The sequence below is a fragment of the Parasteatoda tepidariorum genome, chromosome 5 (genome assembly GCF_982258835.1).
Source record: "Parasteatoda tepidariorum strain Cologne lab strain chromosome 5, Ptep-v5.0, whole genome shotgun sequence".
In the NCBI taxonomy this organism is placed as follows: domain Eukaryota; kingdom Metazoa; phylum Arthropoda; class Arachnida; order Araneae; family Theridiidae; genus Parasteatoda; species Parasteatoda tepidariorum.
In genome coordinates this window covers 50,489,814-50,553,357 of record NC_141759.1, presented here as the reverse complement: position 1 = coordinate 50,553,357, position 63,544 = coordinate 50,489,814, and the positions used below count along the sequence as shown (strand labels likewise).

At 32.3% G+C, this 63,544-nt stretch overlaps 4 protein-coding genes across 5 annotated transcripts; all 4 read right to left on the bottom strand.

The window, feature by feature from the left end:
- Positions 1-3,068: 3,068 nt before the first annotated feature.
- Positions 3,069-15,242, bottom strand: LOC122270215 (uncharacterized). 2 transcript variants are annotated; one of them, XM_087163902.1, is made up of 4 exons: positions 15,027-15,242; positions 7,322-7,446; positions 5,299-5,406; positions 3,069-4,507 (listed from the first exon to the last, which is right to left on the bottom strand). In XM_087163902.1, the coding sequence occupies exons 1-4, from the start codon at positions 15,088-15,090 to the stop codon at positions 3,164-3,166; spliced, it is 1,641 nt and encodes a 546-aa protein (XP_087020028.1). In that variant the 5' UTR covers positions 15,091-15,242; the 3' UTR covers positions 3,069-3,163. The 2 variants fall into 2 exon arrangements, with proteins under 2 accessions (XP_087020028.1, XP_087020029.1); XM_087163903.1 differs by lacking the exon at positions 15,027-15,242 and adding an exon at positions 11,376-11,553.
- Positions 15,243-18,136: 2,894 nt separating this feature from the next.
- Positions 18,137-27,672, bottom strand: LOC147809332 (uncharacterized). The gene is made up of 3 exons (XM_087163901.1): positions 27,515-27,672; positions 22,938-23,147; positions 18,137-18,356 (listed from the first exon to the last, which is right to left on the bottom strand). The coding sequence occupies exons 1-3, from the start codon at positions 27,608-27,610 to the stop codon at positions 18,342-18,344; spliced, it is 321 nt and encodes a 106-aa protein (XP_087020027.1). The 5' UTR covers positions 27,611-27,672; the 3' UTR covers positions 18,137-18,341.
- A 3,219-nt stretch (positions 27,673-30,891) lies between these two features.
- LOC107449045 (uncharacterized) lies at positions 30,892-39,617 on the bottom strand. Its single transcript, XM_016064442.4, has 3 exons — positions 39,434-39,617; positions 36,728-36,906; positions 30,892-33,442 (listed from the first exon to the last, which is right to left on the bottom strand). The coding sequence occupies exons 2-3, from the start codon at positions 36,896-36,898 to the stop codon at positions 33,032-33,034; spliced, it is 582 nt and encodes a 193-aa protein (XP_015919928.2). The 5' UTR covers positions 36,899-36,906; positions 39,434-39,617; the 3' UTR covers positions 30,892-33,031.
- Positions 39,618-44,926: 5,309 nt separating this feature from the next.
- LOC107450988 (uncharacterized) lies at positions 44,927-51,397 on the bottom strand. The gene is made up of 3 exons (XM_016066938.4): positions 51,092-51,397; positions 47,283-47,507; positions 44,927-46,375 (listed from the first exon to the last, which is right to left on the bottom strand). Exons 1-3 carry the CDS (start codon positions 51,113-51,115, stop codon positions 45,254-45,256), a joined length of 1,371 nt encoding a protein of 456 aa, XP_015922424.3. The 5' UTR covers positions 51,116-51,397; the 3' UTR covers positions 44,927-45,253.
- Positions 51,398-63,544: the final 12,147 nt, after the last annotated feature.

Sequence of the window (63,544 nt, the reverse complement as noted above, 5' to 3'; positions counted from 1 at the left end):
ATCCAGGAAGCCTTGGAATTTAATTTGTTTTAACGTTATATTCGATATTTTTATTATTGATTAACCTTAGATTTGATATTTTTGCTTGCTTATTACTCGCCTTTTGGTTCATCAAGTTGAGCTGACAAAAACTCTGGATCTAGGGCTGCGTATAAGAAAAAAAGTCGTAAGTTCGGGTCTTAAAATCTGAATTTCTAAAATCTAACACTTAAAATCTAAATTTTTCTTCTTCTTGAATTGTGGTGGAGTAGGTCAGAGGTTTGCGTCTCAAAAGAAGAGGATCTCTTTTATCTATTTTCAAGCTAATGGAATGTAGATACGTGATTTAAAGCAAATAAAATGTTGTTAATTATATTAAAATTTGCACTATACCGAGAACTTTATATCAGCGAATGATGTCCTAATCAAGACTACGCTATACAGCGGCTGAAAGTCTGTCTTCAAAGCATATTCTGTTTTACCTTTATTGGCAATTTGAAATTCAAAAAATGGAAAAAAGTGTGTTCATATAAACCAAGAGTAAACGCTAAAGCTTCATATTTTGAATTATATTCTTCAAAATATTAAAATGCAAATAAATTAGGGCAAGATTATTCCAGAGTTCCCCGTTAGAAAGTAATCTCGCCATAATTAGTTTTCGTTTGGATATTAATAATTGCTTCCTGATTACTCTTAACTTATCAGAACTCACTTTTTCAAAAATTTTAAATTATCATTGCAAGAGAAACAGAATTTGCCATGAAGAGTTTTTTTCTCCTGTATAGACACATAATACTCGCAGTTTAGTGTTAACAACTGAACATAGTGTTCTTTAAAAATCTAAACAGTCAGTTTAAAGCTTGAACCTGCAATCTTTTCTGTTTCAGTTCTAAATCTTGCTCCCTCATTCCCTCAAGGTGGCAGAGAAGTTCACAAGATTACAAAAGCTCAATTTGATTACTACTTGCAGAACAAGCACGTATTTTTGATCGATATAGTTGAGATTAAGAGACAGTTGTCAGAGACAATGAAAACAATTTATTTGCTTGCAGAAAATTTAGAATTACACAGTGCTTCATAAAAAAAATGTATCATATGTCAAAGTGACAAAAAACATTTGAAGTACGAGCTGCAAATTTCCTGTAGAATGTTTGAGATACCAAGCAAAGCAAGCAAGTAATATAGAAATGTTTAATCAAAGCAGTGCAGAGCCTGAAATAAAAGAGGTAGATTTGAATAATGTTGACAAAATTTTCCTGTCATCATAATCGTTACCATTGATGTGATAACCCAGGGTGGTCGTGGCCCTTTCAAGGATTCTCGTCTTTCCCTGACCTGCTTTCAGAAACGATTCTCCAGTTTTTACAGTTCAAGGAGTAGGTTTCAATGATACAAATTAAAATTTTCAGGTCCCACAGTGGACTGATCGTAAGGACACGGTTCCCAGAAGAACACTGAAGTCAAGCATCAGTGACTGTGGTCAGTAAGTGGGTGGGTGACTCCTTTGTAGAGGGACCAAGGGTGTGCAATATCGATCCTCCCTTAAAACTGTTCTACTGTAAAGTGGTCGACTTCGCGTAGGTCTTCGGGCTACCAAATTAGGGGAGTCATCCCTTCTGCAGAGGATCAAAATTGCGATGGCAGATATTTGAATTGTGACAGGGATGTTTCCCAGACCGTCACCAATAGCCCATTGTGCAGCTCTAGTGCTACGTAAATTAAGTACCTACCTACCTAATTATGTTGGTGAAAAATAATTTCAGTGCTATGGTGGCCCAGTGGTTGGAGAATAGACACAGTTTCTGAGGCGCTGGGTTCGATCCTCGACTCCGCTAAGACACACAGCGATATACGTACTCGTAAAATCACTGAAAGTCCTGTGGTTTGTTGCTGAGCGCAGTGAGTATAAGGATTTGGAGAAACTTTCCTACCCCTTCAGGTCCATGTTTAAATTGAGGAAGTGACCACATGAATGAGTGGTGATGTCACATATTTGTGGGGTTCTGAGCTAAGACTGACTTTAAACCTTTCGGTGCTTTCTTGTCAAACAAATTTCGCACCTTACTTGATTCGCAAAAATCAAATTGCTCTCAAGCTTGGATTATCAAAGTGTCCTTAGAAACAGCGCAACCAACAAAATAAATTTCCCATTAAGGGCTTCTCCCCTCTTATGATATATCATGTGAAACATTAAGCATAACATCTTAGTCAAGCATAAACATATGTGGGTGCCCAATGCTAACTCCCAGATTCGGAGATGAAAAAAAGGCTTGTAATAATGTAAAATTTCATAAGGGGCAAAATAATCTTTTTGAATTTAAAGAAAAAATATTGATTGGTTTATATTAATAAAATTTGTAACTCATATCATAATTTATTGTTTGAAAATAAATGGAAATTTTGTAAAAATCAAATTTTTTAACAAATATTGTTAATTTTTTTAATTGTCAAAAATAGTAATTTTAATAACCTAAAAGTTCATCATTATTAAATTTATTTGAAAATGCTACTGAATTTTCTTTATAAAATATTTAGTTTTAGCTATGTATTTTCCTGATAAAAAATGTAATTTCCTAACCAAAATTATATACTAATCTAGTATCAGAATTAAAACTTCAGTGAACTTAGTCGTTACCTCCGCCTTCCTCTCTGCATGAGACTGTTGAATCTTAGTACTTAAAAATCCATTTATTAGATCCAAAGTAATTTAATGTATTACTTTTTTATTTTACACATTGCTTGGCAAGTAGGTCACATAAACTAATTAATTTAAAAATTAATAATTGCAGAAATATCACTGCAATTATTGTAAATACGAAAACTAGTGCAGTAATTTCTGCACAGATTAATTAAGATACAATGTGAAAATCTGATAATTAGAACCAAAATTATTTTTAATTAAAACTTTTTTTTTGTTCACAGTACATTAAATTTAGGCATTTCTTCTTTAATTTTTTTTGTAATGTCGTGAAGGCAGTATTCGTTTACAAATATGATAAGATTTTCATGTCCGTAATAAGATTCACGCATGTATTCGAATTTATATTTCCCCCAAAATAAGAACAACACGGAAATGTTTTCATAAACAATTTTTTTTTAAATTATATTTTAATTTATTAAAATAAGCTTTCTAAAAATGCAACAAGCAGTTTGATTTCGCGTAAAATATAACATTAACCATAAACTATTGCATACTTATTGGAAGTATTTTGTAGATCATTTCCAATGGAATAGTGTCCAAGGGAAATTCATCAATACTTGAGTTTGTCAAACTATTACCATTATCTATAAGTCCATTTGCCAGAAAGGTATTTTCTTTCTCGACCGAGGACTTTATGCTAATTTCCTGTTTAGAAACTTCTGAGAATGTGTCTAACACTGCATCAGTAACTATTGATGCCGACTCATTCTTAGCTTTTGCTGATAGAGTACTTGATGAAGCATCGGATAATGATAATTTTGAAGTCAGCATTTCATTCGATTGTGACTGAATTATAGGGATCTGTAATGTGAATTCATGTTGCTGCTCTACGAGAACTTTGTCACTTGAAAGTTCCTCTTTTTTTCCTGACTTAAGAGTTTCTGAATGCATGGCATCTTCAGATGCGGAGGATTCTGCAGTCAACTGTTCGAGTTCAGACAAAGGAGGCAATGAAGGCAATTTTATGAGCTCAGCCATAGGAGATGCTGTAGGTAAGATCCTATGTTCAGTTATGCTGGTCTCTGAAGGCAAGATCTCGTGCTTACACATGGAAGAGACTTCGAATTCAGACATTGAAATAACAGATGGCACGTTTTCAAACTCACGTATGGAAGACTCTGAAGATAATATCTCGTGCTCAGGCATGGAAGACTCTGAAGATAATATCTCGTGCTCAGGCATGGAAGACTCTGAAGATAATATCTCGTGCTCAGGCATGGAAGACTCTGAAGATAATATCTCGTGCTCAGGCATGGAAGACTCTGAAGATAATATCTCGTGCTCAGGCATGGAAGACTCTGAAGATAATATCTCGTGCTCAGGCATGGAAGACTCTGAAGATAATATCTCGAGCTCAGGCATGGAAGACTCTGACAGTAATATCTCGTGCTCAGGCACAGGAACCATTGAAGGTAAGACTTCGATTTCAAGATGGGAAGCCTCCGAAGTAACGCTTTCGAGTTCAGGTACGAAAGACATTGAAGACAAGATCTTAATATCAGGTATGGAAGATTCTAAAGGTAAATTTTTGAGCTCAAGCTCGAGAGAACTTGTTGATAAAATTTGTTGCTCAGAAATATCAGAATCTGAGGGTAAAATCTTGTGTACAGATGTAGGAGTCTCTAAAGATAAATCAGATGTAGGATTTGTCAAAGATAAGATCTCGTTTTCTGAGACGGTAATTCTAGGAGACAGATTCTGGTACACTGATGTCGATATGTTCAATAACATTGTCTTTTGCTCTGATGAAGCAATTAGTGAATTTGGTATCCTACAATCATTTGACTCAGTCGTTGAGGATGGCTTTATGCAATCAGCTTCATATTTCTGTAAATAAAAATACTTGGTTAATTTATAATCTTGTAAAGGTTATTGACGGACATCTAGTTCGAGATTTCTATAACTTGAGTTACAATTAGGTGGCCCTATCCATCTGTTTAATATAATAGATACATTATTTTGAAATTACGCAATTGTCTCTCGACGAAAGTTGTAAAATGAAGTCTCTTTAACAAATTTAGAAAAAATAGGACTTTTAAATATACAAATCTAAAAAACACGCAGTGAGCCTGAAAAACTATTACATCACTTTCGTAATTAAACCTTGACACTGTATTTTAATAAACAGCACGTTTCGTAATCACAGCCTTTAGTTAATACTTTTAGAATTCTTGCAAAAATCAAAAGTGATGAAGGAAAAATTAGGTGATGAAAGAACAAAAAGGGTAATGTAACCTGACAAATTATTGAAGACTAACAAAAAAAAAAAAAAAAAAAAAAATCAAAATCTGCTTGATAGCTTCGTGATACCAAAAAGGAGCTGTTTCGAAATAAGCTTTGATGTTTTGATTTTGATTTTTTCTAATTAATTCGTTAGGATTCAAGAACGTTTTTGAATTTTCATTGTTTAAATACTGAATTGCGACCACAGTGTTTAACTCTATTTATAATAAAGAATCTAAAAACATTAAGAGCTTTCATTATGGAACACCCAATGAAAATTTGTTGAAATTGGAAATTGTAATTGGATAGCATTAGAGCTTTATATCTGCAAAGATATCAACAGCTCATTGAAAGATCCTGCGTACTTGAATACTAATATATGTATATCTACTTACCGTTCTTATGTTAGACACTTCTTTGAAATTACTCGTTATTTCATCAGCAGTTTCTTCAATGTGTAAGTCTGTTGTCTTTACTCTTTTTGATTTATTAAAAGAAAATACCTAGTAAAGAAAGGTTTCAAAATATTTTTTAAATAACTAGATTTGGGATAACAAAATAGTGATTAAAAGATAATAAATAAATTTGTTCAAGAATCAAAAATTTTATACTAAAATCTCGATCTTGCAAGTACGGCATATTACGATAAGAGAGACCTAAAAGTAGGTAACTGTACCTAATGGTATAAAATTAAACAGTGATATCTAAGTCTGACATTGAAATAAAAAAGGAAAAATTATGAGAGATTATATGAAAGTCACTTTTCTTTGAATAGTAGAACCCTTCTGAAATCACAAGCTCATGAATAAATTTGTTCAATTAGAGAAGTAAAGCACGTGAGTTTTTTTTAAAACTTTCATTATTTTCTGCTAATTAGATACTTTGAAATATTTGAAGTTTTAGAAGGATGTATTACCTATTTATGTTAGCAACATAAAAATTTGAATTCTTTTGATTTCTGAATACCACTTTGATCAAAATTTATTTTCCTTCTTTTTGCGTTATTTTGAATTTTAAGTTAAAATATTGATTTTTGTTTTCTTGATGTTTTCATACTAAACGAAATTATAGCGTTAAAGATAGTTATGTCAGCGCAACAGCTCTTATAAAAGCGAGATTAAAAATTTCCCTCGTGTACTTTAGTTTATTATACTGTTTGTAAATAGGAGTCTCAAGCTTTGGTAGTTTTCCCACTCTCCACATTTCCCCCCTCTATTTCAATGGTATCGGCAAATCTTACTTTTCTCTTACAGTTCGTTTCAGTAAAAAGTTGGAATAAACTGGTTCGGAGAAAAAAGAAAGATTTGCCGTAACCTGTGTAAAGCAGAGGGGGAAAGTGTGGAGAGAAGGGAAATTACATAACTTTGAGACACCTATTCTATTTACAAAGAGATTAGTTAGAAAAAAAGCGCATGAGCTAAAGAATTCCCTTGCAATAAAATAATGCTAGTTTTGGCAAGCTTTCCCATTTTCTAAAACAATTAAGGGTGGTAAATTAGATTGAATGGTTTTTGAGAGCTGTTTCAAGTATAATCAGTGCAGGCAGCATGTAGTGGCTAAAGTTACACCGGTTTTAGGCAACATGCGGTGGATAAAGTTAAACCGGTTGTATATTAGTCATGTTTCTGAATTTTTCTGAAAGACAAAGTAAAGAAAGTATTAGTCAATACCATATTTTCAAGGTCTAGAATTAGGTCCGGAAATTATTTCCTAGCCTCTAATAAAGCACTTAACGATATTATTACTATAAGTTTTGAAACTGGGAAAAGTCAAGTTATAAGTTACAGCGTTAACCGCTAATACGTTAACGACTAATACATTAACCACTAATAAGTTTAATAAGTTAACCTTTTAAAACTTACTGTACTTTTCTGATTTTAGTTCCGCATTCATTTCTCTCTTATTCTGACTAGCGTTGATCTTATATGTTAAAGGTTCAAGAAGATACTGCCGAGAAGTATCCAACATTAGATGACCAGTGTTAATAAGTAGAAGTTAACTAAAGATGATTAAAAGTATATTTATTATCTTCCTCTCATTCACGATGCTTGAGTCCAATGGTTGAGTTTAGTCATACAAGGTTCAGACGTCTGGAAAAATAAATTTATGAAGATGCAAATATGTTTATAAATTTATCTTTCCCCGGATTTTTTTCCAGTTCGTAAATTTATTAACGATACAATAAGCTCAAATTTAACTTAATAAAGCAGGTTCAATACCATTAGTTTTCCTGTATATTTTTGTTTAGTATATTTGTTTATTTTTTAAAGCAAATATACTTATAAAAACAACAGAAGTATACTCTTTTTTAATGCTTTTTTATATTCTTCTGATTACTTTGAATAGAATTTTCTTTCGTCTTATAATTGTTTCTTGTTAGGATTTTCAAATGTATAAAAAATTTAATGATTTGCTTACCTTTTTCACTAAATATACTACTCCTAATGATACAAGCGTAGTGGCCACATAGTAGCACCGGTCATCTTCTTTTAAAGATTTTAACATGGTCATTAACCACTGAGGAGCAATATCAGAGAATGTACCTAGGAATAATATCAAGGAATAAATACAAGAGAAATTTTGAGAACAAATTTGAAAGTATTTATACAAATTCACTAACAAGACTAAATATATTTCAGGATCTGAATTATTTAGTTTGATTAGATGAGTTTTTTTTTCACAATTAAAATACTTCGAAAAAAAAACCTTTGCTAAACAGAGAACAAGCTGAGAGACTACCTTATTCTTGAGTTTTTGATTAGCAAAATTAATGACGTAAGCATGATTCTTTCAAGAAATATTTAAATAAATATTTAAATAAATTTCATCTTGCAGTGAGTATTGTTTTATAAAGTAACCTGGTCTATCAAGGTAAGGTGATAACTTTTAGCTGACGAGCATACGGACGGTAATTGCTGTTTTTTCGAAGCTCTGTCGTCTAGGAAAATAAAAGAGCCACATAATTTAAGTGGGCTAACATAATCATCATTCGAATCTGGTCACATCATTCGAATGATCAGAGAGCGTTCGACAAGCATAATCTTTTCGGCTCAGCCCATCGGATCAAGGCCCAGAGGTCGACCAAAGCTGAGATGGGCCGACTGCGTGGAAAGAGACTTTTCAGTCTTAAAAGTCTCAAACTGGAAGACAACTGCCAGGCGGAGGCAGGCCTGGAGGAAGTTGATTGAGAAGGCCAGGGCCCACCCGGGGCTGTCGTGCCATTGAGGAAGAAAGGACATAATTTAAGTGCCTCACATTTGAAGCAATGTGGTGATTTTAAGCTAAATCTTGTTGAGAGGCATTATTTGGGTTTTAGAACAGACCGGACAAATAACTGAAATATTTTAAAAGTCATTTTTTTAAAATATCCAATTTGGCGACATTTTTCCACCTAGATGAAAATAAAAATCACTGTCTTATTCTCAGTTTTTGCAAATTTTTTATGAGCCCAAGTAATTCAGTGTAAGTTTTTAATCATTAAAAAATTAGACAACGAACGCTTTTTTATTTTCACAAAACTGTGGCGTTTCTTCATATTGACTTTTTGTGCCATTTTCAAACTAAGCGTTGTCGGCTTCGGCTTTAGATGAGCTAAACTTGACCTAGCGAGTACCAGTTGTAAATTTACAGCAGTTATAAAACTAGCATATTATTCGCAAAAAAGCATTTTAAATTACGACGAAGCATTCGAAAAATCAGCCTTATATTCAGCATGCCAAACAAGAACAAAGTAAGTGCTAAATGTCTCGATATCAAAAGATACTTTATCTAAACACAAAAAAGAAAAAAAAAAAACAGAAAATCATGGGAAATAGAAATTATTCAGGATTCCCTGATTTTGTAGATATCAGGGTAACCCAAAAAATTTTAACTTCAAAAATAATGAAGAAATAAGGAAAAACAGAACTGTAGAAAGTGTTGGGATTATTAATTAGTTAATCGATTTGTACAATGGTTTAACGTTTTCCATTGAATTTCAAATGTGAAAATTTTTTGACGTATTTAAATAAGAAAAAGTTTCAGGCATGATTTACTTTAGCGTTTGCTAGTTGATATTGTGACACTTAATATTGTTACTCGAAACATTATTTAAAAGAAATTTTAATTTCGGTTAATCTAAAATTTGTACGAAACTATTGAATAGTTTAATACGTTATACGAAATTATTGAATAGTTATTGAATAAATTGTGACACTTAATATTGTTACTCAAAACATTATTTAAAAGAAATTTTAATTTTGGTTAATCTAAAATTTGTACGAAACTATTGAATAGTTCAATACGTTGTACGAAATTATTGAATAGTTATTGAATAAATTGTGACACTTAATATTGTTACTCAAAACATTATTTAAAGGAAATTTTAATTTCGGTTAACCTGAAATTTGTACGAAAGTATTGAAGAGTTTAATAGTAATTATTAATAAATAGCAACTATGTAATTATTGACGAAGTTTAAATTAAAATTCAGGTTTATATTTTCTTTGAAAATATATATATGAATCGATATTTTTCTCAGGTTTAGGTATTACTATTCAAATATACGCATAATAAAATGATTTAAATTTTTTACTAGGCATCTTTTGTATGATGATTTTATCTTCCTATAGTTTCACAATTAGCTGTTAACATAATATGAATTAATTGATATTAGTAGAATACAGTTTGTATTTTCAATCCCACGTTCTTTGGAGCTTCAAATAAATTTTATTTTTGACTTCATCAGAGGAAGTAAATTGAGTTTCTTTAAAAATATTTTACACGTTCAAAAATTATCTTGAGAATATCAAAGAATATCATTAAGTTTATTTTGCAGATTTGTCAAAACAAAAACAATACAAAAAAAAATGTAGTATGAAATGTAGCCTTGAAGTTTTAAGTAGTTATGAAATTTAAATTAACTTTCTAGCTTTGATACTCAATAAGAGCTGATATAAAGGGGAATAAATTTATTTTGGATATTTGTCAAAACAATAAAATTTGGTACAAAGAATGTAGCCTTGAAATTTGAAATACTGATGAAATTTAAATTAACCTTCTAACTTTGGTACACAATAAGAGCTGATATAAAGAGTAAGAAGTTCTGTTGCTCACAAAAAAAAATCTTTTCTGTGGTGTCAATGAACATATAAGTACAAAAATTATTTTTTCATTTCAGATTATTCGCATTTAAAAGGACTGTTGTTGTGGTAATTTATTTACGTCCCACTAGAGCTGCTCAATGGGCTATTGGCGACGGTCGGTCTGGGAAGCATCCCTGAGGATGATCCGAAGAGATGCCATCGCAATTTTGATCCTCTGCAGAGGGGATAACACCCCAGTTTCGGTAGCCCGGAGACCTGCACGCAAAGTCAAGCACTTCACTGTAGAATCGTTTAACTAGGACCAATACCGCACACCCTCGATCCCATCGTAGGCTGATCAAAGTGGTCATCAACCCACACACTGACCACAGCTAGTGATGCTTTACTTAGACGATCTTCTGGGAACCGACTCTTAACGATTACTCCTCTGCGGGATCTTGAAGGGACTGCTTTCAGTAGTTTTTGACTTATTGCTTGCTATTCTTTGATCTTGTTGACCACAGTTGATCTTGAAAGAAGTAGTTGAATGTTGAGTTTATTAACCAAAGAGAAGAAATTGACTAAATAGCTCTAAATGTAAATAGTATTAGATCAAACGGTGCGGGAAACCAAGTCTGACGTAAAAAACCTTGCGACGTGAACCTTAAGAGGGCCTTCTTAATCCGACATAACTCAAATGTCGAAAGGGTTTAGACAAGGAAGAAAAATTCTAAATATGCTTTTAATCCTTTTTATTTAATGTTTTCAGATGAACTGATGATGGATATTTACACTGTTTGGCAGTATCCTCCGATGCATGTAAAATACAATTAATGCATGTAATACAATAAATGCAGGTTTCGATACATGTAAATTACTTCGGAGTCGAAGATTGAGCCCCGGTCCCTCCCGACGGGTTTTCGATTCTTTAACCACTTGACTGCCACGGAAAGTTTTAAAAAAATAAATTAAAATTAAATGAATGCCACTTTACAGAAAAATTTAAAAACTGGCAGAAAAAACCTACGGAGGCAATGCGTCCTAATTAATTACAATCAACCGAAAATAGTTGTAAATTAAAATATCTGCGTTACAATTGACCAATTGAATTACTAAAATTTACGTGAAATTAAACCCTTTATAATTTACTATAACGTCATAAAATGGTTGTTATCCCTTTATAAATATGTTCAGACGAAAGCAACTCCGAATTAACAAATTGTTTGCATTATACTGAAATAATGTCTATCAAAAATGCATCGAAAAGAGAAGAGATTTAGAAATATTCAAGATTTATTAAATTCACGTTTTTTTTTTTTTTTTTTTTTTTTTTTTTTGTTGAAAAAATGGTCCGAAAAAATGCATAAATCTACCATTGAATAGTAATAAATGATAATATTTTAACTTACTCGGAACGTAAGACATAATGGTTATTCCTGCTAAGATTGAAAATACATTACAAAAAAATCATTTACAGTCAAACGTTCTTTTAAATTCTTTCTAATCTTTGAAATTCTTCTTGAATTATTCACTTTTTGGCACACAGTTGCCAACGAACTTATGACAAAAGTAGCATTAACCGACTTCATGTTCCACGATTAAATAAAAATAAAAATTGTGTGTACTTTCATGATAAGTGTTTTGATGACTTAAATTTATGATCAATAAGATAACGATAAGAGTTTCTGAATCAAAATTCTTTTTATAGGAATTGTTAACTTATTTTCAAGGACATCAGTTGCTGAGAGTATATTTTGTTTTATGACTCATTCAATACGGAAGTACTGACATTAGGAATAAAATCAAATTGTTGGATAAGAGTTTTGTGCAGGGTGTCTGAAAAGTACAGTGATAAAATTCAAAGAATCTTAACCCTTTGACACAGAGGGGACACCGGTGTCCCTTTTACTTATGTTTTTTCTGACATTCTACAAGCATATTTTGTATTTTTTAATAATAAAGTTTATAGTTAAGTTTAATAGTTACTAAAAAGTTTTTTTAGACTATCAGAAATATATTTGTGTTAATATATAAAACCAAAACAAAGCAGTTTGAAAGAAATATATTTTTTTTCATTTTCAATTCAAAAATGTCTCTATAATAGATTTTGCAAATTAAAGAAATTTCATTGATGAATTAATAATAAAGTTTATTTTAAATCTAAATAACTGCAAATAGTACAAATTTGAAAAATTATTGCTTGGAAGATTTTACCTTTAACGCTTATTTTGATCTAAATTACTACGAAATAAAATATGTAAGAAAATAAGTTCAATAGAAATTCTGCGTTCAACGATTAAAAGAATGGAAAAATTAATTTTTGTCAAAGAATGTACAAGCAAATCTAGTTCGCTAATCATTGCAAGCGCATTATACAGGTTGATAAGTTTACACAGGTTGATACGTTTACTGGTTGATAAGTTTACAGGTTGATAAGTTTACAGGTTGATAAGTTTACAGGTTGATAAGTTTACAGGTTGATAAGTTTACAGGTTGATCATGGGATTAACTTGTGGGATGAGAGGAAAAATATGCTTATTTACTTTATTGTTTCTTTGTAGCAATACAATATTCCGCAATACAGTGCAGAAATTGTGACTGTCAACAGCATTTGAGGTTCATACTTGATATCGTCGTAAAAGACGTTCCCTCGAACACGTTAAAAAATGCATGCATTTAGCGCATACTTACTGCTGTAGCACCTTATCTACACAAGTACTTAAAAAAGGCACCTGTCTGATGTCACTAGTCAATAAAAAGGCTTGCCAAATTTTCACCATTGCCGATGTTAAGAACGCCACAGCGCAAGAATTAGCAAAAATAACTGCTAGAGATAAAGAACCACTGATCACGCTCATGAATTTTTGCCTAACTTGAAGTTGTCGTTGCTGTTGATAGCCAATTTACATGATAGCCTGAAAACAGACTAAGACAATCGGAGATGAAGATCAGATTATCATTCGTTTAATGCTCTTACACGCCTGATTTCAGGCTTTGTGCAAATGGGGAGGGAAAGATAGGCGTGCAACTGTGCCTTTCAGCGAGTCGACGGGAGTCATGTTCATCAGATGCCTCCCTCAAAGGAAATCAAAACTGGATAGAATCTGGTAAACGAGGTAACCATAAGGCTGGCCCATCACACTCAATCCATCACTACGTAAAATTTGCATCCAAGTAATTCAACATCATCAGGTCGCAATGAGCTGGCGCAACATCATGCTGGGACTACATGTGATCATATCTAGAACATCCTGAAACAATTTCATACACACAGCAAATCATTTGCGACTGACAAACCTCTGCAGATGAAATGGATCGTGGTTTGCGAGGTTCACTAGGGTTCTCTGCAGGATCTCATATTCCTATGCAAAAAATTTGCTCCTTTTAGTACGCTTAACCATACCTCCAAGTTCCTCTCATGGTCGCAGAATCACTCTGTACAGTAAAATGTATTAATGTTCTCCATTTGTAAATTTTCTCTTTAAAAAAATAGAAAAAAATGTAGCGCGAAAACTGATCGCACCGTTTTGATATACTTCTAACTACTTGACAAAAAATTTCTAATATCTGTTCTGGAATTATTGAAAATGTAGTTTTGGTTATCAAGTCTAACAACCAACTAGTTAACTCTCGAGTTTATAGAAGACAGCCGTTGTAATAAGTTTATAGTTACTATTTTCTGCCAGACCAAGATTTTTAAATTATGTCACTTCAGTTCCCTTGAATTTCCGTTTTATTATTTGTTCTGAGAAAGAGGCACTTTTGAAAGAACATGCCGATATTCAAGTTCTTGTAAAATCCCCAAATCCTGACGGATTACTATTTTTAATGAGTTAATTATTGTAAAAGGTAGCTATGTACGATATTTAATTAGAAGTAATTTAATGCAAAAACACAGAATTATTGAAAAATTTTTACATTCAAAAGTCAAATTCAAAAGCTGGAAAATATCCGTTTATATCTTTTAAATATAAAGTACAGTAAAACATGTTTGCTTGACAACTATTGTACGATAATTTGTCTTAGTTGATCTTAAGATCAAGTACAAAACTGTCAAAAATAATTATATTTCCTCTTTATAAATTGACCACTTATTCCTATAAACTTTCAAATTGTTGTCTCACATGTAGGCAACTTATAATTTTCATTGTGTAGGAAATTTTTTAAAATTCATTAAAATAAGCATTCAAGCTTTACATTTTCTTTTAAGATTAATATATTATTTTTGAAAATGTTTTTTCCTTCTCAGTATAGGTGAATTAAATTCAAGAATGCGATAAAAGCTGAAAAAGAAAACGATTTTGTAAATGAAGGATTTTTGAATTCGTTCTTCAATATTACATTTTAAACATTTAACGAACGAAACAAGTTATTAAGACACTTTTAAGCAACATATTTTTAAGAAATATGTCTTTTGTTGAGAGAAATATGAATGCTCATTCAAAATACACTGTTTTATTTTGTGCTTTCATAAAAAAATTATTTATTAAACTAAATAGGAATTCAGAGTTTATGCACGTGATGAAGGAAAACGATCTGTGATATCGACATTAATTTAACTAATACAAAACATAAAAAAAAATTTAACCATTAAAATAACATAATTAATAATTTAACATTTTACATGAGTAGAAAATTTTAAAATTTTATTTTCGAAATCTTTTTATTAGAATTTATATCAAAGCATTGATATTCGCTTCCTCATAAATTGCTATTGTAATAAACTGCCTAAAACATAACTTTAAATTCAAAATGTATTTTTATAAATAATACATTTATGAGTCACATGGCTTCTAATAAATCAAATTTTAAGTAATTCAAAAGAGAAAGCTATTTCTATTTGACTTTAAAATCTTTCGACATGATTTTTACATTAAAGCATTGATCATTTGCTACCTCATAAAACTTATCTTTATAAACCTCCTAAAATACAAATTTAAAATTAAATTGTACTTTTGTAAATAGTATATTAATAAGTAACATTTTTTTAAAAATAAATAATATTTCAAGTAATTAAAAAGAATTAAGCCTTTATTTTTTTATTTAACATATAATGTTACCTTTCGCAATATCACTGCCAAGATATAAAAACTGCATTCCACTGAATTTAAATGTGTAGAGCATTGGATGTTTTCAAATAAGCACTATGACGATTCACACCTATTTAAATTCACTACTTTCTGTATAAGGTTAGAAAAGTACTACCGATTATTCAAGAGCATATTAAAAGTTGTAAAAATTGGTCCACGTCACTTGTGTATAACTTGCTTGAAAACATCCGATAAATACACTGTCACTTTAATATTTCGTTCCGCAGTGAACTGATCGCAGGGACACGGTTCTCAGTAAAACACCGAAGTCAAGCATCACTGGCTGCGGTCAGTAAGTGGGTGGGTGACCACTTTAATCAGCTTGCAAAGGGACCAAGGATGCGTGGTATCGGTCCTCGTTAAACTGTTCTACCGTAAAGTGCTCGACTTCGTTCGCAGATGGTCGGGTAACCAAAGCGGAGGAGCCATCCCCTTTGCAGAGTGTCAAAATTGTGATGGTATGTCTTCGGATCATCATCGGGGATGTTTCCCAGACCGTAGCCAATAGCCCATCATACGACTTGAATAAATTGATTGATTTATTGAAATTACATACATTTGCTGACTTGTGTGCTCAATATAGGCTTATAAGTCATTGTCAAGTAGAAAATACAGATAGAACAATTCAGAGAAAGACATCACAAAGAATACATCCAGGGTTACGACAGGATTCGAACCCGCTACCTCCACGCTTAACAGAGCGTTTGGACCGACGATACCGCTCGGCCAGGGAGGCCCCACTTGAATAAAGTACCTACCTACCTTTCTACTTGATGAACGAAGCGGGGGTGCCATCCCCTCCGCAGAGGATCAAAATTGCGATGGCATGTCTTCGGATCATCCTCCGGGATGTTTCCCAGATCGTCGCCAATAGCCCATTGCGCAGCTCTAGTGCGACGTAAATTAACAACAACAACAACAATCTACTTGATGAAGTCGTGCTTGTACCGTAAAACTTATAAGCTCTTGTGCAATTGAGCTTACAAGCCTGCACGCATGTGTACCAATAAATAAATAACGGTCAACTGGTCACCACGTCGTTTTGAAGAATCGGTTGTTGTTGTTGTTAATTTACGTCGCACTGGAGCTGCACAATGGGCTATTGGTGACGGTCTGGAAAACATCCCGGAGGATGATCCGAAGACATGCCATCACAATTTTTGATCCTCTGCGGAGGGGATGGCACCCCCGATTCGGTAGCCCGACGACCTGCGTGCGAAGTCGAGCACTTTACGGTCGCACAGTTTAACGAGGACCCATACCGCACACCCTCGGTCCCAACGCAGACTGATCCAAGTGCTCACCCACCCGCACACTGACCGTAGCCAGTGATGCTTGACTTCGGTGATCTGCTGGGAATCGTGTCTTAAAGAATCGGAGTTGGCGCCCAAGTTTTAAATAAATTTAACTAAAAAGGAATTAAAAAACTTTTATACTACTTTTCGCTCATAACTTAAGGTTTTAAAACTGTATTATTTGTGCTTTTTTCCCTTTGTTTAGCTATATTCTTCGATAGTACTAAGTCAACGAGTTCTCCACATGGTTGGAAAAGTGTTCTCTTAAACCTAACTGAGAGACACGTTTTTATTCTGTTTACCTACGTGTTCCGCAATGGACTGATCGTAAAGACATGGTTCCCAGAACACTGAAGTCAAACATCTCCGTCAACAATACCCCATTGTGCAGATTTAGTGCGACGTAAATAAAATACCTACCACTTTTATATTTCAAAGCGGATGAAAATTATTTATTCAGGGAAAAGTTTTGTCCATCACCTAAACTTTCTGAAACTTGAAGGCTGAGGGTTCAGTTTCTCTCTTACAATTGAATGTTCCACTCGTTCTCTCTTTGTGTTGATTTTTTGTCAGTTAGTCAAGGAGAATTAGACATTCGAATTGCCCCAGCCTATTACAGGTTTAATATCTATTGATTGCCTCTTACAGTCCAATTTTCACCGAACATATTTACCGCATCTTCCCCGCAAACACACATGTTGAAATGCGAGATGAGTTTTGCAATCTCAAACCGACGCCCGCAACAGCAAGTCTAAAAATATCGAAGGTCCTATAATGTGGCCACTTAAAATTATGAAATTAAATAATTCTGAAGCAGAGAAGCCGAGAGATTAAGCCTTTTTCTCTAAAAAAGAAAAAAAAGTAAGTTTGTTTCTTAAAACTACAAAAGAACCGTCCCGCTGTGGACTGGTCGTTAAGACACGGTTCCCAGCAGATCACCGAAGTCAAGCATCACTGGCTGCGGTCTGGGTGCTGGTGGGTGACTACTTGGATCAGTCTGTGTAGGGACCGAGGGTGTGCGGTATTGGTCCTCGTTAAACTGTTCAACCGTAAAGTGCTCGACTTCGCGTGCAGGTTTCGCGTGAAGGTCGTCAGGCTTCCGAAGCGGGGGTGCCATCCACTCTGCGAAGGATCAAAATTGTAATGGTATGTCTTCGGATCATCCTCAAGGATGTTTCCCAGACCATCGCCAGTAGCCCATTAACCAGCTCTAGTGCGACGTAAATGAACAACAACAACGAGTCTTTGCTTGTAGTAGTAGTCGTAGTACTTATTTATGAAGCAATAGTGCTGCCCAAAGTGCTACGCTAATAGAAATTTTCCTGAGGATGATTCGAAGATATGCCCTCGCATTTTTGATTCACTGCAAATTGCCCGCTATGATAACCTGGTGACCAGCACTCGAAATCGATTACTTTACTATAGAACTCCTTAAAAATGGCTGATGTTGTCCTTTTGCAGACTGTTCAAAGTTTTCACCCGCCCACTAACTGATCTCTGGAAGTGATGCTTTGCTTTGGTCATCTACAGGGAACAGTGTCTTACGCTTAATTCACTGCGGGACGAAGAATATTTGTAAGAAGTTCTTGAAAAGGAAAGGGTAAAGTTTTCCAAATAAATAACCTGTTCATGTCTACCACCATCTTAAAGTTGAGCCCACAGATTACAAAAATTCTCTTTTATAGTTTTGACAGACACTAGAGGATAGTTATTATCACGAAGCAAGAGAGCTGATTGGAATTTGTAATTTATAAAAGCAAAAGCAAAAAATAAATGGAACAAAAAAAATGTATGAAATTTTATTAATTTTTTTTTTATAAAAAGTGCGTACAAATATTAAGTAATTATTGATTTCATGAAATAAATAATAACAACAAAAATTAACAATTTCTTTGATGACTTCTATAAAAACTTCGGCAATAGCTTATTGCTATTATCTCAAAATTTTTCATTTAATCTGAAAAACTCTTCTAATAAATTCCCGAGCAATTCACCTGAAAAGAAACTAAAAAAAATAATAACAATTACAAAATGCCAGTGTACGTCGTAAAAATTTTAAAATTGTTATTGTCATCTGCCATATTTTCATCATCTGCCATAAGTGAAATTCATTATTTATTTACAAACAGATCCACTTATTCTCTGATTTGCTTCCTCTGTGTTCTTTACTATATCTAGAATCATTCATTATTAAAGATAAACAAGAGGATTTTAAACTAACTTTGCTGTCGTATAACTCTCTGAAGAGTAGAATAAAATTGGAATTTAAGTAAGTGAAATAAAATATTGTACAAAGATATTATGATCTATGCCCTCGAAAATGGTGTTAAGAACGATTTAGTAGCTTTCTTGGTCATAACTACAGTGACGAAAATTCAAATTTTCAAAAAGCAACACACACTTTTTTTTTTTTTATCAAAACGTAATCTTTACAGTAAAAACCTAAATTAGAGTTGGAACGATATTTTTAGCATATGAAATTGCAACGCTAGAATTTTTCCAAACCTCACCATTTTTCATGAAATCTAAGGAAAAGAGAGTGCTGCCAAAATCTTTAAAAACAGAGGAATCTCTTTTTTTTTTCCTGTGTTGTCTGTCTGTTTTTGTTGTGCTTAAATGTTTTTATTACACTCCTTTCTCGTGTTACGAGAAATGGTGATTAATGGCAAAAATTTAACGTCGTAATTTCTCGTGCCAGAAATACCGTTGCAACTCCAATTTAAGTTTTTTATTCCAAGAATTAATTACATTTTGATCAAAATAGTGGGTGTTGTTAACTGAAGATTTAGAAATTTTGTAACTGAAACTGTAACCGAGAGACCAACGCAATATTTTTTAACCCATAGATCACAGTCACTATGTAGAAAATTTTATTCCGTTCACTCAAACGGTATTCTCCTTAGAGGATGATATGTCGGCATATAGTTATTTTATGCTTACCCAGTATTATATGGCTATAGCTAAACTGTATATTATCCTTTCTCAGCTTAATACAGGTTCAGAAAGCTAAATAAAAAATAATTTCAATAGATTGTTGGCGAGCCGCAATGGCTCAGGGGATAGAGCGATCGCATTCCAATGAGGTGAACCGGGTTTGAATCCCGGCAATAGCTGGTCGATATGAATTCTGCTTCCGGCTTGCACCAACCATTGTGCTGACGCGAAATATCCTCTGTGGTAGACGGATCATGGGTTAGAGGCCACTTGCCGTCAGGCCAACCATGGGAGGTTCTCGTAGTCTTCCTCTCCATGTAAATGCACGTTAGTTCCATCAAAACGTTCTCCACGAAGGCTAAATTTCTCCCAATACTTGATCCAGGAGTTTTCTTGTCTTCTGGATTGGGTTCAAATTACAAGGCTGCGTAGTTTAACATTAGTTGTCGTAAGCCCAAAAATTGGGTCGGCTGTTCAACGACGGTTATAAAATATGAAATAGATAGTTGGCATAGCAATAGTTAAGAAATTAGATTAGGCTGTGACAGGTTAAAGATTCCAGTTGTAAAATTCAAATTGCAATTTAGATTCACATTAGTAATTTAGATTCATTATCAACCATGCCTGAAATGGTTGACTTTATGTACCCAATTAAAAATATGAATTGAATTACAGAAACTTGTGTATCCAGTATAAGTTATGAATGAAATACTAGAACTTGTGTATTTACTAAAAATTATAAATGAAATGGTAGACCTTGTGCGTGTATACAGTAAAAATTTTAAATTAAATGGTAAATCTTGTGTATCCAGAACAAATTATGAATGAAAAGCTAGACCTTGTGTATCCACTTCGATTTACGAATGATACGGTAAATCTCGTGTGTTCGCAAAAAATTATAAATTACATTATATAATCTTGTGTATCCAGTGCAAATTATAAATTAAATGCAAGACCTTGTTTATCCACTATAAAATATGAATGAAATGGTAGACCTTGTTAATCCACAACAAATTATGAATGAAATGGTAAACCTTGTATATCCACTACAAATTATAAAGTAAATGGCAGAATTTGTGTATTCATAACAAATAATAAATTAAGTTAATTATATCATGAGTAGATCACGTAAATTTCTTTCTAAGAAAAGTTGAAGAGGCTAAAAGAGTTCTTGCTTGCTTATTACTTTAATTGAAAAACTTGGGTCAATATGATAAGAAGCAACATTTTCAAACTGTTCAATAGAGCAATTTTTGATAAAGATACCACAATTTCCATGCAAACAATAAGATGTTCATATAAGTATTGTCCTGTTATCTAAAGGAAAGCCCAAGTTCTTGAAAAGTTTCCGTGATACTAAAAATCAGATTGACGTAATAATCTCTTGTTAAATTGCGATGCTCCAAGCTTTATAGACGCAAGATTTTCAAGTGTAATGAATGTTACTCTTTGTGATAACGGTTAACTTTATGGAATACCAATATATATATTTGTTGTCATTATTTTCAATTATTATTATTACAGAATTTCGTTTATATAATTATCATATTTTATTTATAAACATATCCTTTTCATTAATGAACCAGAAAAATTATTGATACAACTCCTTTAACTTTAGAACTTTTCTATAGAATAGTAACAGTGCCCACTTTGACTATTTTAGGTGTTAGTTGAATTTAACATCTCGCATCTCTTAAAAATACGTTTTTGAAGTATCTAAGATCATACAAAGGCTTAAAAAGTGGTGCAAAAATTATTTAGTTTTTCGCGCTGTCTTCCAGATAAAAAGTCATTTGTTAATGGAACGTGCATAAATGATTCAGTAAATATGCTTTCAGATCATCATATCATAGTTGGCATGACAGGCCAAGGTGGGGCAAGGCCATCGTCATCTCCAGGATAAGTTATTTTTTGGCCTGTACTGCCATTATTTCACCCCAATCACTCTGAAATATGACTTCGCAGAATCGAGCAATTGTTTTGGTTTTTCGTCGTTTTCGACTCGTGAAACGCAGGATTTTTTATGGTCAGTTGCAATTGTTATGACCGGAACAGAATTTTCGTTCATTTAAATTCCTTCATATTAATTTTTGGTGTGATTGTAATTGTTTTGTACATTTAAATTGTAAAGTTAAATCTTAAATATTGTAAATTTAAATCATTCGTTTATAATGTAATTTCATCAATAATTATAGTCATTCATAATTGTTTCTTCTAAATTTTAGTTGAATTTTAATAAAATAATGCTTCTGAATTTCCATAAAATAAAATATCTTATTTTATTATGAAATTTGCACATTTGCACAATTTTTTAATACTTAGGCTTACATATATATATATATATATATATATATATATATATATATATATTTAAGCTTAAGTATTAAAATATTACTTAATATATAATACTAAAAATTAATATTATGAATTTATGCTTACCTATTACAACAGCAATTTTTTAATCATAATTAATTAATTAATTAAGAAAGTTATTTTATTTGTTATTAATTTTCAATATTTAGGTAGGTAAGTTTTTCAAGATATATACCTAGGATGACCATATTCAAAAAATTTTTTGTCCGTTTTTATTAAAGTACTGACATTTTCATTAGCTGCTTATCTGTTAGAATGGTCTCTGCTTATCCGTTATCTTTTGCAATTGAATGAATACGGCTACAGAATACCAACAAATGAATACGGCTACAGAATACCAACAAATGAATACGGCATTGAATGAATTTGTCTTAGCGGGAATACTTAACATGAATATTAATACTAACAGACGTAAATTTATAACATTGCTTAAAATAGGCTAATGCTTTTTAAAAGTATAAAAAAGAAGAATAAAAGTTACAACTATTGCAGCAAACTTATGTTGCAGGGCATAAATGCTTACTACCAGAACTCTTGGTTTCTTTGCAGATGGTGTTGCAAATAGTAGACTTAACAATCAAAGAAAAGTATGTAAAAATTGCATCATAACATGTCCCGTTAGGATTGAAATTGATACATATGTTAAAAAATATTGTAATTTTTTCTCATTAAAAAATTTATAAAAATTTTGATGCAATTTTCAATTATTTTTCTTTGATTTACACGTTAACTATGTGCATTGCCATTTGTCGTAATGTTTTCGAACTAAAACCTAAAACTCTGGAGTCAAGAATTTATATTTTGTGACATAAGTTTATTGCAATTTCTTTAAAACTGTCTAGCAAACCACTCGATTGCAGGGTTGCCACAGGCGACTGAAAAAAGAAAAAAATTGTGTTACTAATATTTTATATTAAAAAATATTAAAATTAACAACTTTTTCTAGCATTTTTTTCTTCCAATTTACTTTTAAAAGTGAATTTAGAGAATGTTTTTCCTTGAAACTTAAATAAATTGAAATGTAAGCCATAGTTGCAGTTACGATTGAACAATTAAAGAGATTAAAAATAAACAAAAATTAAATCAGTTTCTACCACTTTTTAGATTTATAGTCGCCGGGGGCATCCCTATGATTGTCACAAGCATCGTTTTTTTTTAACCGTAACTGATTTTTCAGTTTTAAATATTTAAAAATCCTCAATCTAACTTAAAACACCTTGTAATAATCAAAAGTAAAAATTCCATTGATGTTGAAAGAAGAAGAAAAAAAGAATCTTACTGTTAAAAGAGACGAGTATGATACATAGAATATTGCTCCACCTAATGCTACCAGCGGAATACCAATAATGTGAGGAATATAGCCCTTTGCTGCAATTTCTGCCAACTCGTAGCAACCAAAGATGATGGACACGCCAAGAAGTACCCATGTAGTTTCATCTAAGCCTACGGTCAAATGTCGCCAACTCCCCGCTTTAGGTATTGATGTTTTCTAAAAATAAAATATCAGGAAGATTGATTTTTGATTGCACTAAAACACACATAAGCCGAAAGCGTTTACATATTGCAAAAAAAAATCGAGAGACTTAACATTTTACGACAATAAAATGACGTGTTTTAACACCTTAACGATCAGTTAGTTTTCAAGAAAACGGTCATGAAAGTGCCTATTTTTGGGGCTTTTGTATTTGTATTACGTATTTGATTATTGCTGACATCTAGTTTAAAATAAATCAACAATCTACAATTACCTTAAAAATATTCTGGTACTGCCATCTGGTGTGTAAAATGAGAAATAAAATGTTTTCCGGGCAAAAGAAATCAATTAGTTTTATTCTTATTGGCGCGTTACTACTGAACACTCCAGTCCGTAAATATCACGGGAGCGAGAAATAGAGGGTGAAACCTCACCCCGTCATTTTCACGGGAGCGAGAAGGAAGGGGTGGGTTAAACCAAGTCAGACACGAAAATTTATTTATCTAAAACATATGCCACGAAAATTTGCTATAACGCAGTCAGTTTTTAAGCTTATAATAACTCTGAATTTCGCTGAACGTTGCAAAAAGAGGTAACGAACAAAGAATGAAAATTTGCACCTCAGTGTCGCGGAATCGGTGTTTACCTAAAGAACATAATGTTTCTGATAGATTAATATAAGTTATTCAGTAAAATTATTTAATAGGTTTTCTAAAGAAGATAGGGCATAAATTAATGAGCTGAACCAGGGTCGGATCATGGAAATGGCTGATCAATTTATATGCTGCTCCCGGTACGCACCTACTACATTGTTGACAAAAAATATTCCTACCAATAATAAACTAATCATGATTTAGAATCCTTTAGTACCGTCTTGCAAACAGTGATTGTTTGCCAGTTGTTTTCCTCGTCCATGCAACACAATTCCCGGTTAGTTTTACTCAAAAGTTGAAGACGAGATAGAACTTAGTTTAAAAAGTACTCTCCATGAGATCTTTTTATAACTTTTATAACCGTCGTTGAACAATTGACCCAATTTTTATAGGTTTACGACTATTAATGCTCAACTCCGTAGCCTTGTAATTTTGAACCCAATCTGGAAGACAAGGGAACTCCTGGATCGAGTATTGGGAGAAATTTGCTTTCGTGGAGGACTTTTTAATGGAGCTAAACCACATTTGCGTTACATGGAGAGGAAGACCGCGAGAACCTCCCACGGTTAGCCTGACGACAAGGGGACTCTAAGCCATGATCCATCTACCACTGAGGATATTTCACGTCAGCACTGTGGTCGGCGCAAGCCGGATACGGAAGTCGTATCGATTGGGATTCGAACCCAGTTAGCCGCATTAGAAGGCGAATCCTCTATCCCTTGAGTCATCGTGGCTCCCATGAGATCTTTTGTATTCCGGATTAGGTTAAGAATAAAAAGGTTAAGACGTCAAAGATTGGTATACACATAAATCCAATAAATCGGCTGTTTAACGCCGACGTTAAATGAAAAAATATATAAGTTTGCTCAATATTTAATTTTATTTACTTAGTTTCAAATTATCAAAACAGTTATGTTTAAAAATTCTGTGTAAGACAAGATAACTTGATTCTAGCGTATAATTTATTATACATTTTATCTGTTAAATTTTGTAGTTCGCCAAATCAAACCAAGGTCACATTGCCATTAAACTCATACCAGCGATCAAACGAGATCAAGACTCTAATAATCTCATGTTTTTCAACGTATTTTTTATTAATAGCTATAAGAGTAATAAAAACGTTTTTTAGTTCCATTTTGAACAATAAAGACTTTTATAGGTGGTTAGAGTTTTACGCGATCAACACGTTATTACCCAAATTTGTGAATAAATGCAAAAAACCTTAATAATGTATTTTTTAAAGTTTTTACATAACTTATACTGGTACTTCGTTTTAACCAATAAAAACATTTATCGGTTAGGCATGGGCACTCGCTTTTTGCTTAAAATATGTCCAAAGCTAAACTTAATAGACAAAATGAACTCAAATAACTAAATTGCGCACATTTTAATAATACCATTCTATGAAAAGCATTTCTGTATAGACAGATTTCGTTAATTGTGGGAGTAATCGAAGTTACTCTATTGCTGAACAATGGGTGAAACTGACATTTATTAGACCTGATATATCGTATTCCATGAACGGAATTGTTTTCTTATTCCTTTAAGACTCAAGGGTACCCAGAAAGATACCTCACCAAATACAGGATACCCATAACCTGTAAAAATTATAGTGTCGTGACGAGCTTTTCTCAAGACTGCTTAAAATATAATAAAGTCAACTTCCAATTAGTTTTATAAAATTAGTTTTGAAGCACCAAGATAAACGAAATGAAAATATTTTTAGCTGATATGAATGCTTCAAAGTATGAATATTTTTCAAAATTTAGCTGTCACTTCTAAACAATTTCCAGATCGAGCTGGGTAGAATTAATCAGGTCTGAAGAAGTTAAGTGTTATTGTTGTTTGAAGGTTATGTATTTCAATTCGTAAATAGCTGGTACAAACGATTCAATTGACATATATTGCTTACTTTATAAACGGCATTTCTTATAGACTGTCTTTGTTAATTGCTGGTGAAAACCAACTTAATCTACATTAGTGGCAACAATGTCGCATCAAAACTTAAAATGCAATAACCAATTTATAATAAACGGTAGAAAAATATTTAGAGAGTATATCACACGATGAAAATTATCTGCAACGAAACCACCAAGTCAACCGTAAGCGCAATCGTATCCTCCACTATCAACAAAATTTCTCGAAAATCCTCGTGTGACATAGAAATCACAGTTGCACGAAATAACAGAAACTGTTTCTGTTCAATCAGATCGTTTGCTTTTTATGACGTTTCAATTCTGTGTGATGACGTTTACAAATGTAAATAAAAATGGCTGCGACATTATTGAAGATGGTGGCCGGATGAAATTTTGAGTTAATACATTAAATTAATTAATTTAACACATAAAATTAAACGGATATCAATTCTAGAGCGTCTGTGATTTACTTTTCCTCCCTTTACAAACATCTTTGAGAAAATATGAGATAATAGCATCACATGAAAAAATGTTAGCCAAAAGCTAAGATAAGTAGCAAAAAATGGTAACCCTATTACGACAACCGTTTGGGCAATTAAGCAACCTTATCTGCAACTCCGAATTGCGAAATTGTCTTTAGTGTGGAGGATAGAATTGAGATTCCGCTTACGTTTGTTCTTATTTTTCACTCGTGTGATATCCGTATAAGTTTCAGCTAACAGTTCAAATTGCTCTTTGTTTTAAATTGTTTAAAAAATATAGTAGTGAATTTCACGTAGTTGTAGAGCTAAATATATTCATTTAAATTATTATAATGCTCTTTTAATCAAAATATTCTAACATCATAATTCTCAAAAACGTCTAAGCTCTCCTATCATTTTTTTCATTTATAACAGGACACTGCTGTCACTGTTCTATACCTACTACCCAATGTATGAATATAAATAACGATATTTTATACCCAGCACATGGGTGCAACTTACGTTGTTCTACATCCGATATATCGTATGCCTTATCATAAGAATTTCATTTACATAGTCTTAGGTTAATTTTTAGTGGAATTGATGTTATTCTATACGCATTATATGAGTAGAACTGACGTAATTCTATCTTCGATATATCGTATATCTTATGACAAGCATTTCTTGTATACAGTCCTAGATAAAAAATCGGTGGAATCGATGTAATTCTATACCCATTGTATCGGTGGAACTGAAGTTGCTCTACATTCAATATATCGCATACCTTATGAAAAGTATTTCTTGTATACAGCCTTAAATTAATTTTTGGTGGAATAAATATCAATCTATAGCCCTTATAAGGGTGGATCAAACGTTGTTCTCTATTAGATATATTGTATGCTTTATAAAAATATTTCTTGTATACAGTTCCTGATTGTTGGTGATATCTATGTTACTCTATACCAGACATAACTATTTTCTCCAACATTAATAATATACTTGAGTTGGAGATTAGAAAAAAAATATTCTTTACCAATTTCTGGGCTTTGAAAATATAAGCCACATTTAAAATTATTCAAAACGTTTTTACAAAAAATTACTCTGATTTATATGTAGGATATGAGATGTTATCTAGTGGAAATTCCAGATATTTGTAAAGTATGTACCCGGAAACGATATTAAAGAAGCGTTTGAATTAAAAATGTTCTCTTCAGAGGCATGTAGCTTACCTATATATTGTTACAGACTTTTTCATTTGTTAAGGAATATTTCAAGTTTTTTACTTCCATTCATTTATTTCAACAAAATCCAAAAAAAAATTATAAATCATTTAAAAATATTATATTACTTACTCTACTTGCAAATACTGGTTGAGTTATAAAACAGCTCCATAGCACAAAACAAAATAATATCCCACAAGAAATTCGAAATTGCGTTTTCACATCCATTTCTCTAACACGACTAAGAGAACAGAATCGTGGAAAAATTCTTAAAATCGGTCGTGCACATTTACTGTTGATTCAGCTGGTACACTTTTCCAGTGGTCGTTGAAGCGGATAATAGACTTTGTCTTGTTCATTTTTATAGCAAGATTGTGTCTATACATTTTGAAATAAGTGTGTAATCAAATGTTTTCAACGACTGGAAAGAAATTTGAAATATTTAAGAAAGTTTAAAAGTTTTTTTTTCTGTGGATAAAATTTTTTATTTTGAATTTCCAAACGGATAATTCAATATTTGAATTTAATACATACTCAGTTAATAGATTCATGTCAAAAAATTATTTTGAAAGTACCTAATTATGTGTAAATTTGTTGAAATTAATTCATTTCACAAATCTCTTAAATTTTTTTTTAATTTTAAGTTAAAAAACTAAACAATTATTACCTAAACTACATGAAATGAATTTTGTTTATCTTCATTTATTTACAATGAAGAAGATATTAAAAAAATCACTATTATCTAAAATTTCTATATTTTATTTAGAGTTTTAAAACCTCATTTTTAATCTATCAATTTGTATAAATGTAAGCATTTTAACCTGAAATTTATCTATTTTTTCAACTTCTGCGATTTAAACTAAAATTTAAGAGCTCATCTTAATTATAGTTGCATTTGGATTTTTTCGAATTGATATTACACGCGCTACTAAAATTATTTGCGAGTGATTTTCCCTTCTCTACATAATACTTAATACATTTTTTAAAAGTTTTTTGAAAGTTAATGTTGTTCAATTTCCATCAATAAATGCTTCAAATTATTAAATATATCGTAATTAATTTTATCTCCTCACCAGGGCTCGAAAAAACTCAGAAATTTTACCCGTCCCCGAGGACGACTTGTCCAACCATGTACCCGTCCTCTTTTGAAACTAACCCGTAGCTTCTAAATAAATAAAAATATAATTTTCTCTCATTTATTACAAACATTTATATAAATTGCACAATGAATTAGTAGTTACTAGGATTACATTATACGGTAATAAAAGAAATACTAGGTTACTAATAGTAACCTAGTATCTCTTTTATGAAATAATTTATTTCTTTTATGAAATAATTTAAATGACAAAGGTCAAGTTATCTGGAATGTCAATTTATCCGAGGGTGCTGCGTTTTTTAAATGAATCAAATATGACGTTTGCCAGTTCCACAATCAAGCCAATGATTAACAGAGGTTTCTGCACATAAATCAGAAAGAGGTTTTCCATTTAGATAGATGTTCATAATTGCGTTTAACGCTTCTTGTTTAAGACCAGTACGTAATGTGTTCTTTTTTTTTTTGGTATGTTCCTTGCTGAAAAACCCCTTTCAATAGCCGCAGTACTCCCAGACAGAGAGAGCATCAATTCCACCATGCGCAGTATGTTGCTGTATTGTGGGTCATTTTGCTGCATTAGGTCTTTATAAATAGCTTAGGCTCGGAGGGCCAGAATGTATCACGAACATTAACGGGAAAATGGCCGTCCACACGGACGTCGGATTCGAGAAATTCGTTGTCCACGGGGAATTTTTGACAGCCGAGGACGGGCGGTTTTTCGAACCCTGCTCCTCACATGAAATTATAATTCAAAGTAAATTATATAACAACTTAAATTATATGTTAATCATAAACGGACTTTTTAAAAAAAAATATTTTTCCATAATAATGAATATTGAAGAGTTCAAAATGTTGTTTGCAATATTTGATGATTTATAGAGTTATTGTTCTATTACTTATGACGAAATTGTTTGGCTTTAATAATAATAAATTTAAAATTATTAAAATTTTAAAGATGATTAGAAGTGAGGTATTTGAATTTGAATGGTACAATTTCAATATTGAATATTACACGAACCACAATTATATGCAACGTAGAGAAGTTAAATTGTTAAACTAAGTCTGACGCAACAGTGGGAAATACAAGTTTTGGAAAACTCATACGCATATGTTTGGATCATGGAACCCGTTTTTACTTGAGGACGTTATTATTGAGGTCAGAATATAGAGTGAAGAGCCAAAAAAACTCATATACCTGCCTAATATCGTGTAGGGCTCCTCCCGCGAGCACGCAGAAGTGCCGCAACACGACGTGGCATGGATTCGATCAATGTGTGAAGTAGTGCTGGAGATAATTGACCCCATGAATCCTGCAGGGCTGTCCATAAACCAGTGGGAGTTAAGAGGGGTCGGGGATATCTTCTGAACATCACGTTGCAAGGCATCCCAAATATGTTCAATAATGTTCATGACTGGGTATTTTGGTGGCCAGCGTCTAAATTCAGTCTAAAGATTTTGGTGGAAGTGTCTAAATTCAGAAGAGTGCTCTTGGATCCACTCCTAGACATGAACATTATTGAACATATTTGGGATGCCTTGCAACGTGATGTTGAGAAGATATCCCCACCCACTCTTAACTCCCACTGGTTTATGGACAGCCCTGCAGGATTCATGGGGTCAATTATCTCCAGCACTACTTCACACATTGATCGAATCCATGCCACGTAGTGTTGCGGCACTTCTGCGTGCTCGCGGGGGCCCTACACGATATTAGGCAGGTATACCAGTTTTTTTTGGCTCTTCAGTGTAAAAACTAATAATACTCCCATAGATATTTTCAATCGTGTTAAAGTATAATATAGTTAAATTATATGCATTAAACCATAATCTAGCTAAATTTAATGCATTAAACCATAATATCAATTAACTGTGTTGCATTTTAAGCATAATATTTCTTAAATTTGATGCATTAAATAATATGACTTAAATAGAATGCATTTAAACCTTAAATTTGATGCGATTTTATGTGACATTAGATTGAATCATATTATGGTGTTTTTTCAACTAGATCGCACAATGAGATTCAACTTGAAGCAACATGTCTTATTAAAATTTCAGCAAATTTAAACCATAAAATGGTTGAAAATACTGATATTATATCAAAATACATATATGTGGAACTAGTGTTTAGATTGAAAAAAAAAGTACTTCTCATTGCAGGGTTTGATTATTTTACCTAATTAATAGTTTTCTGAATGTTCTAATTTTAGTAATTATTTTATTTTTAATACTATTCATTAACAATAAACGTAATAATGAAAATGTGAATGTTAAATGTAGATTGTAACAAACTGTTTATAATGAGTGTGTTGATAATTTCGCTAAAATTGTTGTGTGCGTTAAATAGAGATTGTCAGAATTTTTGAAAAAAAAGTTAGAAAGGCAATGAATAAACATGAATGAGTACCAAATATTTGAAATAAAGTTGTTTATTAATAAAATTTAAAAACCAATCTAAATAGATAAAAATTACATTAATTAACTACTTTACTGAAATAACAAGACTTTACAATTAGCATATCTTATTTATGGTTCATTTTAATAAATAAAAATCGTCTAATTCTTACAAGCAAATAGTTAATTCTTTGATTTCAAATTACAACTATCATTTACATTATATTACCTAAAGTTTAATTTGATTTCAAAATTCTCACTGTATCAGAAATAGTGTAGATCATGAAAAAGAAGTTTTATACAATAGTATTTTTAAAAATTAATAAAGCCAGTGGTATATACCTAAGAATTAAAACCAGATTTTGTTAAAGAAAAAAAAACGTTCAGAAGTTGAAAATATTGCGCTGTTTTTCTTTCTTGAAATACTTGTATTTTAAATAATTATTCAGAGAAAAAAGTTGAATTGAGAAAAATTCTTGCATAGAAAAACAGCAATAACCATAATTTATGTTACAATATTTTGCGATTTACATGACTACTGCATTGTAGATTAATTTTTAATCACTAATTATGTGGTATGAGCAATACTTTAACATTTTCCTTCAATCAAGTCTCTGATTACACTTAATTTTAAATAAATAAAAATCAGGATTAGATTAGATAAAAAAAATCTTAAGTATATATTTTTTATAATTCGTAAAAAATTGTTAAAGATTTCAAATAAATAGGATAAATAATTTATGGAAATAGTTTTAACAGGAAACACGTAAAAATACATTAAATGAAACAATATTGCACTAAAAAAGCACAATTATATACTAGTAAGTAAAATACAAATGATTTGGAGCAGTGTTGTAATTACTAGCTGACATTATGAATAAAATTACATAGAAATTTAACATTATTGCATTTGTGAAGTACTCTATAATGATACAAATTATAAATTAGTATCAGTGAGCAACATTGATGAAAAATGTCTCATTGTATTTTTCGAGTAAATAATAGTTTAAAGATATATACTTAACAAGAAACGTAAAAATATACTAAATGAAACATTATTGCATTTAAATTAAAAAACAATTGTATCACAGTTAATAAAATACAAAAGAAGCATTATTGCATTTGCTTTGCTGACATAATGAATAAACTTACTAGGAAATTTAGCATCATTGCATTTGTTTAGTGAAATAATCAATAATAATAAAAATTTTAAATGATTATCGTTCAGCAAAATTTATGAAACTTGCAGAAAATTGAGCATCATTGCAATTCCTTGGTAAATTAATCTAAACTTCATCTAGAGAAAATAAAAGCAAATTTTCAAATTATTTGTAGTTTAAACAGTACCTTGCCTAATTATATTAAAACCTTACATTCTCGATTCAGTGTTTTTAAAACATTTTTTACAATGTTTCATCAATGATTATGCTTACTTTAGACCCAGTTTCCTTTTCATCAAATATTTCATTCTTTTGGCTTATTTTCAGATCATGATAAATCATCGTTTTTTCAAGAATTAAAAAAAAATATTTTGGTTCATTTCGATTCTTCTACCTAACCGTACTTGGAGAAACTTCAGGGTGTCCAATATATATACTGGTACTAATTTTGAGGGGAGGTAGAGAACCATAAAAAGGCCATCCATTTGTATTACACCCCACAATCGGAAATACCATCGTATGCCGCTATGAGCACTTTAATATTTTGAGCCGTTTTTTCGCGTACCATTGAATTGGTGTATTTATTTATCTGTATTATGTTAATTTTATGTTTTCAAATAATTCTTATCAAAATTGTATCCAAATAAGCACAAAAATAGCTGCGTAATTGCATTGATTTAGCTACATTGTCAAGTTAAGTTTCCTCATTGTCAAGTTAAGTTAAGTAGTAAAGTAAATAAAACAGCAAATACTAAATTTATTTGAATCAATTTTAAATAAAAACAGTTCACAGTAGTGCAGCTCACCAAATGGCTCATGGTGACATTCCCGGTCACGTGTTGATATAGTTAGTCATCATTTTGATCTTCTCTACCTCCCTTCCCGAATTTGAACATTTAAGGTCACTCTCCAATATTATAATGACCCTGTATGGATGTCCTTTATTGTATATATGTCCTGTCACCCCTATATTAGTCCCTGATATATGAACAACAGAAATCACACCTCTTCTAAGTCATAAGCAGCACTTTCAGATAAGGTGTGATTCCTTAATATTCGCAGCGTTTCATCCAAGTCATTTATAGGTACATTTTCAGACAAGGTGTACCGCCTTTCATGCGAGACATTTTTCTGCCTATCATCTAAATACTTTGACGTTAAACTTGAATCCATCCATGGCAGTGAAGCCAAGCAGGGTCTCGAGGGCAACCATGGTATGAAACTTTCGTTATGTTGAACACGCGTTTGGCTTGGAATGTTTACTGGAGAACTTCGCCTGAGAGTCTGAGAGGTACTTCTGAAAGAATTTCCATGGTTATATTGAGCTTCTAAATCCGTACTCATCACCAGTAGGGGTGCTCTTTCGTGTAATCGATGGTTTGCTTTCTGAACCAGAGAACACCAGATTAGCTGTCAAAAAAATTAAAAACGTAATCATTTCATGAAGCTTAAAATAATTTTAATTTAATATGAGCAAAAATATCTTCGAAGTGCATTTAGTTTCCCAGGAATCAAACTTTAAACAATGGCAGTAAATACGGTTTATTTCTGAGAAATATGTTGATTAGAGGAAATTAAACTCATGGATGTGATATATAATTGCTCTAATTATTTTAATCATTGCTTAGTTAATTTTTGGCATTTTTCTTTTAATGTGGGGGTATTTTTTAGAGTGTATTTCTTCACATTTTCGTCATGACATAATATCTGAAAGACTCAGATTATAATACACCCTTCAACATTTGAGGTTTGTGGGACATATTTTTTCCAATGGTGCTTAGTTTATAAAACACACATTTTCAAAATTACCAGAAGTAGTTTAAAACTTCTATCAGGCTAAAACCTTAAGGAAAATTTTATGTGCTATCTTACCTTTTATGTATCTGTTTTAATTAATTTTGATAGAGAAGGACAAATTTATTTTTAATTTTAACTTTATTTAATTTTATTTATATTTAATTAAATACAATTTTAATTTTAATTTATTTTTTAATTTTACCACCTTGAAAAATATTTCTTAAAAATATGGATATTCCGTAGTATTTGGGTTTTTTTTAATAGGACATTTATTAGCTATAAAACTGCCAAAAAATAAGTTAACGCAATAGTCTTATTTTCTTAAAAGTTTTCATGGTTAAACATTCTGACCAAAAAAGGTAAAAGTAATTAAATTTTTACATAGAAAATTGCTTCGTACAGGCATACAAACAGAATTTTTCCCAAGACGTTATCTAATATTTGAGGGAATTTTTTTTCGTAGCTTAAAAATTGTTTTGAAAGAAATTCATGAAAATGTCGCCCCATCTCTGAATTTTGATACTGATTGCTAAGTTCTTAATTTTCTACAAATTTAAATCACTTGCTCTTCCATCTAAAATTTAACTGCACATTTAATACAATTTTGTTATTTGCATTCCTATCTGGTGTAGCATTTTTAATAACCAGCGAAAAAAACGATCACGAATAACTTTTGATTTAATAATCAGATTTTCACGTCCCTTAATGGTTCACAGAGCGGATCTCAAATATGCTAAGTAACTAATACAGACGACACTAAGTCATGAAATCAGACACAAAAACATAATTTATTTGAACAAACATTTTTTTCGGATTTCTGACATATAGGGGGTAGCCACAATCAGGGAAATATGGTCCCAATAATTTGGTCAAAAAGAGCAGTCAAAAGTTTGGAACCCTTAATATCGATTTTACTTTTTGCATACTTCATCTTATATCGAGATTTTTTTAAAGGAAATGAAAAACTTTTAGAAGCTATTATAAAATATGGTTATCCAAATTTTTACAAACATTTTATTGTTTTTTTATTATTTATTGAAAGATAATTGAAAAAAATTTTGAATTGTAAGATATACAAATTATTACCTCACTTTGAAGAATGCAATTTCATTAGGCAAAATACAAAATTTAAGTGGAATTTGTCGAATAGTTTCTGAGAAATTGAATTTTAAATAGATGGCATTTTTAAAGTCTTATAATTGTCCTCAAAACTTTTTAAATTCGCATAAAAAGTCTTCGTGATATGACGAATTACGTAAAAAGTTTCCTGACCAAACGATTGGGACCATATTTCTCAGTTGTGGCCACTGCTTATGTTTTGGAAGCCAGAAAAAAAGGTGTGCATATTCAGAGAAATTACGTTATTGTGTCTGATTTCGTAACAGGAAGTATCGTCTGCACAAAATAATTAAAATATTTAAGGTCACCCCCTCGAACCAATAAGATTGAGTTTTAGTGCCTGAAATTCCGATCATTAGATCAAGAGATATTCAGAGAAATGGTAATTTTTTTAGTGCATTGTATAAAGCTTCGATGGTTTGTCCAACAGTTTTTTGTGGATTTTGTGTCTCGCTTTTCCCTGCAATGGCAATGCTGATTTTCCTTTAGCGACATTTGTGATTATTTTCTTTTAAACTTAATCAAAAATTAATTTTTCAAAAAAGAAAGAAATTGTAAAATTTTTATTCTTTCGCCCATTTTGTCAAAAAAAAAGGGAAGATTTTTTTCTTCATTGCTTATAAGCTGGTACCTCGACATATTTATGCATTATTTTTTAATGGAATTGATCGATCAGAGCGTTTTAATGGCACAAATGCAAGAATCTCTTATGCTCTGTTAAACTCGAACCATAATATATTCACTAGAATAATGAATTCAAGTGGTGTTCTGCACTAAAACCGGTTAAAAAAGCAGATATAAATTAGAAGGATCAGAAGCATTCTGCGAAATCGAGAAACCATTGTTTACCAAATAAGATATATTCTCTAAAAAGCTTTACCAAATGTCACAAAAATGACTATTTCCAAAATAAATTTTTAAAAAATTGAAAGAAATAATTTTCTGTACTCTGCTTAGGAAAACAGTTGACTTATTTTCACTTTTTCAGAAATAAATTTTATTTCATAATTGTCGTTGAGCAGCCGACCCAGATTTTTGAGTTTACGACTACTTATTTTTAACTCTGTAGCTGTAACTTGTAATTTTGAGCCCAATCCAGAAGACAATGGAACTCTTGGATCAAGTATCGGATGAAATTTGCCTTTGTGGAGGACTTTTTGATGGAACTAACTCGCCTTTGCGTTACACGGAGAGGAAAACCATGAAAACCTCTCACCTCTTTTCAAAGACAAGGGGACTTTAACCTATGATCCATCTACTTCTTAGGATATTTTACTTTAGCATTTACCTTGGGGGGAATTTGTATCAGCAGTCATCGCTAGGATTTGAACGCGGTTCATCTCATTGGGAGGCGAGCGCTCTGTTCCCTGAGCCACCACAGCATTTTTAAAGTATATTGCGAAACTTATCAATAGATGGCCCTGACTGAGAAACTATAAATTTTTTCCGTATTGAGGCAGATTATTCCAACTGAAAATATTTGTACTGGTGTTTGTATATTTTACCCCCTAATTATATCACGTTGTTTATATATATAATGGCTGTTTTAAAAACTATGTTTTATAAATTTTTCTAGACAGACGTGCCACCTGTGGACGAAGTTAGCAATTAATGTTGAGTTTGGTCGATACATTTTCCTGTGTTTCCAGCAGAACGAGGCAAAGCGTATGTTTCCAATCTCCCTCTTTACTATAATTGGTTTCAAGAATTTTCAGTCAATTTTGAAAACTTGTACCATTTTTTTGATGAAAATACACTTTTTACATAGTTTATACTTACATAAAAGCCATAGATCACTTCAAGTAAAAGTCCTGCACAACACGTAAGAAAACATATTAGAGTTAGAGTTTCTGGCATTTTAGATATAAGAAAAAACATGGCCAGAAGTCCAAGGAATATAAAATAAAGGCAAGCTGCTTTGAACATTTTCATGTTTCTCCGAGGACCCATTCTTCAACCTAAAATGATAGAAAAAGTACCTTAGTTTAATATTTACCGTGAAATTAAACGTAAATAAAACCTGTCAAGATTTTTTCGTCACTTAGGAAATTTGCAGGGAAAGAAAAAGATAAAGGTGGTTGATATCTTATAGATATAAAGAACATCGTCCTATAGATATATCCTACAGATATATCCTATAGATATATATCCTATAGATCCTCACATTCTCTCTTCTCATTTCAATGAATGGGGCTGGTTGTTTAGGAAACTGGGATTAAATCCTGGCGGGAAAGAGCCAACGAATTCCTGGAAGGCCCGCTTATCCTTCTGATGCAGATGGGACACCCTTTTACAAGTTTGCAAGCAAAAATATATTTTGACATTTTTAATTATAAAAAAATAGTCTGATAGCTACTAAAAGAATCTGTTGGAATTTTGGAATTATATTTGATTCAAAATATAACCCCCCTCCCAAAGAAAAATAAATAAGTAAAAAATTGAAATTTTGTCTATTATTCCTGCTTAAAAGTTTATCAATAAGTGATTTTGATAAACTTTTAAACTTACCTTTTAAAGAAATTTCAATGATGAATTACTGTTTTTCTTAGGTATAAATAACAACAAATCAGTGCAAGCTAAAAAAAAAAGAAATTTTTGTTTCGAAGTGAGTGATGTTTGGAAAATTTTACATTTTATGCCAAAAGGAGCACCAGTGATCCATGCTGTATTTCATAGCCAAAAGTAATTAAAATGCTGAGTAGAATATTTTTCACATATTTTGACCTAAACTAATACAAACAATAATAAAATAGTAAGCCAACGAATTCCTGGAAGGCCCGCTTATCCTTCTGATGCAGATGGGTTACCGGTGGCCCTTTTGCATATTTTTTTATGACTAATTACAAGCAAAAATATATTTTGGCACTTTTAATTATAAAAAAAATATTCAAATAGGTACTAAAAGAATCTGTTGGAATTTTGGAATTATATTTGTTTAAAAATATAAAATACCCCCTCCAAAAAAATAAATAGATAAAAAATAGAAATTTTGTTCTTATTTCAGTTTAAAAGCTTATCAATAAAGTGATTTTGTATATTAAAGAAATTTCAATGAGGAATTACTGTTTTTCTTAGATATAAATAACAACAAATCAGTACAAGTTCAAAAAAAAAATTGTTTCGAAGTGAGTGGTGTTAGGAAAATTTTACATTTTATGCAAAAAGGAACACCAGTGACCCATGCTGTATTTCATAACCAAAAGTAATTAAAATGCTGAGTACAATATCTTTCGCATATTTTGACCTAAACTAATACAAAAAAGGAAAGGAAAATCGTATGAAAAGTATATTTAATAAAAATTTTCATTAAAAGGTTTAGTTTTGAAAAATGAATAAAGAATCTAAAACATCTTACTCTTTATATATCTAATTCTGATTGGGTGACTATACTTCGTATTTCATAAGATACTTAAGAATAAAATAAATATCCACCATCAGTTTATTTTTAAAAGTACATAACATATTTATTTTAAGAGAATTAAATGTAATTTTCATCTTATTTTTGATGTCTAAAAATAATAGCCTTTTGTTTCAAAGTTAGTAGCTTGAATTGAATAAATCAAATGGTTCTTGAAACTTTTTTTTCAGAACCCTGACATGAAAATATTTTTCAGAAATACGAAAAAATGTAAGCAATTTTTGAAAATTTTTAATGAATATTTTCACTGTTTGCGCAATTTTGTAAACAATGCTAAAGAGTCTTAAAAATATGTGGCTGACACAAGCTTGAATTTAAAAAAATCACACAGAGAGGTCAAGAAAAAATGCAAGAACGAAACAATTTTTGGAATGAGTCTTAGTTTTGAAGAGTTTGTTGAGAATCGTTTTTTTTCTGTATTTAAGGTTCATACTAAACCGTTTCTGATATTTCACTTTATTTATAATAATAATAATAAACTTTTTCTTCAATATAGCTTGATTCGTTACAACGCTGATATTTTTTGGCGTAGATAACAAAATCTGAATGAGTTAAAGTTAAAAACTCCAGCAGATGCTGATATTAATATTGAAAATGCTTAGTGAAAAATTTTGGCATAAGTGTCTTTTTGTTGCTATAAAACACGGGGGAAAAATGCACGTTTTCGTCTGTATGGTTAAATGTTGAGCTAGTGGTCACTAACTGCGCTAGTTTTATGTTTAGTATTTTTCCAACAAGTTTTTATTCATCTTGTCTCGCTGAATATACAGTTTTACAATTAGGTTAATAATTTTTTGCTTTATTTCCAATTTTGAAATCAATTTTATTTATAAATATCCCTCCATAAATAAAGTTAATATATTTCTGCGAAATTGGTATTTAAACAAACAGAATATTGCAAAATCTATTTGTCATTAACAATAAATTTGGAAAAATATATCAAAACTTAAGACCTAGACACAAAAGAAACAAGCAGATAAAAGAATAATAAGAGAAAAAAATATATTTCCCTTATCTTTAGAATACTAATAATTTTTTTTCACAGAAATAAATAATAAACCACTTACTTTTTTTTGCTTTGTATTGATTTGTTCTTAAAAGCTAGATTAATTTTGTCAAAGTTAATATTAAAACCAACTAACACAAAACAGTAACAAACGAAAAACTTAGTAAAATGTAAGCGTTTGCAAATTTCCTCTAATTGACACTAGATAAAAAAAATGTTCTTTACACTTACGGTTGTTTATTTCTAACCTGTGAATCTTCTTACAGCTTTTGAAAGGACATCCGTCAACTAGAATTGTTCTTCCACCAAATGCTCTGAAGCGTGGAGGTAACGGGTTCGAGTTTTGTTGCAACTTTGGAAATATCTCTGTGATGTCCTTATCTAACTTGTACTATCCGTTCTTCAACTTGACAATAGATTTTCAGCAATTTTTGCAACGATCACACAAGCCTGTATAAGTAAGTGTAACTATAAATATATTAGGCCACTGTAGCCTGGAGATTACGGAATCGGACACCCGTCCAGAAGGGCAGGAGTTCAATTCCCGGCATCGCTAAGATCCAGTGAGTACATGCGATATACGTGCTTGAAAAATCAGTGGAATCAAAAGTCTTGTGGCAGGTTGCTGAGCCAAACCAGGGATCTGAAGAAAATTTCCTTGTCCTTCTGATCTCTGTCTGAATTGAGGAAGAGGCTTCACAAATGAACTCCCCTCTGCAGAGGATCAAAATTGTGATGGCATGTCTTTGCATCATTTTCAGAAATGCTTTGCAGATCGTCGCCAATAACTCATTTTCCAGCTCTCGTGTGACGTGAATAATATACATACCTACTGCATATCTGTTCTTTCAAAACTTGTGATATCTGTTTTTCAGTTTGATGATAGTTTTAACTGAAGGTTAAGTGGCCTTACAAATAAAATCTTGACTGCAGAGGATCAAAATTGTGATGGCATGTTTTTGTATCATTCTCAGAAATGCTTCCCAGATTATTGCCAATGACCCGTTGTGCTGCTCTAGTGGGATGTAAATAAAGTATTCACCTACTATCGATCTGTTTTTCAGTTTGATGAGAATTTTTACTAAGGGTGCCAAAAAAGTCCAATTATTAGAAAAATCTGTTTAAAAAAAAAACAAAAACAAAGAAAAACGAGGGAATAGAAATTTCTGGTTTACTGCATTCTACTCGAAAAACAAGAAATTCTAATTTACTTTCAAAGTCAATTATGCTGATGACGCTGCTAGCTAAAAGATTATTAGTCATCTTTAAAATAACTGTCATTTATAACAAAAGCGAGACGCAGTTTGAAGATGAAATTTAAATACGCTAGTGCAAATATTTTGGTTGGAATAATACGAGATGTAGCAGAAAGTGTTTTTTATGGTTTTTTCAGTTAACACTCTGTCATCTGCTGACAAGCCTTATAACTTTAATAATTCTTAAGAAATAATCTCTTTCTTCCTAAGTATATTGCAGTTATCCGCACATTACTCTCTTCCGTTTTAGTTTTCATACCACCCGTCAAGTTCTTATCGAGCTTGTCTAATCAACGCATTTTCGCTCCTTATGTTAAGCAAATAAGATTGAACACATTAAAAAGCCAATAAACTTCAAAATTGCGCAAGTTAATGTAGCGAAATCACGATGGAAAAATCCTCTTCATTTTAAAGAATATTAAACAATTAAACTCTTATATGCTATCCTTGCGTCCAATCCACCAGATTGTGTCTCTTTCGCTTGCAGACGGGGCATGGCTATTTTGATTCATACAAACAAAATGATTTGGATTGTATTAAAAAAATGTCAGAGCTCAATGACTAATGATTGAATGGCCACACATTTCTTTAACAATTTTACTTGCTAAGGAAGTTTTTCAGTAACTACGAGACACGAATCTAATCATTATCCCTACCACGCCGCTTGCAATTCATCTTTAATGATGACATGAAGACAAATTGGAGAAATCGAATAAGATTTCATAGACTTTAGAAAAGTGATTATTTAAGGTGCTGAGTTGGATAGATAAGCACAAATTTTAAAGATTTCATTTTTATAAAGGAATAGCATACTAACAACAATTACAAACGGGATAGTACAAGTTGGATAAGGACATCGCAGAGATATCTCCAGAGTTACAACAGGACTCGAACCCGTTACCTCAGCTCTTGAGAGCAATTGGTGAAAGAACAATTCTCGTCGACGGATGTCCCTTAAAAAGTTAAGGTTTTTGCCAGATTAGATTACGATAGTACTCATAAACACGTAATCTTTAGTTGTTAAGGGATGTAAAATATTGGTTTAGCAACCACACCATTCTTTTAAATACAGTCAACCTTCAAGGGACCGAAATTTCTGTTCACTATTACCGGGAGTTCACTATATCCGTTATGCAGGCAATTTAACGAATGGTTCCCAAACTCCTCCCTTTTATTACACATTATTCAACTAAGTGACTGAAAAATATTATGTAGTAGCAAAAAATGTGTTATTTCTCATTACTCTTTGTCCTGCGTACAAAAAAAAATTAGTAATCTTTAGCTGATGAGCAATCCTCAACATCAGATATCGAAAAAATTCCCGACTCTCAGATAATTTTTCCTGAATTTCTGTCGTTCCGCTTTTTAAACCTGTCTAACCTGCCATTCGAGAACACAAAAGTAGTCTCATAAAATCGTTTAGCAAATTCATTGACATTTGTCCAGATACTTCGATTGGTGAACTACTTCAGTAATGCTTCTTCAACATCCTTGTGATCTGCTTTTCTCAACTTTTTTCTGCCATCTAAATTTTTTTTCATGAGCAGAAATTATTAATTGCAGGGACCTCCCTGGCCGAGCGGTATCGCCGGTCCAAACGCTCTGTTAAGCGTGGAGGTAGCGGGTTCGAATCCCGCCGTAACCCTGGATGTATTCTTTGTGATGTCTTTCTCTGAATTGTTCTATCTGTATTTTCTACTTGACAATGACTTATAAGCCTATATTGAGCACACAAGTCAGCAAATGTTTGTAATTTCAATAAATCAATTTATTAATTGCCTATTTTTTCCATATGTTACAAACTGCAGATTTGGATGATTTATATTCCCTGCAAATATCAGCTTGATTGCAACCATTTTTAATTTTTCTGATTATGCCCTTTTTACCATCAATGGAGAATGCTTTACGTTTACTCTTCGCCATAGTTAAATTTGAGACACTTGCTTGCATGATTTTTTAAACTGAACTGAGAGCAAAAAGAAGTTGAAATGAGGGCCTTATCAACCCATATTAGTGTCCAACCCTTTGACCAATAATGAATAATTGCTCATTCCCTCTGACAGAAAATGCATATTGATCCAACCTGGGTTGGAAACATCTGCTTTGTTTGTTTAGGGATGGGAAAGTGAGATAAAAGAAGCAAACAAGAAAAAATGCACATTCCCCATTATAAATGGTTTTGAAAATCGGTATATCTATTTTTTTTTTAAGTAGAAATTTCAAAATTATTACAAAAAAAATTAGTTGAAGACAGAAAAAAGTTCATTATATGCAATTTCTTCACTTTTTTGGTTCACTATATCCACAAAAAATAACATTATCCATGTATAGCAAGGCACGGGACCGAACATTTCGTTCACTATATCCGGGTGTTCACTATAAACCATGTTCACTATAGCGGGGTTTGACTGTATTAGTACTTCGTACATTATATCTTTTGAGATGTTTTGGATCATTTGAAAAATGATACGCTGTTCTGTTTTTAGTTAGAGTTAATTTCATTTTTCGATCATTAAAATGAAATGTAAAGTTTAAAAAAATAAATTCGACACTTTCGTTTTACTTTAAAGGATACAAAAGCTACTTTTATCAATTTTGCTGTATGTGGATAGGGTGTCATATCTGAAAAAACAAACTGTTGTGATTTGCATGCCAATGTTAAAAAAGTATGTTTTGACTTCAAAGATTCAAGTTGTTCAGGCCATCCAGGTAAGTCGATACTATGCGATTAAACCTACCTTTGTAGAAAATTCGTCAGACAATGGAATTGGCAGAAAAATTCTCCATTATTGTAAATCATAAAATAAAATAAAAAATAGGGGACGCTTCGAGTTGGAGGTGGTACTACTTGGTGCTGTCTCTCCTATTGTGCTATCTATCCTCTTCTACTTGACGAAGGTTTATAAACCTATTTTGAGCACACAAGCCTGAAAATTTATGTAATTGCAATAACCAATAACCAATGACCAAAATAGGGGACACTCAGTTGCTTACACAGTTGATTATTTAAAAATCGCTCTGTAAGAAAAATAAAGTTTGCCAAGGCAAGGTTGTAGGTTGCGAGTTCACTCACTGATTCACTAGTCTGATTACAGACAAGAGTATAGCTATAAAAATTTCCGGAAAGGAAAGTAGAGAAGTGTTATCTGTAAGCCCAAGGTAATGAAGTCGAGCTCTCGATTTCTATAAAAGTTTCACCCGTTTTGAATACATTAAATAATTGGCCATTTAAAATTGTAACTTTTAATGTATTCCATTTTTGGTTGAACTACTTGTTCATGTATTTATTTATTTGATTTGAAAGTTTATGAGGTGTCTTAGCTGAGCAGCGTCCATGGAAAACTAAAACACTGGTCGTAATATCTCTAAACTGATATCTGAAAACTAAACGCATTACAATTTAATATTCTGAGAACAGAAATCCCTCCTAGAGATTTTTCTAACGGAAATAACTTCTGTTCAGCAAAGGAAAAACGTTTTCGAATATTCTTTCTGAAAAATTGTGCAGGCAGTTCCTTTTAATTCTTCTGAGGAATCTGGTCAGCTTACGACCTCCAATTTAGTACCTTCAGAGGCATTGATTTGTTATGGGAACATGGAGCACTTTGAGACTCGGCAGATTTTACTACACGGGGAGTCTTCGGCTGACAGGGATCAAACCCACCACCTCTTGGACATTGGCCCAGTGCCCTACCAACCAGGCTATCCCGGCCACAGAACGATCTCTCAAAGACTAATAACAGGACCTTCAATATTAGACAGGTGTGGAAGAGGGGATAGGAAATTCCCCTAGGTCAAATGAATGAATCTCCCAAGGAATCGTCCGATGCTGCTGTTTTTATTAACCTCCAAAACTGAAACCTCGTAAAATCTTTCCGTGACTCACAAAATTCAACTACAATTGGTACTAACCCGCGTATCTATTGACACCTGCGTATCTATTTATGAATAATAGTATGCAACACTTTTCCGTTGAATCTACTCTAAAGAAATAATTCATACCATTCAAATCTATATTATTAGAATTTCAAGCACAAAGAAGTTAAAGCAAACAAGTGAAAGACTTTTTCTAAGCAAGCCACACTTTTAAAGCATGCAAGATTAGTCTGAAAAATTTCACGATTTCCCCCTTTCAGTAATCAGTTGTTTTTGATTTTGTAACCTAGTAGAAATTAGAAGTACTAGTCTTAAGCAGTTTGAGGTAAAAAAAAAAAAAAGAAAAACCACATTATGTTTGAAGCATGATTGTTCCAGGCTTTTTCCCCCACGTCATTCATTTTTCTCAACAATAGACATTATTTCTATAAAATTTTATTATATAAAAATGATTACAATCTCTTTGTATTTTAGACAAAAAGAAATGTATAACAATATGCGAGATGAAATATGAATATATGTATAATTTTTTTTTGAATGCTGAATTAAAATATAGCAGGAAAAACTCCATTTGTTAAATATTTAAGAATTGGGTGTATAAAAACAACTTATGTATATTCGATTCAGAATACATGTAGTAAATATTCATTTCAAAATTAAAGTGTTATACAGACGATTTAATCGTCTTTTGTCAAACTATTATATACTAATACAATGATTTGCTAGGATTCTTTAAAAAATGTATAATTTTATACTTGTACTGGTACAGTTTTTACCACATAATTCGTTTTCGGGGCATTATTGGTCTGCTCAAATAGTTCTTCACTTTTCATAATTGCTTTGAACAGCATTTGTGTTTGAGGATTCGATGTGATAGGAAGTTTATCAACAACATATCGCCTATATTGATTATCCACTGGCTGAGATTTAGCTAAAAAAGAGTTTGTTTTGCGAGTTATAGTAAATGATTGATTTTTATACTGTTCAGAGATTTCTGAACCGGTGGTTTCAGAGCCAGAAGAAAGGTCAGATCTGATTGTGGGATTACGATCCACTCTTCTTGAAGTTGTGTTCTGATTTATAGACATTTCTAAAGTTTTTTCATCTGCATTGGTAACAGGTCTATTAACGTAGCTTTCAGATCTGGAAAATAAACGTCTGTTTGCGAGATTGGTATTGCTTGAGTATATATTTGATTGATTAATTCTAGTTTTTAGATTTGGTCTGTCAATAGCAGAGGATGTACGACTTACACCGGACCGGTAAAAAGTTTTCTGTGGCAAGTTCTTTGGTTTGTTTCGAAATGCAATATTAGAACAAGAGCACAAGTTGCTTTGACTCCGCGAAGAAAGATCGCAAGTTTGAGCCACTAGGTTCTGTGGTATATTTGGTATCCCATTCTGTGGTGTAACAGTTGTGCTTGTACTAGAGCTCAAATTGTTTAGACTCTTAGAAGATTCGCAAACATCAGCTTCTATGTTTTCGTAAGTGGAAGCAGAATTTTCTGGCCTAGTAATGACAACTTTCGGCACAACCAGGACTTCAGAAAGTTCGTCACAGGATTGAGCGCTATGCCTATTAACATATGCATCATTCAGGTTGAGATTTTCGGAGGGATTACTGTAGTTTCTGAAGTCTATATTCGATCTTGCGTTTTCTCTGACGTTGATATGCCTATTTTGTTGATTCGTTGAGTCAATTCTTGGTGCATTTCGATAAGAAGGAGCTGCTGGTGCATTGTTGGGTAAGACACGCCTAAATCCGTCCGAATATGGCATCGGATGTAGTCCGAAACTTGTTAGGCGATTTCCGGTTCTAGTCCTATTCGATGTCGGAAATTCACTTAAGACTTCACGTTTGTTTGGAGATAACTGGAAAAAAATAAAATATTCATTTAAAATTTGTATTAAAAATTTCATGATTTTCAAAATTATATATATATATATATATATATATATATATATATATAATCTTTTTCTCGTTGCTAACAAAGAATTGAAACATAAAGCGAGGGAGTTGTCTTAAGCATGAAAGCGTAGACGTACATATTTACAAGTATTTGAATCTATTAGATTCGACATCTATTAGATTCTAAAAGAATTCACTGTTAGTGCTTGGCGCGCATTAAGGGTTGTCTCAATTTCATGCGCGGAAATGTTCTTTTCTTATTCCCGCGTTGAAATGGACTCTGCGTCCGACGAGGTGGAGCCAAGTGCCAACTCCTGGTGAACGAACTATAGATGTAGTTTTGAGCCGCAATAGCTCAGGGGATAGAGCTTTCGCCTTCCAATGCGGCGAACCGGGTTCGAATCCCAGCCGATACGATTTCCGCATCCGGCTTGCACCGACCATAGTGCTGACGTGAAATATCCTCAGTGGTGAACGGATCATGAGTTAGAGTCCCCTTGCCGTCAGGCTAACCGTGGGAGGTTCTCGTGGTCTTCCCCTCCATGTAACGCAGAGGTGGGTAGCTCCATCAAAAAGTCCTCCACGAAGGCAAATTTCTCCCAATACTCGATCCTGGAGTTCCCTTGTCTTCTGAATTGGATTCAAAATTACAAGGCTACGGAGTTGAACATTAGCAGTCGTGAACCCATAAAATTAGATCGGCTGTTCAATGACGGTCATAAAATAAAATAAAAATATTGATGGAGTTTGAATTTTAAGAAAAACTAATGGTGAATGCGAAGCAATCATGTGTGTCGACGAACGGAGCCTCCCAGTAATTGTAAAATAATAAAACACGTATGAATCAAAATTGATGTTATTTGTACAAACCTTCATTATGATGAAACCACTGAGTAAAGTAGAAAAGAAATAGAGAAGGAGTACTGCCACTAGGAGTATTAAGGCGAGTTTCAAACCAGGTTTGGAGTCCAAAGCTTTAGGTGCAAGATACCAATAGGCTAGAATAGCGCTTATGTCTATCAATGTGGTTATGAACAGTACTATCCAGGCTGAGCGAAGGAGGAATTTATATTTACCACAGCAAAGTATCCAACACTAAAAGAAAAATTAAAATTAAAACAAAAATATTAAAAAGAAAAAGGTCCGAAAACAGAATTTTAATTCAATCGTTATTTCAATACATCTTAAAAATTGAAACATATTTGAAGTAGTAGTAGTTCATTTACGTCGCACTAGAGCTGCACAATGGGCTATTGGCGACGGTCTGGGAAACATCCTTGAGGATGATACGAAGACATGCCATCACAATTTTGATCCTCTGCAGAGGGGAAGGCAACCCCGCTTCGGTGGCCCGAAGACCTGCCCGCGAAGTCGAGCACTTTACGGTAGAACAGTTTAACGAGGACCAATACCGCACACCCTCCGTTCCTATGCATACTGATCCAAGTGGTCACCCACCCGCACACTGACCGCAGCCAGTGATGCTTGACTTCGGTGATCTGCTGGGAACCGTGTCTTTACGATTAGTCCACTGCTGAACTAAAACATATCTGGTTTCTTTCTGAAGTTAAAAACCACAACCACCGCTGTTATTTCGGGACTTAATTTTATGAAAAATTTTTTTCGCTGAGAAAAAACTACGGAACTACGGAGATGTTTAATTCCATTTTACAGGGCGTATGATCGAATACTATTTAGCATTCGATTAATAGTTCGTTAAATGTCGAATTTGTTGTAAAAAATATCATGCTGGCTGCAGAGTTGATAACCTAAAGAAATGAAATTTGACGTACTAAAAAGTTTTTTTATGCATGAATTTTTGTTTTTTCGAAAATTCCAGTCAAGATAAAGTAATTTCAAGTGCTTTGTCATGATTTTTTTAAAACCTTAATGAATATTTATCCTTTGTTGTAAGAAACTTTCTCCCACCAAAATTTTATATGCTCACGCATTAGTTGATGTTGTAAGTATCAACAAAAAAAAAAAAGATTCGATGGCAAAAAATATCTTAGAATTTATACAAAAAAATATTAAAAGAAAATAAATTAAGAACTCAAGAGAGATAAAAACAGTTTCTTATTTGAATTGATATGATACAAATTTATCCCTGTAAATCATAAACTAGTGAAATTCTTTTGATCTTTTCATATTTTCTGTTCATGTTAAACTTTTTCTTCAAGTTGATAATTTTTAAAATTCAGGTAGTCATTTGGTAACAATTAACAAAATATGTTTTTATGAAATTATTTCTTTATTAAAAAATACTTTTAAAATTTTTTTTTTTTAGAAATCAGTGATTTGGGGAGTGGGCTTACAAGTTTAGGAAAGCTCAGACAGTTTTAAGTGTGCAAGAAGAAAAAAAAAACAGTTCTAAAGTTTGAAACTATATTTTTGATTCATTGCCAAGAAATAAATAGGTTGTTCCTAAATTAACCAGTATAAGCTTTCAGAGCTGTGGTGACTAAGGAGATAGCGGGTTCAAATCCCAGTGATGGCTGGTTGATACGAATTCCGCACCCCCCTCGCGCCGACCACAATGATGACGTAAAAATATTCTCAATGGTAGACGGATCATGGGTTAGAGACTCCTTGCCGTCAGGTTAATCGTGGGGGTTCTCGTGGTTTTCCTCTCCATGTAACGCAAATGCGGGTTAGTTCCCTCAAGAAGTCCTCCACGAAGGCAAATTTCTCCCCATACTTGATCCAGGAGTTCTCTTGTCTTCTGGATTGGGTTCAAAATTACAAGGACACTGGAGTTGAACATTAGTAGTCGTAAACCCAAAATTGTATCTACTGTTATGGTTATAAAATTAAAATGAAAAGTATAAGCTTTCATCAATTTGTTAAATGACAAATATACGTTTATGTGAGAGTTATTCTATTATTTTGAAGACATTGATATTCATAATTTCCAGTTAATTAGCATTTTATTTTCAACTTTTCTGATTAAAACACATATACTGTCCAAATAATCCGATTTTACATTTATTCAGAATTAATTGACAGCTTTATATTTTACTGAATAATCTATATTAGTTTTCATCAATTTGCCTGATAAAAATATGAATATTGTGAAAGTTTCAAATTGGACTAACTCCAGCAATAAATTTCTCAGGTACAACATTTTCTCTAAAAACTATTGGTACACAAGCCTTAGAATAAAAAAATTGACTATAAAGATCTATAATATTAAAATTAGGTAGTGCATCTATCTGCGTAACTTTTATAGATCCGGATTAATTTATTCTATTGTCCTAAAATTTGGATAATTATTTCAAGGGACAATTTTAGTTCCCAGTCCTAAAAATCATTTGAAATTTGTGCCGTTTAAAAATTGTTTTTTTTTCATTGGCTAAACGTTAGCCATTGTTTTAGATTAAACTATAGACGTATCTGTTTCTTGTGATGTCTGCAACTTATATCTCCATTTGTTCAAAAAAGTATTTATTGCTCATACTCAATTAGTTAATTTCTTTTGAAAAAATTCAATGATCAACGTTAACTTAGTAGAATCTGTCTCACTATGTCAACTAATTGGTATTTATAAAGTGATTTGAAACCACGTGATTATTTTGTTAACAGTAATTCTTTTAACACGTGTTTCTATAAAAATAAAAACATTAAAAATCTCTGATAACTGAAATGAGAAAGCAATTTAGATTACTAAAAAGCAAAATTAATGGAAAATTCTAATTGGTTTAGGAGAAATATAAAAAATCGCCATACTATTATTGATATCAATGATGCTTAAATTGTAGGTACATAATGAAATAAAATATAGACTACGTATTGAAACTATTTTTTTAACTAAAACTGCATAAACTATAAACTATAATTTTAGCTAAAAAGCAAAATTAAAGGAGTAAAGCTACTTATTCGTTTAGAAGAATCAGAAAAAATCGTCTTGCGTATTGACGGCATTATTGTTTACCAATTGTACTTATACGCATTGTTTGTAATATGTATTAACTGAAATAATAAAAATATGATATGTACCAAAAACAATGTTAATAGCGAAAAGGTACTTATTCGTTTAGGTGAACCGTATTAAATAACTGAACTAAACGCAGATGACGCTTTATTAATTTGATAATACGCATTACTGGTATTATGGTGGTAGGTGCAGTTTTAATAAAAATTCTACAAAGAATTTTGCGCAGTTTCAGAATTTTTTTCTCCAGTGGTAGCAAAGATAGTGCATTAATATTTTAATGATTTTGAATTTTAAAAAAATTTAACCCCCTTCTACTTATAAATAAAAACAGTATATTAAAGGTCAGATAAAGAAATTGTCATACTCTAAAGTCCTTATCAAAATCTTAAGAATTTTGTTTTTAAAAGTTTGCCTTTAGTTTGATACCACAGATAAATGAATTACGCTCAAAACTCAAATATTGAAGGAACGTGATAGGTGCCAAATGTACTAATATATGCACAAAACGTTACAATTATTAAAACAAGCCAAGGGGAATGATAAAATATAATAATAAATTTAACAAATATTATACTTAAGTTCAATTAAATTGAGTTGGTATATCTCTTTTAGTTTTGTGCTGGATTTCGTAGTTTTGCTTTCTTTTTTATTCAGCTAGTAAATGCATGCATATATTTCTTAAAAATAAACATTTTTTTAAAGTAATAAAAACAAATGGATTTTTATCTATTAAAAGCATATTTACCGCATCTTCTCCACAAACACACATGTTGAACAGCGAGATGAGTTTTGCAATTTCAAACCGACGCCCGCAACAACAACTCTAAAAATATCAAAGGTCCCATAATGTGGCCACTTAAAATTATGAAATTAAATAATTTTTAAGTGGAGTAGCCGAGAGATTAAGCCTTTTTCTGCAAAAAAGAAGGTTCGTTTCTTAAAGTTATTGAAGAATGCGAGGCTGAAATACCGGCACTGCGAAAGAGAAAGTTGTTAGTTCGATCCACGAAGTCAGTGAAGAAACCCGGAGTTAGTACACAATAAAGTTAGTACGTTAAATAGTATATAGGATCTTTATTATTATCAGTAGGTATTGGGGACGTTTACGTCATACCAGAACTGCCCAATTTGGTATTGGGGACGGTTTGGGAAACATCTCTGAGATATAAAGCATCATATTTTTGTTCTTCTGCATAGGAGGTGATTCCCCTACTTTGGTAGTCCAATGACCAGCGCGCGAAGTCAAGCACTTCACGATAGATCAGTTGTACGAGGGCTGATACAGCGCACTCTCGGTCCCTTCACAGGCTGATCAAAATGGTCACCCACTCACTCACTGACCGCTGCCAGTGATGCTTGATTTCGCTGCTGACTAGGAGCTATGTCTTTTTGATCAGTCCACTGCTAGATTGTTATAATAAGAATAAGTCCCGCAATGGACTGATCATTAAGACACGGTTCCCAGCAAATCACCGAAGTCGCGCATCACTGGCAGCGGTCAGTGTGCGGGTGGGTGACCACTTGGATCAGTCTGCGTAGGGACCGAGGGTGTGCGGTATTGGTCCTAGTTTAACCGTTCTACCGTAAAGTGCTCGACTTCGCGTTCATGTCGTCGGACAACCGATGAGGGGGTGCCATCCTCTCTGCAGAGGATCAAAATTGCAATGGCACCTCTTCGGATCATCCTGAGGGATGTTTCCCAGACAGTCGCCAATACCCCATTGTGCAGCTCTAGTGCGACGTAAATGAACTACAACTACAACAAGAACTATAATAAGGATAAATAAATATTGAGAGTGCGTGACCGAAAAACTAAGAAATGAATCTTAGACTTGGAATTGTTATACTTCATAAGAAGGAGGATTAAAGTGAAATTTCAAAGCATTGACTTTTTTTTTTATTACTAAATTTCGAAAAAAGACCAATCTGTAACATTATAAGTAACAAGTATAAGTTGAATCACATTATAAATGATTAAAGCATTAGATGAATTTGTCCCACAGTAAGAAAATCCTAAAGACGCTGTTCTCAATTGAACACAGAAGTCAAGCATCACTGGCAGCGATTAGTTAAGGAGTAGGTTGATCAACCTGCGAGGAACTGAAGGTGCAAGGCATTGGTCCTTGTGAAACCGTTCTATCAAAATGTGCTCGACTTCACACGTAGGTCATAAGGGTACCAAAGCAAGGGAACTATATATGCAGAGGATCAAAATTGCGATGGCATATCTTAGAGATATTTCCCAGAGCGTCGTCAATAGCCCATTGTACAGTCCTATTACGACGTAAATTCAGTACCATGTACTACTAAGGCATTGCATAGATTTGGCGCATAGATTGTTCTTATGAGTCCAAGGTGTCTTCTCAAAGTTGCTTTTTTAACACATTATTCACACAATTTACTTAAAATTTTATAACATATATACAAATTCGAGGACGTATTTTCCACTGAAATTGTGAACTAATTGTGAAGTTGTGACTTTTGCTGTTATCATTCGCGTTTTTGGTGGAACATTCGATAAAGGTTTCGCTCTCGCAGCACTTGGCGAAGTGAAGGTTTCGAGTTTGATTTGGCAGCCGGCTAAACAATCCGCACAGCTTTCGCCTCCCAAAGAGGGTAAAGACCCAGGTTTAAATCCCAGCAGTAGCTGGTTGGTACAAATCATGCTCCCGGCATGCAACGGCCATAGTGCTGACATAAAATATCCTCAGTAGTAGAGGAGTCATGAGTTAGAATACCCTTGCCATCACGCTAACCGCGGGAAGATTTCGTGATTTTCATCTCCATGTAACTCAAATGCAGATTAGTTTCGTCTGAAAGTTCTCCTGGAAGACTAGTTTGTCTCAAGGATCACAAGGATTTCTCTTGTCTTCTAGGTTGGGTTCAAAATTACAAGGCCACGCTGACGATAGTTACATACTCAGAATTGGGTTATTTGTTCAACGCCGGTTTTGGTCTTAAAGTAAAATAAACGGAACAAAGGACTCCCGGTGGTTGAGCGGTAGCGCTTTGCTCTCCCGTGCCACAGGTCCTGGGTTCGATCCTAGGGCCGGGCAATGTTGACTCAGCCTTTCATTCCCTTCAGTGAGTAGATAAATGAGTATCAAGCATGTTTGGGAACTAAACACTGGGGGTTCCGTGTTCGGCTGACCACCTAACCGGTATATCTGCTCCTGCATCCCAGAGCTCAAGATCAAGAAAACTGAGATGGACACAGTAGGCCTTGGCCCTCCATGGGCTGTCACGCTGCAGAGTTTAGTATACGGAACAAAGTGTACGCTAAACCTGCTAGGGCAAAAATGTCTTTCCTTGGTTGTGATACTTAAGTTTGGAGAGAAAGGCCCCAGCTCTGGTGCTGCACAAATTGTCCAACTATGGTCAAAATGATATGGCTTAAAATGGCCGTTAAAATATAAAGACCTTGAAAACGGGGTTGGGTTCTTAGCCATGGTTGGGTGCTGTTGGCCTCTATAATTATTGATAAATCGATGTGTTGGATTGGAATATATACCTTTTTTAAGCTTTATAGTGCCATTTGTCTAAATTGTTTTTAAAATAAGAAACTTTATGCGCTATGAAAAATAGACTAATGATGACATGCTTCCTTAAATTGAAGGAATCGTTGATCTTCTTCGTCAAATTCTCAGAATGAAGTTAAAAATCCCGAAACTTTTATTGTCAACTATTTTAAAAACAGTTAAAAAAATGCTGATTTATTTTTTGAAATCATTTTTCAAAAACAAAGCCTATATTATATGGTCATTAGGTGTTTCAAATTAATACTAAAGCGAGAAAAATACAAAAATTTTAGCAAAATATGAATTATTAGGGGAAGTGGAATTCTGAACAAAAATCTGTTTGTTTCTCGAAAAAAAAATATTTCCTATAATCGCCTATCCTTCTCTCCTGCTTACTAAAGCAAACAAACAGATTTTTATGTTTTCCATCTCGCTTTTCATAATAGTAATTTTTTATTATTTTGAAAATCTAGTTTTTTTTCTTGTATTTTTGTCAAAGATTGTAAAAATATCCATTAAAGAATGTGATTACGGAGCTCTGTGCATATATTTAATCAATAGTATGATCTAGTCGAAAACATGTTTATTTTTAAAACAATCGTAGTTATATTCCACAATATTTAGCTTAATTAAAACCAAAATAAATAAATTTAAGTGTTGCAAACGGAGAATCTTTTAAAAATTCCTTTTCATATGAAAAATCAGGCTTTTAGAAAAGCTTAGAAAATAACTTCTGGTAAAGGAAGAAAAATGAATATCTCGCCAAATAAACGAGCATTCACACGCCAATAAATATTCAGCAAACAAGACATTAATAACACACATTTTCCTTACTATAACACGGCTATAATAGCTGCCATAGGAGAAAAATTGCACCGCCTTTTCATGCCAAGTATCACCATAAACGTCAAACGAATATTCCAATTTTCGAAGCTTTTCTGTGCATCCTAGATAATTATGGAAAACGCAGAAAGGTGAAAGGAAGTAAAAAAAAGAAGAGTGCTAAAGAATAACTGAAGCGTATAATTCGAAGATATTTCCTAGTAGCTAGACAAGTTTAAAAGTTAATAATTTTGTAACTGTTTGGTTATAACTTAGTTGCATAAATTTTATAGAGTGCTGTGAAGTTGTAGTAAGTTTTCTTATTAATTGTTAAATTTATGTTCTCTCTGTTTTAAAATCAACGCTGTTGCTTTGACTTTTTGAAATGGCGATTTTAATTCAAACAGAAAGTGGTTTTTAAAAATGGATTATTTTGCTGTCTGCCAAAATGTGTATAAGATTACTATCTGTTCAATTTTTAAAAATTGTTTTAATTCAATATCTGATAACATTTTATAAAGAATTGTAATAATAATAATATTAAAAGTATGGAATTTGCTCAGGAAATCTGAAGATTCTATCTGTGTCAAGATCACATAATTTAAAAGTTAAGGGAATTTAAGCAATATCAAAGATTAGTACAGTGAACACAGATTTCATGGTCTGGAGGTTCAAATTTATTGAGGCTCTTTTTTTCAAACATATCAAGTCCTATCTTAATTTTTCGAAAAAACTTTTAATTAATTTTATTTTATTTTCACAAATATATTCAATTTCCACTTGTTTTATAAGATCTAATTTCTGCTAAAAACTGAACATTTATTAGTTTCTTTTATTATGAATTTTAGTTATGTATAATTTAGTTAATTCCAGCTTTTGTAATTAGTTAAATACGCTACATCTTTTGTGGTCCCGCAGTGGACTGATCGTTAAGACACGGCTCTCAGCACATCACCGAAGTCAAGCATCACTGGCTGCGGTCAGTGTGCGGGTGGGTGACCACTTCGATCAGTCTTTGTAGGGATCGAGGGTGTGCGGTATTGGTCCTCGTTAAACTGTTCTACCGTAAAGTGCTCAACTTCGCGTGCAGGTCGCCGGGCTACTCAAGCAGGGGTGCCATCCCCTCTGCAGAGGATCAAAATTGTGGTGGTATGTCTTCGGATCATCCTCAGGGATGCTTGCCAGACCGTCGCCAATAGCCTATTGTGCAGCTCTAGTGCGACGTAAGTGAACTACAACAACAACAACTACAGTCACGGGGACATTTAAAATTGTGTCCTTTGACTGACTAGCGAATATTTGCACCCATCAAATTCGAAAAATTAGATTTGTTAGAAACCTGTTCATAAAGTAAACTAACGTAAAAAGTAGTTTCCAGGAATGACTACAAAGAACTATTTTTGTATCTCACTACTCGCACTGTTTTCAAAAAAGTAGTACACTACGCTACAAACTACGAGAAAAACTAGCGACTACAGTAGTTTCATTACTTGCATTACGCTACTTTAGACCGCTGATCCTACCTCATTTAAAACCTTATCACTGATAATGGAGCTTCAAAAATTACCTTCAAACCCCAAGACATTAATAACAATAAATACTCATATAAATATCCTCATACCCTTCAAAAATTGTTCTTTATCAATACAGTGCACCCCGACCGAAAAAAGTTAAAAACGTAAAGTTCATTGAATTAAAAATGGCACGGAGCATACTTCCCCATTCCATATTTCATAATTGACGAAACACAATTCATTCATTAAAACGACCAAAAATTGAAAGAAAAAATAAATATGAACCTTCAATTTGCATTTTTTTTCATTTCAAATTCTTTATGTAGAATATTTGGGGAGAGAGGATGTTATTAATATTTCCGTAACATACGGTAATCGCTGATGAAATAATAAAAAAAAAATCCCCGGTTATCTGTCATTTGGAACTTAATTGATTTCTATTCATCCGTAACTTCTTCCAAGTCCTCCCCTACCGAAGAAATATTACGCAGAAAACGAAAATGAAAAATTGGAACTAAAAAAAAAATCATTCATTCAACTTATTCCCCACATTAGCTACTAAAATGATGAGATGGGGGAAACATTTCCCCCCTTCAATTACTAGACTCTCATCAAAAACTCTAAATATAGATCTATGGGACCACCCTGGTTGGTTTACCTCCTTTTTTAAACCGTAACGTACACCAAAAGGCAGCACTTACTCATTAGAGTTTGAAGAAGAATGTCTGGAAGAACATGTAAAGTAATGTTCTTTTTGCATGCTTCTCAACCTGGAGAGGCTAAAGAAAGTACATGTCTTTTGGCTTGATGTGTTTTGCTTGGCGCTACTTTGGGGGCAATGGTATTCGGAAAATGGTAAATTTTCTTGTGGGGTAACGTTTAATTGCGTTTAGAGAATGCGGTGGCTTGTAATTGAACTACTCGAGCACAAAATGGTGGTGGGTCTTTTCTTTTTTTAGCTTTTAAATCTTTAGAATGAGAGACAGGAAGACGCCTTCTGTTTAATTTAAATCAGTCATTATGTCACTCAAATATAGCATGAGGACTGGAAGTTGAATTAATGCGCTACAAACTACAAAGCATGTAGACAAAATGAAATAGAAAATTATTGCGTTTTGTGTAACTTAATTTTAAGTGGAACTAAGCTTATTTTTTTTGTTGTTGATATATTTAGCAATTAGACTGAAGACGTTAATACGCACCTCATCTAACACATCTGTAGATAAACTAGGCACTCGGTTCTAGGCACAATTGAAACTAGGCACAATTGAAGTTCGGTATCAAGTGTTTATCATAATTTACATAGGTAATGTGCGCATTCATAATTTCTTTAATCGTAAAAATATTTTAAGCCATTTCATTCCTTGCGTTATAGTTTTTAAATCAATTCATAATTGATACTATCAAGTAATGTGTTGATTGTTTGATTGCAATAAAATAAATAAATATTTCAAAAATAAATAAATGATATTTTGTTAATTTAACAGTGCAGAAACGTTGATGTTGTAGATTTAATCAATTAAAGTTATTTTTTTTTCAACTAATTTAAAACTCAATATGATGTATTAAAAAGATATAATAACTCACTTTTCAGCAATAAATATTGATCAACAATAACAAAACTAAATATACATAATAAGAAATACACCATAAAAGAGAAGATGAATTAAATAAATTCTAAGAGGAAACGAAATAATAAATAGGGAAAAGAACTGTTAAGAAACGCATATTAGAAAATAGTATAAGTTCGGAATAGCCTGGTTGGTAAGACGTTTTGAAGTATCCCTTTGTGTTAAAATGGTGTCTGGAGCACACTAAATCTCTAGGGTCACAAAGTACTTCATGTTCCCATAACAAATCATACTTCTGGGATAGTGAATTGGAGATTGATCATTCTCTGGTTCAGGTCAAAATTCCGATCTGTGGGTGAATGAATAAACGTTTGAATGGGTCTACCTTATAAATGGGTTATGACGTGTGTGTCTGTGGCTGAAGTTGCATTTTTGGTCATAGATGGAGCCACTGGAAAACAAGAAATGCTCCCTCTACTTTAAATAAGCTTGGTTTAACCAAACAGGCTGCTGGATTGGCAAGTGGCATTGGTGGCATTCAACAACAACGCAATTAACTTTATATTAAGTGCTCAAAATTTTGAAAAGGCTCGTAGGTTCCGAGAAAACAGTAATTTATAATATATATACATTTTTACGGTATCAACAATTTCTTGACATCTTACCCTGGATTTATATTAGCCATAAAAATGTTTCAGAAAGAATACTTGTTTAGTTTTGAAATAAAAATTCACAAGTTAAAATTGTAGTTTTTTTATATCGAAATAAATTTGAAATAAAATTATTTTGCTTAAAACTGCATAACTTCGCTTGAAACTGTTAACTTCTACCAAATTCCTAACTTATCGTTTAGAAATGAAATTTTACTGTGCTAGTGCAATTCCGAAACAAATTTGAAAATGTATTTTTACAGCGTAAAAGTATCTGTTAAATTTACAAAAAAATTTTTTGCGGGTGTGCCAGTATAAAACCGCTTTTTTCTCGGAAAAATATAGTTATTTAGAAACAGACACCTATGTTTTTAAACAAACTTTATAAAATAACTATATCTGCTTTGTAGTCGGTGCGAAACTAAAGCAGCTTTCGTACGACGCTGAGATTCGAACCTGGGCTATCTAATTAGGAGGTGAGTGCTCTGTCGCCTGAGCTACCACAGCTCTAGCTCCTCAGCATGAAGAAAAATCTTACACTGTTTTTATCTAAAAAGTTTTACTTATTGAAATAATATTTTAAGCTTAAAAACGTTTAAAACTATAGTAATCCACCCGTATATAAATGTTTGGCAATTTAACTTACCAAAAAATTTTATCTAAAGAAATATAATAATCTGGTCGAGTGTCAATTTGATAATAAATTCAAATTGCATTTTTACTTGTACAGTGTTCAAAAGTATAAAATAGTAACTTAAAAATAACAGCAAGTGAAAAATAATCTAAAAAAGATTTGAAAAAAAAGTAGAGTTTTTAAGCAAAATTGCTTAGCAAAAACTAAAATGTAACTGACTGTTTCGTATGATTAGGATGAAAAACAATGAATAACTTATTTGTCAATAAAACAGCTTTAAATAGACAAATATACAGAGAAAGTCTGCAAAAATAACGGGAATTTTTTACAATGCACGGATAACGGTTATAAGTGAATTTTTATTCTAATGGGGTTTTTTTCTGTGAAAAATATATTTATCTTCTCTGTAAGTTACAGTTATTTTTGACAGTATAACACTTTTTTTGTAATATATGAAAAGATAAAAAAATTTCTTTATTGTTCCTTCGCGAAAAAAAAAGTTTTTTATTTCTTCAAAACTGTGAATTTCAAAACTGTAAATTTAAGAACTGTTAATTTGTTTGTCGTCCCCCTTAAACAATATCTCAAAGTCCATAATAATTTATGAAATCTAAATACTGTTCGCTCCGAAGTTATTTTTATAATAATTTATAGAAAATATAATTACATAAACAGTAAGTAAAGATATCATAAAGTTATTTTATTATGCGTTAAATTTAGAAAGGATCTATTACAGGCTGTTAAAAAAACATGTTTATTTACTTTAAATATCCCAATAAAAAACTACTGATATAATAATTTAAACACGTGTATTTACATAAACATTAAGTAAAAGTAATTTAAAATTGTTTCATCATGTGTTAAGTTGAGAATAAATGTAATTTATTGCTGGTTATCAAAAGAAACCATGTTTATTTACTTAAGTACCAGATAAGAAATTATTGATATAATAATTTAACGCACATGTATTTACATAAACAATAAGTATGGATAAACTAAAATTGTTTCATAACTTGTTAAACTTAGATTGAGTATAATTTATTACTGTCAATTAAAAGGAAACACGTTTATTTACTTAAGTATCCAGTTAAGAATTTATTAATATTACAATTTAAAGTGCAGTATTTACATGAATATAAAGTAGAGATAACTTAAAATTATTTCATTATGCATTAATGTGAGAAGGAGCGTAATTTATCACATAGCTATTAAAAGGAAGCATGTTTATTTACTTAAGTATAGAGACAAGAAATTATTACCATCATAATTTAAAGCACGTGTACTTATTTACTCAGTAAATAAAAATAACTTAAAATCATTTCTTTATGCGCTGAGTTGAGAAGGGGTATAATTTATCAAAGACTATTCAAAGAAACCATGTTTATTTACTTTAAGTACAATTCTAAGGAATTTTAACCATGTTTTCCTGTTTCCGCATGCGCAAACATACTACCTAATTGTCTATTATTTTGCAAAAACAGAAATATGAATCCCGAACTTCACATTTAAAGGAACAAACTGCCTTCTGCAAATGCCTTAACAAGCTCCGATAAATAACATTATTTACTTCCAATCTTAATCAAGATGCTTCAAAGATTGAGTGCATATTTGCAAAATACAGGATGCAGTTTGCATTACGTACGCCATCTGGTACTATAACACTTATAAATGAGCTTTATACGCGCCTGTGGGTATCGCATCGATCTTAAAGACAGATTGAGTGCAAAAAAATTTATCAACTTTAATTGCTTCGCTCTCGCTAAGCCCCTTCGCTATTTTTTCAGACCATCTTCCCTAAATTCATATTCTGTTCTTTCGACAGCAGGGTCCTCCTCATAGATCACCCCTAAGAAAAATCCCGGAAACTCTAAGTCATACACACCCGCCTCCAACAAATGTACGTTCTGCTGTATGTCAGCAAACGATACAAACGACCTGAAGAAAACATTTGGTTTGACTGTCTGGCGATGTTTGGAATTTTTCTTAGTTCTTTAGAATTTTTTTGGGAGTTAGTGGGGAGGGTAACTAGATATCCGTCTACACCCCGAGTATTAAGGAGGGAAAAGGGGATAAAAATTACTCTCAAAGGGAATATAGGAGGGAAATTTAAGGTTGCACAAGGCATGTTCTTGTTGAAGGTAAATGAATCGCTCGTTCTATGTCGGAGATGCAATGAATTGAAAAAAACCATGGCTCGGTGACTATCTTTATCCACTTTGTACCCTCCTTGATTGATTTATTTGATGAGAAAATTGGTAGAAAGTGGAAAAAATTGGATTTTCTGTAAAAGAGAATGAATCGTAGGGATTTTCAGGGCCATCTAGTGTGGGTTCCGATTACAAGGAGATGGTTGCAGTTCGGTTGGAATTTTAATCCACTTTTTAAGCTGAAAATCGTTTGAGCTCATTTTTTTTATTTGTCTTAATTTATGAGATTGAGTCTGTGAACAGTTGTCCTTTTTTTACGGTAATCAGGTGTTCTTTCTCGTTTGGGGAAACTTTAAAGAGATTTATTAAAAACAGCCATGCAGCTATGAAGGATTTTCTCTGATATTTCCGGTAGGGTCTGAAAATAACTCAATAATCTGAAAAAGTAAGACTTTCAATCTTTATAATGGATACCTTTTTTGAATGTTGAATATTTTTTTATGGAAAAACAATTTTTTTCTCTAGAAGTTATTTCGCTTCTTTCCGGCATTTTTAAATTTTGTAAATATTTCTATTTTGACTCGAAATTTCCTAAAATTTTGCACGCTCTTTAAGTATAATCTATTGTAAGTTTTTTATTAGAAATAAATAAATAAATAAAATGCATTAAAGCTTAGTTTCCTTATTAATTCGAAATTAAATGTCAAAAATAATTTTAAAAAAAATTAAATTTCGAATATAATGATATTTAATTTCAAAAATAAAATATATTAACAAAAACTAGATAAAAGTTGTTAACAACAATATTTAAATTGGTGGTCATCTACACTTGAAATAAAAACTATCGATGAGTTTAAATAATGTATATGATCTGGTCATCGAACAATTATCTTAGTTTTTTGGCCAATTAAATTCGAAAACAAAAGTATCCACCACACCCTTTGAAATGAAAATATTCGAAATTCATCGGTAAAGAGCTATTTATAGATGTCTTTGAAATGAAAACTTTCCATAAGTTAGATAAAACTAAATTCGAATTCTAAACAATGTATCAAAATTCATACAAGAGTTAAATTTTGCACCGTTTTTGAAATAAAATTTTTTCATCGAAGGAAAAAAAAAACAGTAAGGCAGCTGATTGTTCAAGTTTATTCGAAATGGAACGCTACAGCAAGCAAACCGTGTTAGATCTGTTGAATAATATTTTGAGAATTGTTAATTCGTTTAATTTGCCGTTTCGCTCAACAGAATTAATCCTCCAAATAATGCAATTTAATGCCGTAGAACCTTTTTCTTTCTTTTCAGTCTATAGTTCATACCAAGGAGTTTAAAACCACTTTCGTCTTGCAGGTGGTAATTAAGCGCTGTTTTATCGAAATTCAGACGCAGTTATACAAAATTCTAGGCACTGGCAATCACAATGGTCATAAATCCAAAATGTTATTCCTTTCATTATCATATACTGTACACTTTGGGAAGTAATAAAAATTTATAATTTTTAATTAAAATTCTGCGTTTTCAATCAAAACTTTTTATTGTGTTAATCGTGTGACATTCGTTAATTTTGAGATACTTCTTCCATTAATGCTATTTTGTTTGTTGATTGCGTTAGTTTTGAAATACTTTTGTAACAATTTTCTGCATATAATTAAGCATTTTTAGTAAAATTAGAATTTGAAGCTTTAATGATAATGATGAAAAATAAAAACAAATATCCCATTTGTTTTTTCTTAAATTTATCAAAATTTTTCAAAGCTCAAATATCAAAATTCAAATCTCAAAGCTCAAATGAGAGTTTAGTTAATTTACTTGCTAAAAAGTAATGACCATCTGTGATAAACAGATAAGTTAGTATTCATAATGCTATTTTCGTGGTTTTCCTCTTTCTGTAACGCAAATTGTGGTATGTTTAAGTAAACATTTCTCTATAAAAGTGATATACAGCTTTAAGAACTCATATGCACTGAATTGATTCAAAATCGCAAGGATTCTTAATCGAATGTCATAATATTAAATCCTCTACTTAGGCCAATTTCTTGAGGGTGGTAAAAATAAAAGCAAATTACAAAAATTTATAAATTTTTAATAGTTCATAAGGCTGTGGGAAATTTTTTCACATCGAACTCATTAATTTTTATTTGTCGATTAAGCTGTTTTCCCATCTATGGTTTGTACCGCCATCTATTGATAGTTTCAGAAAATAGAAAAGAAATATTAAAAACGAACGATTTGTTTTGAAAAATGTGGTTAACAGTAAATGTTTGCGCGGAACCAAGAAGAAATACTAGGGAGCTATTTTTTCTTAAGCGTTGTGAGTTAACTCACTTGATTATTTGTCCTCG

Excerpts from the sequence above, each read along its gene's own strand:
- LOC122270215 (XM_087163902.1), bottom strand. The coding sequence starts at position 15,090 with ATGCTCTACACATTTAAATTCAGTGGAATGCAGTTTTTATATCTTGGC. Across the intron at positions 5,407-7,321 it reads TAGTATATTTAGTGAAAAAG|GTATTTTCTTTTAATAAATC; the intron begins GTAAGCAAATCA and ends TTTCTTTACTAG. Across the intron at positions 4,508-5,298 it reads AAGTGTCTAACATAAGAACG|AAATATGAAGCTGATTGCAT; the intron begins GTAAGTAGATAT and ends TTTTATTTACAG.
- LOC147809332 (XM_087163901.1), bottom strand. The coding sequence starts at position 27,610 with ATGGATGTGAAAACGCAATTTCGAATTTCTTGTGGGATATTATTTTGT. Across the intron at positions 23,148-27,514 it reads AACCAGTATTTGCAAGTAGA|AAAACATCAATACCTAAAGC; the intron begins GTAAGTAATATA and ends TTTTATTTTTAG.
- LOC107449045 (XM_016064442.4), bottom strand. The coding sequence starts at position 36,898 with ATGGGTCCTCGGAGAAACATGAAAATGTTCAAAGCAGCTTGCCTTTAT. Across the intron at positions 33,443-36,727 it reads AAGTGATCTATGGCTTTTAT|CTAATCTGGTGTTCTCTGGT; the intron begins GTAAGTATAAAC and ends TTTTTTTGACAG.
- LOC107450988 (XM_016066938.4), bottom strand. The coding sequence starts at position 51,115 with ATGTGTGTTTGTGGAGAAGATGCG. Across the intron at positions 47,508-51,091 it reads GTGTTTGTGGAGAAGATGCG|TGTTGGATACTTTGCTGTGG; the intron begins GTAAATATGCTT and ends TTTTTCTTTTAG. Across the intron at positions 46,376-47,282 it reads GTGGTTTCATCATAATGAAG|TTATCTCCAAACAAACGTGA; the intron begins GTTTGTACAAAT and ends ATTTTTTTCCAG.